This window comes from Coregonus lavaretus (genome assembly GCF_964263955.1).
Source record: "Coregonus lavaretus genome assembly, contig: HAP1_SCAFFOLD_79, whole genome shotgun sequence".
Lineage (NCBI taxonomy): Eukaryota > Metazoa > Chordata > Actinopteri > Salmoniformes > Salmonidae > Coregonus > Coregonus lavaretus.
Window position 1 is genome coordinate 547,691 of NW_028157882.1, and position 72,089 is coordinate 619,779.

General features: G+C 42.5%; 2 protein-coding genes across 2 annotated transcripts; both read left to right on the forward strand.

Moving 5' to 3' along the window:
* Positions 1–831: 831 nt before the first annotated feature.
* LOC311124695 (myosin heavy chain, fast skeletal muscle-like) lies at positions 832–22,171 on the forward strand (the record flags this gene model as incomplete). Its single annotated transcript, XM_084198798.1, has 39 exons — positions 832–1,047; positions 1,401–1,547; positions 2,743–2,899; positions 3,131–3,158; positions 3,430–3,538; positions 3,705–3,797; positions 3,956–4,016; positions 4,148–4,246; positions 6,744–6,847; positions 7,187–7,325; positions 7,690–7,808; positions 7,978–8,127; positions 8,222–8,392; positions 10,577–10,880; positions 11,336–11,400; positions 11,494–11,581; positions 11,698–11,815; positions 12,188–12,311; positions 12,716–12,852; positions 13,152–13,407; positions 13,631–13,873; positions 14,223–14,399; positions 14,496–14,641; positions 14,809–14,899; positions 15,227–15,616; positions 15,738–15,864; positions 16,043–16,161; positions 17,190–17,386; positions 17,517–17,700; positions 17,807–17,972; positions 18,313–18,437; positions 18,605–18,913; positions 19,135–19,338; positions 19,497–19,622; positions 19,761–19,931; positions 20,331–20,435; positions 20,532–20,627; positions 21,075–21,206; positions 22,151–22,171. The coding sequence occupies 39 exons, from the start codon at positions 832–834 to the stop codon at positions 22,169–22,171; spliced, it is 5,814 nt and encodes a 1,937-aa protein (XP_084054924.1).
* Positions 22,172–42,875: 20,704 nt separating this feature from the next.
* LOC311124697 (myosin heavy chain, fast skeletal muscle-like) lies at positions 42,876–64,349 on the forward strand (the record flags this gene model as incomplete). The annotated part of the gene is made up of 40 exons (XM_084198800.1): positions 42,876–42,922; positions 43,054–43,281; positions 43,662–43,808; positions 44,019–44,175; positions 44,804–44,831; positions 44,979–45,087; positions 45,241–45,333; positions 45,775–45,835; positions 46,005–46,103; positions 46,441–46,544; positions 46,965–47,103; positions 47,549–47,667; positions 47,819–47,968; positions 48,063–48,233; positions 53,741–54,044; positions 54,403–54,467; positions 54,559–54,646; positions 54,763–54,880; positions 55,009–55,132; positions 55,573–55,709; positions 56,184–56,439; positions 56,622–56,864; positions 57,211–57,387; positions 57,484–57,629; positions 57,798–57,888; positions 58,190–58,579; positions 58,701–58,827; positions 59,018–59,136; positions 59,541–59,737; positions 59,869–60,052; positions 60,170–60,335; positions 60,500–60,624; positions 60,795–61,103; positions 61,306–61,509; positions 61,668–61,793; positions 61,932–62,102; positions 62,509–62,613; positions 62,710–62,805; positions 63,253–63,384; positions 64,329–64,349. The coding sequence occupies exons 2-40, from the start codon at positions 43,066–43,068 to the stop codon at positions 64,347–64,349; spliced, it is 5,814 nt and encodes a 1,937-aa protein (XP_084054926.1). The 5' UTR covers positions 42,876–42,922; positions 43,054–43,065.
* Positions 64,350–72,089: the final 7,740 nt, after the last annotated feature.

The window sequence follows — 72,089 nt, forward strand, 5'->3', positions numbered from 1 at the left end:
GGTCCATAATTAACTTTTGCTTGGTTGGCATTTCCAACCAGATATAAGGAGGCTGAGGCCCCAGCATCCATAAGTCAGATACCTTCTTCCTCTGTGGTAAGACCTCTCCACCTCCTTAGATTTTTACATTTGTCTCATCTTTGCACTCAGCATCTGAAGCAGTAGCTATCTGCACTGTTTGAATTGACTTCTGCATGTCTCTTGTAAGATTTGACAATATGCAATCAAGTGGCATTGGTTTAAAAAAAAGTTTTAAATGTGTTTTTCTTTAACTGTGTATTACTTCAAATCTGTAACTTCCTTTTTATGCCAAAAGCGGTGCTCCTGCACTTGTTTGTAAATTGAGGGGGTGGTCTAGAATGTAACTGTGTTTTCAGGGGTATTTATTTCAATTCTTGACAGAATGTGTAGTAAAGTGAGATGCCACTAGGAAAATGTAAGTTATCAGTCGCACCTGTAGTTGAATTTGACATGGCTGTAATTATTATTTAGTTAAATGTTTTTTAGCTGTTCGGGGGCTAAATGATAAGGCTTTAGACTTGTGCGTTTTCACAACATTCCATTTATTATTACGAGCCGTCCTCCCCTCAGCAGCCTCCGCTCCTTTAAACTTGTGTGTTTTCACAACACCTTATGTTTCACAGGGTCCTCCAAGAAGTACACATTCATCTGTAGAAGGGGAAAAAGAAGGTGAGACATGGTTTGAGTCTTCACATAAAAAGCAATGAGAATAATTTGAGATACCGCTCATCTAACTCTGTTGACTGTGGAGGAAGCACCACAGAGTCAATCATGTTTCTTGTTTCATCTCTTTCCTAGTGATCTGTCACCATGAGTACGGACGCTGAGATGCAAATCTACGGCAAGGCTGCCATATACCTCCGTAAGCCTGAGAGGGAGAGGATTGAGGCACAAACCGCACCCTTTGATTCAAAGAACTCCTGCTATGTGGCAGACAAGGCGGAGCTGTACCTTAAGGGTCTGGTCACTGCCAGGGCCGATGGGAAGTGTACTGTGACAGTCACGAAACCTGACGGCACTAAGGAGGTAAGCCTGATCTGAAAAGTATTCAAGTTCAAGTTATTGTAATTACTCTATTTCATTACAAATCATCAAAATTATCAAAAACATTTCAATAGACAACATGAAATCAGTAACAACAGATAGATTAATGATTTCTTTGTTTTTGTAAGCAGAATATAACTTTCAAACACATCATTTTGAATGTTGCTATTTAAAAAAGGCATGGCATTTTTTTTATATTGGCTAGTCAAGTATGTCAGTGGGCGATAACAAAGAAGTGGATTAAATGGAGTATTGAACTGTAATGTTAATGAGCAAAAAGCATTCAGTCATGTCCACTTTGATCTGCTTGTAATCTAGATTTCTGACTGTTTCAGGAAGGAAAAGAGTTCAAAGATGCAGACATCTACGAGATGAATCCCCCTAAGTATGACAAGATTGAGGACATGGCCATGATGACCTACCTGAATGAAGCCTCTGTGTTGTATAACCTCAAAGAGCGTTATGCAGCATGGATGATCTATGTAAGAAACATGCACATACAAACATACAACCACATACATAATAAATACACAAATACAGTACTACCATACAGTGGTCCCAAAATATTCACACCCTTAATAAAGATGAGAAAAAATGACTGTATAAAATAAATAATTCAAATACTGAGCTATATTGTATACTTAAAAACTGGGAAATTATACTATTTTATATTAATACAATTGCTCCGAGAACGAGATTTGTATTTATTTTTCTCAAAAAGGTAAGGGTCAAAATTATTGACACCCCTGTTTGCAATACCTTTCAATACCTTGCAAGGATAATGGCCTTTTTCAAAAAATATTTTATGAGTTGGAGAACACATTGGGAGGAATCTTAGACAATTCCTTCATACAGAATCATTCCAGATCCTTGATATCCTTCGTCTGCACATATAAACTACCCTCTACAATTCAAACCACAGGTTTTCAGTGGGGTTCATGTCCGGAGACTGAGATGGCCTTTGCAAAATTTTTATTTTGTGGCAAATTAACCATTTCATTGTGGATTTTGATGTGAAGGTGGGGTTATTGTCTTGCTGGAAGATCCACTTGTGGCCAAGTTTCAGCCTCCTGGCAGAGGCAACAAGGTTTTGGGCTAAAATATTCTGGTACTGGGTAATGTTCATGATGCCTTTGACCTTAACAAGGGCCCCAGGACCAACGGAAGCAAAGCAGTGCCATAACATCAAAGATCCACCATGATATTTTACAGTACGGATGGGGTTCTTTTCTGCAAATGCATTCTAATTTCAGCTTCAAACCCATCACCATTACCCAAAGAGCTATATTTTCATGTCATCCAACAAATGTAAATGCCTGGAGTTTACTAAACGGCATTGGAACTTGGATTTGAACCAGTGCTTTGGTCGGATGACATGAAAATAGAGCTCAATAATGTTGACTCCTATCTTTTTGAGAAAATAAAATATTACCTGTTAAAAAATTTATTAATTTCAAGCAGTTGTATTAGTATAAAATAATATAATCTTCCAGTTTTTGTGAGCCTACAATATAGCTCAGTAAAGTGACCCCACTGTAAATGAACGTTAGAAACCAAAACATATCCATACAGTAGACCCACATCAGTATACCAAAGTACACCCACATCCTCACATAAATCCAGGTAAAAGTTCATCTGACTTCGTTAATCCCCTAATTTAATGATGCTTTCATCCAGACCTACTCTGGGCTCTTCTGTGCCACGGTGAACCCCTACAAGTGGCTCCCCGTGTACGACGCAGAGGTTGTCAACGCCTACAGAGGGAAGAAGAGGATGGAGGCTCCACCCCATATATTCTCCGTCTCTGACAACGCCTTTCAGTTCATGATGATTGGTACGGGCTATCATGGATGGATGGATGGATGGATGGATGGAAGTTAAAATTTTATGTAGAGAGATATCTACTGTTTTCTAGTCTAGCTTAGAACAGTTTGCTGGGAATATCTGATTTCACTAGCCTTGAATGGGAAATGTTCCAAATTGAAATGAATGATGATGCTATGAATGCAATAATGTACCCATAATGTTGCTTGAGTATAATAAGGAATATGTTTTTTGGTTACAGATAAGGAGAACCAGTCTGTCCTGATTACGTAAGTGGTTTACTAAAATTTCATTCTGATGAACTAATTATATTGTAATACGTTGGGTCACTTGGGTGTGATGAAAATACATGACATTATGAATGGATTATGACACTAGGCTATGCGTAATAATGAGTCGATGAGAAGGAGAATTTATTGAATATTTACTTATGTTAGGAAACAGGTCAACAGTGTATTTTTCTATGCTATTTCTTAGTGAAAGCCAATCTGACACTCAAACATGTAACTAAACTCCCTCTTTCTCTGTCATATAAACCAGTGGAGAATCCGGTGCAGGAAAGACTGTCAACACCAAGCGTGTCATCCAGTACTTTGCTACCATTGCAGTGTCTGGTGGCAAGAAGGAAGCAGACCCCAACAAAATGCAGGTAGGTTGTGCTCATGTTTTCCTTTTTAACACATTTCAGTTTGGTTGGCTGTGCAAACTTTTTTTTCAGTGGTGAATCCTGTTTCAAGAAAAGGGTTCAAGCAATTGAGAAAAACAAACGTTAAAATTCTACCCGTTTTTGAGCAACTTGTGTTTGTCTCAATCAGGGGTCTCTTGAGGATCAGATCATTGCAGCTAACCCTCTGCTGGAGTCTTACGGTAATGCCAAAACAGTGAGGAACGACAACTCGTCTCGCTTTGTAAGTATGAAGGGCATACTGTGGAAGTTACCTTATATTGGAAAAATGTAATTCAGTAGTTCCCTACTGTTATGCAGATGTATGATATTATTTTGATCACTCTGTTAGGATTTTGATTTATTTGTTGACCTATTTCTAACCCCCATGCACTTCTATAGGGTAAATTCATCAGGATTCACTTCCAAGGTGGTAAACTGGCTAAAGCTGACATTGAGACCTGTGAGTTGGTTTTGATTGTTTCTCAATGCTTTCCTAAATTCACACAGATTATTTTTAAGAGATTATCAAAATTAAATGTATCTCATGTTCTCTCTCTCGCTCTCTCTCCTTTTGCTCTCTTTCTCCCTCAGACCTGCTAGAGAAGTCCAGAGTGTCCTTCCAGCTGCCCGATGAGAGAGGCTACCACATCTTCTTCCAGATGATGACAGGCCACAAACCTGAGCTAGTTGGTACGAAAAGAAGAGGTTTATGGGAAATTCTTCCCATCCCCATCTGTGGAATTTATAAAAAATATTCATAGTCCACATCAATGGCAGTCGGTGCCGTCTATTTCTATTACAGCATATTGGATGACTGTCATTCATATTCCATTCACCCAGCTCAATGTAACATCGATAGGTTTAGGCTACTACATGATACTCTAACGTTCCCTATACCCACCATGAGGTTGCTACAACCTAGCCTATGAATGAAAGTTTACAACGTAAGTGCACAGGTCGAGAGAAATTTGAGTAATCAAGGTGACAGACATTGACACATTCAATACCGCCTTGCACAATCTTGCCTGCATCTAGCTGATCTAGTGTAATCATTAGTTCAACAGTTGCAAACGAGAGTTTAATTTTGGACAAATGCAGGTAGGCTATGTTTATCCCCGTTTCGTTCAGTTTGCTTCCGTTTAAGAAACGTTTTTTAAACAGAATCGGCAGAATGAATACACCCTAATCGCACGCAAACACAGCTCACCTTCATATAGGGGTGCGCCGAGTAGTTGGACAAAATGAGTATTGTAATGGATTTGGGAAATTTTCTGGATACGATTATGATCTGAGTATTTTTTCTAATTATCCGTGATCGGAAAAAAAAGTTATTTTCGGGTGCCAGCAAGCATCATTGTCATGTCAGTCAGTCACAGAGTTTCTAAACCATACTGTACTGTCTTTGAGTCAGTAATGTGCGGTCTAAATAACTCAACTGGCTAGTTCGCCTGTCTGTAAAGAGAAGGGTACATTGATCCTGCTGCTCTGATTGGATAGAGTGAAGCTGCTCCATACTCTCGTTTCATAATTGATCCCGATCACTTTTCGTCGCATGTTTTCAGTCTGATCATTTAGATTGCTACTGCCTGCTACTATGATAGATCACATGGCGAGGACGTTTGCTATCAATGTGCATAATACTGTGGGGCATGGGTAGGGAAAAATATGAAACTAATGCGCATTCTGACTGATTGAACGCAAACTTGGCTGCCTGCTGCAAGTTGAGGACACAGACACACACACAGACCCACTCCTCTGCAAGCTGCTCCTAAAATGCAGCTTTTTTGCAGTGAGAACGTGCAGGGAGGTATTTTGCCATCTATTTAGGTATATTAAAACACTTCCGTTTTTTCCGATCACCATCCAATCCGACTATCAACTGTTAATTTACGGATACGTTTACAAATACAAGTATGGCCATGTTGGCACACCCCTACTTTAACAGCAGCCACATACAAACAGCATGAGCCCTTTGATCGTTGGATAATTCCTTCTTGCATCTATGCTCTCACCTTTTCCCTGCTTGTGGACTTCAGTGCACAACACATCAGCTGTCTGTGACCAGGTGAAAAAACCTTTCCAAGCCAAACCTTCATATCATAACCGCTACACACAGTCTACATCGTTGTCACCATATTAGCTAAGGTCAAGTCAACATAGCTACTAGAACTAACGTGTTAGTAAACCCGCTACAATCATTATTATTATTATTACACTTTTTTTTAACCTTTATTTAACTAGGCAAGTCAGTTAAGAACAATTTCTTATTTACAATGATGGCCTACACCGGCCAAACCCGGACAACGCCAATTGTGCGCCACCCTATGGGACTCCCAATCATGGCCGGTTGTGATACAGCCTGGAATCGAACCAGGGGTTCTGTAGTGACGCCTCAAGCACTGAGATGCAGTGCCTTAGACCACTGCGCCACTCGGGAGTACACTGTACAGTTAGCAAGCAGTTTATCAGTTACACCGGTGGGCCCTGGTGGCAATAAATTAATAAAACCAAATGCTTTCTTTGACTTGGAAGTGTTCCAGTATTGGATAGCCATAGCCAGCTAAGTAACATAGCATCCCTCTCTGTTTTAGCAGGGTGTCTGAGTAGGCTAAACTAGCTAGCTGCATTCAGCTAAGTAAGTGAAAGTGAAAAAAATAAGAAATATAGCTAGCTCTCCCTCTCTCTTGCTTCTCCTTCATTTTTGAAGAAATTAATTTGTTCAAAATTGTTCAACTATTGTCTTTCTCTCTCTTTGAGACAAATACTCACTATATTTTATGCACTGCAGTGCTAGCTAGCTGTAGCGTATGCTTTCAGTACTAGATTCATTCTCTGATCCTTTGATATGGTGGACAACTAAAAACGATAACTTTTTAATGTTAAACTATTTTTATTTGTATGAAATTTACTGAGGAGGATGGTGCTCCCCTTCCTCCTCTGAGGAGCCTCCACTGGTCCATACATTTGAAACTATTACAATGATTGTATCCAAGGTAACAAGGCATCTAGACATGGGTCAGGTCTTTGGGAAATATCTATCAAGTACTGCACTGTGATGCACTAGTCCACAAGTCTCAGTCCCCTCTTTTGATGCTATTTATTATATACTACATGTATCCTTGAGTCCATCTATTGAGTAAAGAATTCTAAGAGATTTAACTGTCAAGCTGTTCTCTGTTGTCCATAGAAATGGCGCTCATCACCACCAACCCCTACGACTTCCCCATGTGCAGCCAGGGTCAGATCACTGTGGCCAGCATCAATGACAATGAAGAGCTGGATGCCACAGACGTGAGTAAAACAAAGGGTTAATCAAACTCTAGATAGGGAATGGGTAGGACCACCATACACACTGAATGCACTGTGCAATTCCAACTTGGTAGCAATTGGGAATTTTTTGCTTTATGTTAGTTAGGCATGTGCCTCAAGGCACTCTTCATGATTTCACATTTTGCCATTTAAAACGTCCACAAGAGAGCGTAACTAAGTGCCCTGTGGAACTGTATAAAACTAATTTTCTGTTTTCATCTACTATCCTTCCCATTCGATCTGGAGTGAGCACAGAACTGCAGTGTAACTGACCAAACTACCGTTCAGTTCATCACTGTTGTACTTCCTCTTTAATGCCAGGATGCCATTACAGTCCTGGGCTTCACTAATGAAGAGAAGGTTGGCATCTACAAGCTGACAGGAGCTGTACTGCACCATGGCAACTTGAAATTCAAGCAGAAGCAGCGTGAGGAGCAGGCCGAGCCAGACGGCACAGAGGGTGAGTCCCACTCATAGATATACAATATGTAAAGCATTAGTCCCATTCCCAGTCCCACTCATAGAAATACAATATGTAAAGCATTAGTCCCATTCCCAGTCCCACTCATAGATATACAATATGTAAAGCATTAGTCCCATTCCCAGTCCCAAAAATAGAAATAGAACATGTAAGACAGACAGTGACACATGAAAGTCAGGCAGGAGATCATTTCTAGAGAACAAATTCCAAGCTCCTGAAATGATGGATGTGGGTGAATCAAAACCTAACTCACAAAGAAGTTAGCCAAACTATTTTGTCAGTGTGACATCAGAATCAAGTGATCTTGTGTGCCTGAGTCTGTTGTTGTTGGTTCTCTCTCCAGTGTCAGATAAAATTGCCTACCTGCTGGGCCTGAACTCAGCTGAGATGTTGAAGGCTCTGTGCTACCCCAGAGTGAAGGTCGGCAACGAGTATGTGACCAAGGGACAGACTGTGCCTCAGGTAAGGCGGCCAAACACAGCATCCACCATTTTCTGAGCACCATAATTATTTTGGGGATGAGTGCATTGCTTTTTTTTTAATAGTGCTTTTGTTTTTCCCAAGCTCGTATCACCTTATCACTAGACATGGTCAATATCTCCTGTATTAATTTGAGGTATTATCATTGCAGGTTAATAACTCAGTCAGCGCACTGGCGAAGTCTATCTATGAGAGGATGTTCTTGTGGATGGTCATCCGTATCAACGAGATGTTGGACACCAAGAATCCAAGGCAGTTCTATATCGGTGTGCTCGATATTGCCGGGTTTGAGATCTTTGATGTGAGTATGAGACCAGAACAAGACAATTAGATGTGATTGAGATGGATTACAGCCTTGTATGATGAAATTATCCCTTTGAAAATTCCATCAACAGTACAACAGCATGGAGCAGCTGTGCATCAACTTCACCAATGAGAAACTGCAACAGTTTTTCAACCACACCATGTTCGTCCTGGAGCAAGAGGAGTACAAGAAGGAGGGAATTGTCTGGGCCTTCATTGACTTCGGCATGGACTTGGCTGCCTGCATTGAGCTTATTGAGAAGGTAAGCGGTCTGTGAGGATTATAATGGACTGTAACAGCAAAGCTCATATGGAGCTCTGTGTGAAATATTATCACAGTGGTACAATGTACAGTAGTGGTGCTTGGGTCAAAATCACTGGGGAAGCCAAGACAGGGGGAAAAAATCCATATTACAAGCTACAATATGTGTTGCGATAATTGCGTTGTTTGCTCTATAACCTGTTAGTTCATATGCCTTGCCACCGTGATATATAGGCCTAAAGGCCGAGACAATAAGAAGACACAGTGGCAGAATAAATTCAACCACACCTTTGTTTCATCCCAAAACCGGAGAGCAACCTCTGTCTGGTGAAGTCCACCAAGCATATTATAATATAATAATATAATAATAATAATAATATAATATAATAAATAATATAATATGCCATTTAGCAGACGCTTTTATCCAAAGCGACTTACAGTCATGCGTGCATACATTTTTGTGTATGGGTGGTCCCAGGGATCGAACCCACTACCTTGGCGTTACAAGCGCCGTGCTCTACCAGCTGAGCTACATGTAACAAACAGTTACATGACCTACAGTATGATCAATCAAGTTCATGTTTCCGACATTTTTGGACTACTAAACAGCTATTGATTTAGAACTACAGAGAGTTACCGCAAGTCACAAAGAAAACAGGAGCTGCCTCCCTCCACTATTCCAACCCCATCTCAACTTCAACATTTCAACATCAACAAATCACCTATGCTTAGTCTAATACATTGGCAACTTAAAGATACCAAAAACAATTTAGTCCAAAATCTAAATATCATGTGGCTGTCCATGGTACTAATTTATGTGTGTGTTAGTGGAAAAAACATGTTGACTCACCCTACTTGAAGAGAAACTCCAATGCCATCCTCCTCTCTTTCATGTTGCTGAAACGGTCTATGACTCTGTCATACATTACGCACTGTAAATGTTTGTTGTCCTAGGCTACCTGGCTAAAAGCCTTGCTCACTAGCCTAAATTCCTTTCCTGGGCAACGATTAGCTAGTTACCATTAGCATACTACATCTAGCTACATATTGAATCTTCCATACTCTCAGGCCAGAGGTGCAATGTATGAATTTATGGTTGGATCAGAATCGCTATTAGAATCATTGACCAGTACGGAGATTTAAGTAAAACTATAAATCCAAATCCCTATCTCCACCAATTTTAGCTAGCTAGCTATCCACCGGAGCCCAACAACACAACAATTACATTTTTGTTTTTCTGTCAATGACGTTTGGCTTGATGTGATGCGATTGGAGTGAAACCAAATCCAAACTAGCTTCACTTGACACTTTTGTTTTGGTGCACCAGAACCATTCACAGATTAGCTCACTCAGTTTAGCTCAACTCTGATTCGCTGTTATTGTATAAAATATATCAAGGGAGGCCAAATGCTTGCTGGCTTCCCTTGCATTCAATGCTACAATATCATACTATTTTTGACCAGACAGCATCAGATAGAAGGACTACACATACAGAGACAGAGGGGAGCAGTTTAGATCTGATGCTTTACCTGGTGACATCCGTTCAGCCTCTTGTGAACTGAAGGAACATTTATGAAACACAGAGTTACGAAAGATGAGTGATTTAATGTTTTTCTTTTTTTCTTGTTAAATTCTTTAGGGAAGCCTGACTTCCCTTGGCATCCATAAATACACACCACTGGGGGGTAGCCTCTCAGCTGCCTGGTGAGATACATTACACATTCCACCTCTTGCTAAGAGAGACGAAAGAGACATAATTATATATGTTTAAAACAAATGGGGGGTGGCATCCATGAAAAAAAACAAAAAACAAAAAAAATTTGGAAAGTATTCAGACCCCTTTACTTATTCCATTTTGTTATGTTACTGCCTTCTTCTAAAATTGATTAAATAAATCATTTCCTCATCAATCTACACACAATACCCCAAAATGACAAAGTGAAAAAAGGTTTTCTGAAAAAAATGAAATTTTATTTTATTTTATTTTTAACTGATATACCTTATTTACATACTTTCCGAATGCACTGTATGCCACTGACAAGTTATCTGACTGTTGAGAACTCAATCTGTTTCCTATTATGTGCTCTTCAATGAATATAATCCTATAATAGCATTTTTACTGAAGGAATAAATGTGATCCTAAATGGAAATATCACTAATTTGATATTCATCTCTTTTCGTAAAGCCATTGGGAATCTTCTCCATCCTTGAAGAGGAGTGCATGTTCCCCAAGTCTTCAGACACTACCTTCAAGGACAAGCTGTACGCCCAGCATCTTGGCAAAACAAATGCGTTTGAGAAGCCCAAGCCTGCCAAAGGCAAGGCAGAGGCCCACTTCTCCCTGGTGCACTACGCTGGTACTGTGGACTACAACATCACTGGCTGGCTGGAGAAGAACAAGGACCCCCTGAACGACTCAGTTTGTCAGCTGTACCAGAAGTCCTCAGTCAAAATTCTGGCTGCCCTGTATCCTGCTCCCCCACCTGAGGGTAAGACTAGCATCACGTCAAAATATTTAATTAAGCACCAGTTATAACTCAGACCAAATGTTCTTTAAAGTCTTTGAATGTATCCCAATTTCTCAGGGTGTTTTCACCGGGTTAATTTATTCATACACTTAGTTAATTTAATTATACAATAGGTGTTATTTTACATAATCTCATTGGCAGCATTTGCCTCTAGATACAGTGAGGGAAAAAAGTATTTGATCCCCTGCTGATTTTGTACGTGGGCAAACGTACAAAATCAGCAGGGGATCAAATACTTTTTTCCCTCACTGTAAGTGTGAAGTTAACCAGAGATTCTCTGGTTTATAATTAGTGTGCTTGCTGAAGACAAGACCACTCTAGATTTTCTTACATACTCTTATTATTATTCTATTTATTCCACCCGCTCTAGGAAATTTACTTTTCTAGTTATCTTTAACTTTTCCCCATTTTAACAGATAAAGCCAAGAAAGGAGGCAAGAAGAAGGGTGGATCCATGCAGACTGTATCCTCCCAGTTCAGGGTGAGCTTTTGAAATGTATACATTCAGTCATTCAAAAGGTGCATTAAATATCATAAATGATGTCTGAGAAAATGGTTTGTAACACTCTTACAGGAGAACTTGCATAAGCTGATGACTAACTTGAGGAGCACTCATCCTCACTTTGTGCGCTGCCTGATCCCCAACGAGTCAAAGACTCCAGGTACAATAAATATTGAATTAAATATGTCATCTTATCAGTACAGTATCAGTGACTTTAACAATCTCAATCTTTAACTTGTTTATGAGTATTAAAAGAGACTTGGTTTGTTTTACCAGGTCTGATGGAGAACTTCCTGGTTATCCACCAGCTCAGGTGTAATGGTGTACTGGAGGGTATCAGGATCTGCAGAAAGGGTTTCCCCAGCAGAATTATCTATGCTGACTTCAAGCAGAGGTACACACGCGCAAGCACAAACACACACACAGAAAGATCTGCTCCAACGGAATCCCCAGCATCAGAATAGGCTTACATTTAAATTTGTTATTTAACCTTTATTTAACTAGGCAAGTCAGTTAAGAACAAAATCTTATTTACAATGACGGCCTACCCCGGCCAAACCCGGACGACGCTGGACCAATTGTGCACCGCTCTATGCGACTCCCAATCATGTCCGGTTGTCATACAGCCTGGAACCGAACCAGGGTCTGTAGTGACGCCTCTAGCACTGAGATGCAGTGCCTTAGACCGCTGCACGACTCGGGAGCGTTATACATAATTATAACCAACCTACAACTTGACATATGTTAAACATTTATCCTCATTCAGGTACAAAGTACTGAATGCCAGTGTCATCCCTGAGGGCCAGTTCATGGACAACAAGAAGGCTTCTGAGAAGCTGCTTGGGTCCATTGATGTGAATCACGAAGATTACAAGTTTGGACACACCAAGGTCAGTCAAATACCCCCCAGCAAAAGCTGACAACAAAACACAACTTCAATAATAATTTAAACCCTTACCATATAAAATCTCTCCAGTTGATCTATCCATCCTTTTGTTCTTTCTTCTTCATTTAACTAAAGGAAAAGGTGGAAAAACATTGTAGTGTTTTTTACTTCAACGTCATAGAAGTATAGAAGAGAAATTAAACTCATTATCATGTGCATTGTGTTAGAGTGGTATGGCTGCAGTTATCTGTATCTGTGGACATTATTAATCTACAACTGTACAATAACTAACAATTTAGAAACATCCTATCCCATGGTTTGTTTGTAACCATTGCAAAGTTAATGTTGTCAAATCAATCTAGTGGAGTTGTTCACCTCTTTTGATTCAACCCTTTCTATCTGTTTCAGGTGTTCTTCAAAGCCGGTCTGCTGGGTGTCCTGGAGGAGATGAGAGATGAGAAACTGGCCACTCTGGTCGGCATGGTCCAGGCTCTCAGCCGTGGATTCCTCATGAGGAGAGAGTTCACCAAGATGATGGAGAGGAGGTGAGGAATAGTGGACATCCTGGCAAAAGCTTTCTGTCAACCACCTGTATCTAATGCATTATGATAACATAATGTATTAATTCTTGAAGAATATAAAATGAATCATGAGCTTAGCATGACCTGTCAGTCTTTGCATCTAGAGAGCTATCTATGAATTTAAGAGCGGTTACATTTCCCTAGCCCCATTCCTCAGCTGTAAACAAAAAGTATAGGGGTCCCCGTTTTGTTGTTCTTTGAATCCCAGAATGTAGCTTTAAGCATGTCACTCACCATGCCACCCTATCCTTTCTGTCGACCAGAGATTCCATTTTCACCATCCAGTACAACGTCCGCTCATTCATGAATGTGAAAACCTGGCCATGGATGAAGTTGTACTTCAAGATCAAGCCCCTGCTGCAGAGCGCAGAGACTGAGAAGGAGCTGGCCAACATGAAGGAGAACTATGAGAAGATGACGGCAGACCTGGCGAAGGCTCTGGCCACGAAGAAGCAAATGGAGGAGAAGTTGGTGTCCCTGACGCAGGTGAAGAATGACCTGGCACTTCAAGTTGCATCTGTGAGTGAAAGACGACCATCATAAGGGCACATTTACACACACATGATTACACAGATGAACACGCACACATATGAATTCTCTGTAAAGTATGTGGCTGTATTTATTAAAATATGCTGTATTTATTTCATGAATTTCTATTGGTTTAATCTGACCTCTTTGACTAAAGTGTATATTTTGATACACAAAGTGAGGCCTCTGATTTGTCCTCGTGTTCTGACACCAGGAAGGAGACAGTCTGAACGATGCTGAGGAAAGGTGCGAGGGGCTCATCAAGAGCAAGATCCAGCTGGAGGCCAAACTCAAAGAGACGACCGAGAGGCTGGAGGATGAGGAGGAGATCAATGCTGAGTTGACTGCCAAGAAGAGGAAGCTGGAGGATGAGTGCTCTGAGCTGAAGAAGGACATTGATGACCTGGAGCTCACCCTGGCCAAAGTGGAGAAGGAGAAGCACGCCACTGAAAACAAGGTCTAGTGTCTTACCATAGACAGTCTAACCAAACAATAATCCAAACAATAATCAACTCAAAACATAGCTTAACAGAAATGGAATTCAAGTTGTATTATAGGTGAAGGAAAAATTAAGACACAAAATAGTTGAATTTCAGTTGCGGGGTACTCCCCACATTCATTGCATGTTCTGCTCCCTACTCATTTATGACTTCCATTCAGTACACTGGCATAGTGTACACTGCCATCTACTGTTGAATCTATAGTACAGTACTTGTTGACACATTTCTAATTTAAATGAATGTAATATATAACAAACTAAATCTCCCCTTTATGGTGAAGTATAATTATGTTGTGACCATTTTCAGGTTAAAAACCTGACAGAGGAGATGGCATCTATGGATGAGAGTGTTGCCAAGCTGACCAAGGAGAAGAAAGCCCTCCAAGAGGCCCACCAGCAGACACTGGACGACCTGCAGGCAGAGGAGGACAAAGTCAACACTCTGACCAAGGCCAAGACCAAGCTGGAACAGCAAGTGGACGACGTGAGTGGAGTTTGACATTTTAACCATGATTGTGTGTAAGATTATATTATCTTCAGTTGTTTAGATTTGAAAAATATATGTATTTTTATCTTATAGCTTGAGGGTTCTCTGGAGCAAGAGAAGAAGCTCCGTATGGACCTAGAGAGATCCAAGAGAAAGCTGGAGGGAGATCTGAAACTGGCCCAGGAGTCCATAATGGACCTGGAGAATGACAAGCAGCAAGCTGATGAGAAAATCAAGAAGTAAACACAAAAAATGACTACAGTATCAGCTGCAATAATGGTTGTTCTTGACTTATTATGAATTAGCATTTGCATGTGATTCTTAAAAGCAACGTGAATGGTATTATACTCCCTTTACACTAACAAACCTAAACCAACTCTGCAATCAACGTGTTTGTGTTTTTTAGGAAGGAGTTTGAGACCACTCAGCTCCTCAGCAAGATTGAGGATGAGCAGTCTCTGGGAGCTCAGCTGCAGAAGAAGATCAAGGAACTCCAGGTACAGTACAGGATATACGCTCCAGTAAAGAAAAGCACACACCTGAATCATTTCCTGAAAACAACTGACACTTTTTCTGGTAGCCGACAGTTTTCCTGGTGGCTTCTAATGGCTCAGTAGGTTGGAAGATGGTGATTCTTGTTGGTGCTTCTTACCATTGTGGTTTTGGTTCCTGCATGGGACACTGTCTACTGAATATATTAGTGTAACTGGCTTTGTATTAACAAATTTCTGCAAAATATACCTACTATTATTACTTTATAGGAGGTTCAATTGTTTCAACTGTATTGTAGTGTTCATCCCCCCTGCTCTTGTCCCCTGTTCTAGGCCCGTATTGAGGAGCTGGAGGAGGAAATTGAGGCTGAGCGTGCTGCCAGGGCTAAGGTTGAGAAGCAGAGGGCCGATCTCTCCAGGGAACTTGAGGAGATCAGCGAGAGGCTGGAGGAGGCCGGAGGCGCCACTGCTGCTCAGATTGAGATGAACAAGAAGCGTGAGGCTGAGTTCCAGAAGCTGCGCCGTGATCTTGAAGAGTCCACCCTGCAGCACGAGGCCACAGCCGCCGCTCTACGAAAGAAGCAGGCTGACAGTGTGGCTGAGCTCGGGGAGCAGATCGACAACCTGCAGCGCGTCAAGCAGAAGCTGGAGAAGGAGAAGAGCGAATACAAGATGGAGATTGATGACCTCTCCAGCAACATGGAGGCCGTCGCCAAGGCTAAGGTGAGTAGTGATGTTTTGATCAAGCAGTGTTGAGGAGGGTCAACTACATTACCATTCAACTGAACTGAGGTTGACAGGAGTCCCATATATAAAGTAATGATGGAACATGTTTCACTAACAGGGCAATCTGGAGAAGATGTGCCGTACTCTTGAGGACCAGCTGAGCGAGCTCAAGACTAAGAATGATGAGAATGTTCGCCAGGTCAATGACATCACCGGACAGAGGGCAAGACTCCTGACAGAAAATGGTACCATCAACAATGAACTTCAACCCAATGCTTTCCTTCAGTAGAACACAATAACGTGTTGGGGGCTGTATCCATATAATTTTTACTGTACTATTCACTGCCCTACGATACCTCCATATACATTTTCAATCTTAGAGATCAGAGACCCTATTAACTAGATATCCCTCTATCCCTGCAGGAGAGTTTGGCCGCCAGCTGGAGGAGAAGGAAGCCCTGGTGTCTCAGCTGACCAGAGGAAAACAGGCCTTCACCCAGCAGGTGGAGGAGATGAAGAGGGCGATTGAGGAGGAGGTCAAGGTAAAAAAAACAAAATGGACTCCACCGACCACAGAGTTTAGAGACATATCTTCATATAGATGGTGACTACGGCACCCTCAGAGACTCCTACTGTCTCTCCACTCTCTGAGACTCCTACTGTCTCTCCACCCTCAGAGATTCCTACTGTCTCTCCACCCTCAGAGACTCCTACTGTCTCTCCACCCTCAGAGACTCCTACTGTCTCTCCACCCTCAGAGACTCCTATTGTCTCTCCACCCTCAGAGACTCCTACCGTCTCTCCACCCTCAGAGACTTCTACTGTCTCTCCACCCTCAGAGACTCCTACTGTCTCTCCACCCTCAGAGACTCCTACCGTCTCTCCACCCTCAGAGACTTCTACTGTCTCTCCACCCTCAGAGACTCCTACTGTCTCTCCACCCTCAGAGACTCCTACTGTCTCTCCACCCTCAGAGACTCCTATTGTCTCTCCACCCTCAGAGACTCCTACTGTCTCTCCACCCTCAGAGACTTCTACTGTCTCTCCACCCTCAGAGACTCCTACTGTCTCTCCACCCTCAGAGACTCCTACTGTCTCTCCACCCTCAGAGACTCCTACTGTCTCTCCACCCTCAGAGACTCCTACTGTCTCTCCACCTTCAGAGACTCCTACTGTCTCTTCACCCTCAGAGACTCCTACTGTCTCTCCACCTTCAGAGACTCCTACTGTCTCTCCTCCCTCAGAGACTCCTACCGTCTCTCCACCCTCAGAGACTTCTACTGTCTCTCCACCCTCAGAGACTCCTACTGTCTCTCCACTCTCAGAGACTCCTACTGTCTCTCCACCCTCAGAGACTCCTACTGTCTCTCCACCCTCAGAGACTCCTACTGTCTCTCCACCCTCAGAGACTCCTACTGTCTCTCCACCCTCAGAGACTCCTACTGTCTCTCCACTCTCAGAGATTCCTACTGTCTCCACCCTCAGAGACTCCTACTGTCTCTCCACCCTCTGTCTTCTACTGTAATTTGTTTGACTATCTCTCTAATATCTCTGTCTTTCTCTTTCACAGGCTAAAAATGCACTGGCCCATGGTGTCCAGTCTGCACGTCATGACTGTGACCTCCTGAGGGAGCAGTTTGAAGAGGAGCAGGAGGCCAAGGCAGAGCTGCAACGCGGCATGTCAAAGGCTAACAGCGAGGTGGCTCAGTGGAGGACTAAGTATGAAACTGATGCCATCCAGCGCACAGAGGAGCTGGAAGAGGCCAAGTGAGTCACATGCAACAGCAAACACTCAAATATAGGGTGTGGATGTTGAGGGTGGTAGGGGGGCTCTGAGAAAATGTTACGTCAATATATATTGTAACATTTGTTTCAAAACTACAAAACCACCTAACAGGAAAAAGCTGGCCCAACGTCTGCAGGAGGCTGAGGAGACAATTGAGGCGACCAACTCCAAGTGTGCCTCCCTGGAGAAGACCAAGCAGAGGCTGCAGGGAGAGGTGGAGGACCTCATGATTGACGTTGAGAGAGCCAACGCATTGGCCGCCAACCTCGACAAGAAGCAGAGGAACTTTGACAAGGTAAAAAGGAAATCCTAATTTTCTGCTACATAATAAATTGTAGTATAATTGTAGCATGTTTCTGATTTAAATCTCTTCATCATGATAATCCCATGTATTTCCCTAGGTTCTGGCAGAGTGGAAGCAGAAGTATGAGGAGGGTCAGGCTGAGCTGGAAGGAGCTCAGAAGGAGGCTCGCTCTATGAGCACTGAACTCTTCAAGATGAAGAACTCCTACGAGGAGGCTCTGGATCATTTGGAGACTCTAAAGAGAGAGAACAAGAACCTGCAACGTGAGCATTTAACAGCAATTAATTTTGGCTCATTTTTGACTTGTGTTTTGAAAGTGAAGGGAACAGTAATCATCAAAACTACTATTACACCATTTCAGAGTTTTCATGTACAGTATAAAAATATATACAGTAAATGGAACATGTAATTGCTATTGCTTTTAACAACCCAAGGAAGTTGAGGGCAATTAGATTTGTAAGACCGTATGAAGTGCTGTTAATTAATTAACTGTTATCATGATTCAATGTCAACTTCAGTACATTGGTGATATCCACTGAAAATCTCCCAAGTCTAAACTGCTCCTGTGTGTGTTTGTGTGTGTGTGTGTGTGTGTGTGTGCAGAGGAGATCTCTGACCTGACTGAGCAGATCGGAGAGACTGGCAAGAGCATCCATGAGCTGGAGAAGGCCAAGAAGACCGTGGAGACAGAGAAGTCTGAGATCCAGACCGCTCTGGAGGAGGCTGAGGTACAAACTACAGCTGTTTGATGGGAAAAGCAGTGTTACACTAGCAATGCCAGCTACAGTCTAATGCTCCCTGTATTGGTGTTTATTGTTGTCATATATATATTTAATTCCTTGTAGACATCCAAATATATTGAACACAATACACATTACTTATTTTCTTTGTCCAGGGCACACTGGAGCACGAGGAATCCAAGATTCTGCGTGTGCAGCTGGAGCTGAACCAGATCAAGGGTGAAGTGGACAGGAAGATCGCTGAGAAGGACGAGGAGATGGAGCAGATCAAGAGGAACAGCCAGAGGATGACTGACTCCATGCAGAGCACCTTGGACTCTGAGGTCAGGAGCAGGAATGACGCCCTGAGGGTAAAGAAGAAGATGGAGGGAGACCTGAACGAGATGGAGATCCAGCTGAGCCACTCCAACAGGCAGGCCGCTGAGGCCCAGAAACAGCTAAGGAACGTCCAGGGACAGCTCAAGGTAAAGGGACTGGGACATCAGGTTCAAAAACCTGAACATGGCTAGGGATTTGTTTGTGAATCTGTAGAAAATAATAGAACAGAGAAATTGAATAGAGTGGTTTATGTACTAAAGGTAGCCATACTGGGGAAATTCGTACCAACTTACATTTCTGTCACTGATCGATCCTATCGCCCCTACTTCCACAAGTCCTAATGAACATATGTCATTGTGAACCCCAGGATGCCCAATTGCACCTTGATGACGCTGTTCGTGTCGCAGAGGACATGAAGGAACAGGCAGCCATGGTGGAGCGCAGAAACGGTCTGATGGTGGCTGAAATCGAGGAGCTGAGAGTTGCTCTGGAGCAGACAGAGAGAGGCCGCAAAGTGGCTGAGACTGAGCTGGTAGACGCCAGCGAGCGTGTTGGACTGCTGCACTCCCAGGTATGGGTCAAAAGCCATTTCCAATGGAACTCAACCAAGCATACAGTTTAAACACACCTGGAATTTGACAGTGCTTACTTTAGATTTTCATCATTTCAGCCTTGTGACTTGTAAGTTCTCTTGAGAGTTTAAAAAAATGGTCTTATTTCATCCTTCAGAACACCAGCCTTCTGAACACCAAGAAGAAGTTGGAGACTGACCTGGTGCAGGTGCAGGGAGAGGTGGACGATATTGTCCAGGAGGCCAGGAATGCAGAGGAGAAGGCCAAGAAGGCCATCACTGACGTGAGTTCTTTAATTACATCGACTTGATTTGTCCCCAAGTGCCAGTGGTAGCTGGGCTGGTTAAGAACAACAAAGATCTTAGAGGGGCGTTATGATTGGTGCCAATTGGTGCATAAATTAAACAAACTACTTTTCCAGGCGGCCATGATGGCTGAGGAGCTGAAGAAGGAGCAGGACACCAGCTCTCACCTGGAGAGGATGAAGAAGAACCTGGAGGTCACAGTCAAGGACCTGCAGCACCGCCTGGATGAGGCTGAGAATCTGGCCATGAAGGGAGGCAAGAAGCAGCTCCAGAAACTGGAGTCCAGGGTGAGTTAACAGCAGGGTGGATTATGGTGGATTGAAAGACAGATTGCTGGAAATGTATTTGATCATATAAAAATACATAATAGCCTCCATGCAATATTACATTGTACTGCATTGCACTCTCTAAACCTTTTCCACAGATCCCTGGTTGTTTAATCTGTTCGTGCTAGAAATATTCATCAACAAATGTAAATGTGAATTCCACTTTGGGAACCACTGACCTAGATAATGAAAAGTTGTTGTTATTATTACAAATCCCTTCAATTAAATGTTTAGAAGTACATAGGGACAGATGACAATTGTGCCTCCTTGACTGGGTAGAACACTATACCTCTGGGTTACAAAGATTTGTTAAGTCTGATTTCACCACCTCAAACAAATACGTTTATTTCTTCCACAAAGGTGCGTGAGCTCGAGACTGAGGTGGAGGCCGAGCAGAGAAGAGGTGTAGACGCAGTCAAGGGAGTCCGCAAGTATGAGCGCAGAGTCAAGGAGCTCACTTACCAGGTAAGAGAAAGTGCCTTCTTCACACACTTGACAGTAACACAGAGAGGTTTGTGTATAAAACTATACTGACATTGATTATTTTATCTTCTCCCACAGACTGAGGAGGATAAGAAGAACGTTAGCAGACTTCAGGACCTGGTAGATAAGCTGCAGTTGAAAGTGAAGGCCTACAAGAGGCATTCTGAGGAAGCGGTGAGTGACAGACTTAGTCAAATACTCTGAAAGCATACATTTGAAAATGTATTTTCTCCCTACAAAACGTAATGTCCATATGGTTTAGTTGAAGTGTTGCTACAGCACATCAGTCAACAATGACTCAATTGATATTACAAGTCATTACTGAAGAAATTATACACATTTCTGAGTGCCTCCTATGCCTATGTGTTACTAACTTAAAGGAGAGGGGGTTGAATAATAATTTGCTGGTCTAGTGGTGGTGCTGGAGGCAGCGGTTTGATACCCTGTTCCTCCACTCACTTTCTCTGCTGTATCATCTATCTCCCTATATATGTTGCTGTCCTAAATCGATCTATATTTTTGTTGTTGAAAATACCTTTAAAAACAGATTTTTTATTTGCTACCTGAAGCTTCAAACTTTAAATGCTGATGTTATGCTCTCCATCTCTTTTCTTCACCCAGGAGGAAGCAGCCAATAGCCATATGTCTAAGTTCAGGAAGGTTCAGCATGAGCTGGAGGAGGCTGAGGAGCGTGCTGACATCGCTGAGACTCAGGTCAACAAGCTCAGAGCCAAGACCCGTGACACTGGAAAGGTACAGAACTGCTGCTAAACCTATACCTGATTCATGTTCAAATATGACCACATCAACACCACTTATGATTCAGTCTTCACAGAGGTCAATACTGACCTTTTACACTCACTCAACTGTATTTAAGATTAATCTAATAAGATTAATTCAGTTAGTACTTCAAAATTGAAAATCCAGGCTGAGCACTGAGCATTAAATGCTTGATCCATTATATTGTTGTTCATCATGTTCATCATTCAGGGCGGCAGGTAGCTTAGTGGGTAAGAGCGTTGTGCCAGTCACCGAAAGGTCGCTGGTTCTAATCTCCGAGCCGACTAGGTGAAAAATCTGTCGATGTGCCCTTAAGCAAGGCACTTAACCCTAATTGCTCATGTAAGTCGCTCTTGATAAGAGCGTCTGCTAAATGACTAAAATGTAAATGTAATCTATTTATCATGTTCATTAGTATTACTGATCCTTTATATTCTATCCAAGTCTATCCATCTATTTATCATGTTCATTATTATTACTGATCCATTATATTCTATCCAAGTCTATCCATATATTTATCATGTTCATTATTATTACTGATCCATTATATTCTATCCAAGTCTATCCATATATTTATCATGTTCATTATTATTACTGATCCATTATATTCTATCCAAGTCTATCCATATATTTATCATGTTCATTATTATTACTGATCCATTATATTCTATCCAAGTCTATCCATATATTTATCATGTTCATTATTATTACTGATCCATTATATTCTATCCAAGTCTATCCATATATTTATCATGTTCATTATTATTACTGATCCATTATATTCTATCCAAGTCTATCCATATATTTATCATGTTCATTATTATTACTGATCCATTATATTCTATCCAAGTCTATCCATATATTTATCATGTTCATTATTATTACTGATCCATTATATTTTTTCCTTCTTCTTACAGGGCAAAGAAGTTGCTGAATAAACACGACCAAGTCTTATCATTTTCCTGTGTTGCATAAAATATGATTTTCATGGTGAAATGTTGAGCATTGATTAAAAACATGTAGACCTACATACACTTCCTTTGTGACTTTGGACTTATTACTTAGCAAACAGCTTTTTCATACCATAAAAATATTGTACTTAAAATAATGGAGCAATCTGGGATTCCAACAGCAAAAGTGGTCACCCGGACAAAGCAGTCTGTTGTTTTGGTAAACAGCTGAGTGATGAGGCTGGAGAAATGTAACCACTCTCAAATTCTCAGACTGAGCTTTGGATGCAAGGACTGCAAGTTTGTTCTTGCTTTATTGAATTCAATGTAGTTCAGCCAGCCTCTGCATTTAAGCTGCTGAGTTAACTAGTCAAACTGCCAAGGTCAGAAGTTCCAAGACCGTTCTAGTCATTCTATTTCTATGGTCATAAGACCGTCATAGGACACCACAACACACATATATTAGTCCTGCATGTAACATTTGATCTCTTAACAGACTGAAAGGTTACATCAACACTTCTATCCACATGCCATTGACTAGATGTCCATTAGTACCTGTATCTTGTTGAAGTACTGCCCAGCCTCGAAGGGCACTATGTTGTAGGTGGAGATCCCAATAACAGGTTTCTCTGTATTGTTCTTGGCTCTGTGGAAGGCCAGAGCAGTCTCTCCTGGAAACACCTGTATGGTAACAAAACATATACAATAAGACACCTGTATGGTAACACAACATAGACACTAAGATACCTGTATGGTAACACAACATAGACACTAAGATACCTGTATGGTAACACAACATAGACAATAAGACACCTGTATGGTAACACAACATAGACACTAAGATACCTGTATGGTAACACAACATAGACACTAAGATACCTGTATGGTAACACAACATAGATACTAAGATACCTGTATGGTAACACAACATAGACAATAAGATACCTGTATGGTAACACAACACACAACATGATTTGATTCTGGACCAGTCGACCTCCGATATCCTCTGGAGCAGCAGGTTCCCTGTGGTTTTCTACTCTGACCCTACACTCTGGCTCAATCATGGGATGGGGCAGCCTCTTCTCCCAGCAAATGTTTTGCAAAACCAACGTGGCATAGATAACGGTGTATGTCCTTTTGAGTGTCATCCTTGTAGGCAGTGGAACCTAGGGCTCTATTCAATCTGTATTGGTGAAGCATTACAGATTGACAAATAGAAATTCAAAGGTAATTTCCTATTGAGCCGACATATGCAGAGAACTATATATTCCAGAGAACTCGGATCCGTAGCCACTCCGATAATAATAAGAGTATGTAAGAAATCTAGAGTGGTCTTGCCTTCTAATTGTTCTTTTCTATTGCAGAATGATTGAAGATGTGTTCTGTTGCATGCCCTAATGAACATGACCTAGCTCATGGGCCTTATTTAGGTCAGTGCTATCCGGGAACCTTGGGACTTCCCTAACCTAAACCCTGACCTTGACCCCTACCCTAACCATGACCTTGACCCCTATCCTAAACCCTAACCCTGACCTTGACCCCTACCCTTGCCCTGACCTTAAAGGGATACTTCAGGATTTTGGCTATGAAGCCCTTTATATATTTCCCCAGAGTCACATGACTCATGGATACCATTTATATGTATCTGCATCCAGTATAAAGGAAGGTAGAGTTTCACAAGCCAATGCTAACTAGCGTTAGCGCAATGACTGGAAGTCTATGGTATCTACAAGCATGCAATTTATTGCAAATCTCCAAACAACTGTAGTATAACTATTCTCCAATAGAGGGCACTAAACGCCAAGGTTAGAAGAAGATACATGAGGGGCCTTTTTTTGCCTGCGAACTGCAAAGTTTCTGGAGGTGCCTGAAGGAGATCCTGGAGGGGAATCGGAGGAGCCTAAAGCATTGGGGAATTGGAGGAGCCTAAAGCATTGGGGAATTGGAGGAGCTTAAAGCATTGGGGAATCGGAGGAACCTAAAGGATTGGGGAATTGGAGGAGCCTAAAGCATTGGGGAATCGGAGGAGCCTAAAGCATTGGGGAATCGGAGGAGCCTAAAGCATTGCCAAAACAAACAGTTAATAATAACCACAGTTAACCTCTCCACCCTGACCATCTATGAGTCAGAACGTAGTGAGGGCTTTCCCTGACAGTTGGTTGGCTAGCATATTTATAGACAACATATGTGAGTATTTTAGGAAACGGGGATCACAGCTGTACTCAGCAAGGGCTTCCCCTGGGCTGGCTGGCAGGAAGTATTTATGGAGTACCATGGTGTGTGTGTGTATGTGTGTGCTCCTTATGAAACAGGCAGGGGATCACCGCAGTAGATATTTGTATGTAGAAGGAAACGCAAACAATGCAGCGTTGTAATAATAATAATAATTGATTAATACAAATAATTGATTAAACTTCTGTAGCGCTTTTTATAACATAAATAGGTTAGGTCAGCCTACAGATCATCATCAGTAGCTTAGCAATAGGTAGCTAGGTCAACCTATACATCATCATAAGTAGCTTAGCTATAGCTGGCTAGGTCAACCAATAGAGGCCAAGTCTTTGAGTGCATGCATCCTTCAAAGATGGAGACAGACAGTTCATGGCTTGATCAGAGGAAGGTGGTCAGAGAGATGGTTGATGAAGATGGAGTCTAGTGATGATCTTGTAGAGGGCTACTCTGGGAACCAGCCTGTGTTGTGGAGCCACTGGAATTCTCCTCCTTCACAATGTGTAGCACCCACTTGGGTGATTCCTCAGCAGCTCTGGGTGCCAGAAAGCTCTCCACATATACAGTTCAGAGTAGTAGCCAGTCATCCTCACTGAACCCTCTGCCTCAGCACTGCATTCCTACTGGATCTCCTATTCCTCTCAAGCTTCAGGTGACTCCTCAAATGATCAGGAACCAGCAGCCAGGTGAAACAAGAAGATGGTACTGTTTCCTTCATCATTCAAACAAAAACATAAGCCAGCTAGCTAGCTAGCCCTCCATGCCATTTACCTGCCAGACAATCTGCAAATCTGTGGGTCAAAACCACCAGATATATGCAATAAAAATCCTTGAACATATCTAAATATGTACATATTTACAGAGCTCGTACCATTATGCATTGAAAAGAGAACATGTATATGTCAATATGCATAACATTACTCAGTGTTTAATGAATCAGTGATGTCTACACCATTCACCACATACAGGAGAAAACATATAATTATATAACATTTTATAAGTATATTTTCTATCTTTGCCAAAGACCCGGAGTCAGGTTTTCAAACCAGTGGACTAGCTAGCTATGTAAACAACGCCTACTAAGGATTCTGCCAACATGTGATGATGTTTACAAGGCCTTGCATATTTATATTTGGTATGATAATATTTTTTATATGTTACCATTGGTGTATTAAAAGGAGCAGACAGCGTGTGATGGAATGGCAGCACCAGGATTTTTTCTCTGAGGGGTGGCTTGGTCGTTGCGTAGGGGTGCTTGCAATAATTCAGTATTATATTATGACACATGCAAGAAAAAGTCCATACCCGTTTCGAAAAGAAGCATATCATGTATTCAGTAATGTTACACTTATCCACATTTACCAGAGGGTTCAAATTGCAATGAGTTGGAGGCTGGATAGCTTTGTCAGCATTGGCCTACCAAACACATAACAGAGGCTTCACACTTTTATTACAAGGCTATACATATAATCTACAGTGGTGGGAGAGGTTGGAATGACGGTCAAACACTCAGTCAAAACAGACTAGATACATGGTGTCAGAAGGCAGTTTTTGGAGCAGTGAGCAGTTACCCACTCTGTACGCTTATTCAGCAGTTACCCACTCTGTACATACTCTGTAAACTTATATTTAGTTGCAGGTTTTGTGACATCTGTGATTCTGAAACACAATGGCCACCCACCAGGCTGACTACTTTGCAGACGCATGCCAGATCTCAGAACTCCTGGATTGATGTTCAATGGGCCGCAACGATTGGTTGATGCAACGCCACCAATAAGAGACTCTGGAACTACGATCATATATGGCCTAAAGAGAAAGGTCCTGCCCCAGGGACATGGAGTCTGAGGTCAAGTTGATCAGACACATTGGTCCCACACTGATGTCATTTCAACGTTGTGATTTTGAACAGATTTAGAGTTCAACATGTAAATAGGAAGAGGGAAGTGGATTATGAATAGGTTCTGAAAGAGGAAGCATTAACTTCTTGAGAAAGGAAGGTTAGCTAGAAAGTTACAGTCTATATACAACATTATTGTAGCTATTAGAAAGCTATTGGTGTGATTCATTTACTTACATTACATTTACGTCATTTAGCAGACACTCTTATCCAGAGCGACTTACAAATTGGTGCATTCACCTTATAGCCAGTGGGATAACCACTTTACAAGGATGTTAAGCTTGAATGGGCTAGTGACTGTGACAGCATGGAATTCAAATGAGGAGATAGACAGATGGGTCAGGGGAAAAAGAGAGAATGTCCACTTGGGAGAGATGAGGATTCCTGTGCCACCACCCCGCTGACCAGATGCTCTCGGGGTATGCGAGAACACATGGTAAGACGGGGAGAGAGCAGTAGGAGTAGCAGTGTTTTCAGTGGTAATCCATGTTTCCGTCAGCGCCAAGAAGTCGAGGGACTGGAGGGTAGCATAGGCTGAGATTAACTCTGCCTTGTTGGCTGCAGAACGGCAGTTCCAGAGGCTGCCGGAGACCTGGAACTCCACGTGGGTGGTGCGTGCAGGGACCACCAGGTTAGAGAGGCAGCAGCCACGGGGTGTGAGGCGTTTGTATAGCCTGTGCGGAGAGGAGAGAACAGGGATAGACAGAGGCATAGTTGACAGGCTACAGAAAATGGCTACAATAATGCAAAGGAGATCGGAATGAAATGAACTAAACATCTGGGAAAGCGAGAGAGCGGGGCCTCCCTCACTTATGTTTCACTGAAACACCCAAATATAACTCTCCCAACTTCCACCTCAGAAACTATAATTGTTGTAAACTACAGCGGTTCAATGTTTTCTAGGAATAGACTAACTTAGTTTATTCAGCTAGCTAACTTGGTACAGTATTCTTCCGTGAAAACCGTCCAAGGCACCTAGTCATATGGTGCCCTGGATTCCTCATCAAACTAGATTTTCACAACATTTAATCCATAGAAGGGTCCTTTGTAGGAAGGATTGTTGACATATATTTGACATTTATATCTTAAAGCATAATTGAAAAATAATTTAATTAAAGTTGGAATTTTTTTTTACTTTTAACGACCCTGTTCTCAACATTGATCATTGGCGGGGCTATCTAGTGGATTGGGCTGTCACTTGTCCTGACTCTTCCAAAAGGCTTGGCTAGGACGAGTCCCCTGCTCCCCCAGAGACGCTTGTGTTCCAACATGTGCAGCTGAAGGGAGGTTGTGGGATTTCCAGTATTTGATTGGACCGTTTAATGGCCATATCAGGTTTAAGTATGTTTTGTATATGGTCATATCCTCTGGTGCACAGCTCAAATGGCATCATATCTGCCAATAAACCAAAGCCAAATTACTTTAGATATATTGCTGTGGAAGCTGCATGTATTTCTGACACACCCGTTTCTGAACATGGCCATATTGGGCTTGTAAATGATCTGTTGCTTTGGTTCGCTTCTTGCAACTCTGCCATTTAACTCTGTTTGATACCATCTCTATGACGGAGGGTCATAAAGCAATCCAAAACAATTTTAGGCTGCATGTATTTCTGACACCCAGTTTGGAACATGGCCATGTTTGGAAAAGGTCACTGGCAGGGGGTAATAATTTTGGAGTTGTTTGTCTTAAGATCTGTAAAGCTGAAAAACACAACAGCTCCACATTTGATACAAGTGTTTATCCTTGTATATGTATTAGATTAATATTACATTTAGCCCTCCATTAACTTCACACTGCATACTGAAAAGTGAAGACCTCATACCTATACTATGGAACACAGAGAGATCCGATACAGGCCAGCACATTATTTTGACTTTATTAGTCAACCATGAGGTCCTCACATTGCTGACACTGTAATAGATTTACAGCAAGATATGTGATCTGGGAAATAAGATCTGAATTAACCGAGCCAAGATTGGTTGTTTTGTGGATCCATGGCACAGCATGTGACATTTCATATCCAGATTTAGATTTTTAATGGCTGTGACATTTGAATGGATTGAATCATGAAAATAATTCTGACCTTAGCCAAGATGCTTTGGTGTCTCAGGCAAACTCCTGTCTGTGGTGATAAAACTACTTTGCGAGCACAGACTGAGTTGCTTAAAGAACGCTTAAAATGTATTGGATCAAAAGTTACTATCCGATCCTCCCAAGATCCTGCTAAAATATGTCAAATATGTACAATAATAGTTTTATAATGACAGTTTACTCAACTGCTTAACGAAATCTGACAGTTAATAACAGTATATCAGGGGCCTGCAACTCCTATTCCGGACATCCCATCCGTATGGTGTGCAGGTTCTTGTTCCACCCCCGCACTAACACAGTAGCGTTAGATGAATCAACATGTTGTGAAGGGCCATGCCACTCCTACAGGACTGTTCTATTATTACATTGAAAGATACTGATCTTATTAGTCGTTTTCTTTATTTTTTAACATCTTTCTCTAAACAATGCTGTTTTGGCAGATGTTTAAGCAGGGAAATCCTTTTGTTATTACCTCCAGCAGTGCAGTAAATGTCTAACAGTACAATACTAATACACAAGTAATTCCAAGGACAAAAAAGAAGAAGAAACATCAGAACAAGCAATATCAGAGTCTGGTATATAAATACGTGTAGTATATACGTGGTGAGATGAGCTATGTCCAGAAAACAGTATGTACAGCAGTAGTTATATAGATGAGCTATGTCCAGAATACAGTATGTACAGCAGTAGTTATATAGGATGAGCTATGTCCAGAATACAATATGTACAGCAGCAGTTATATGGGATGAGCTATGTCCAGAATACAGTATGTACAGCAGTAGTTATATGGGATGAGCTATGTCCTGAATACGGTATGTAAATTAGTAGTTATATGGGATGAGCTATGTCCAGAATACAGTATGTACAGCAGTAGTTATATATGATGAGCTATGTCCAGAATACAGTATGTACAGCATCAGCTTTATCGGATGAGCTATGTCCAGAATACAGTATGTACAGCAGCAGTTATATAGGATGAGCTATGTCCAGAATACAGTATGTACAGCAGCAGTTATATGGGATGAGCTATGTCCAGAATACAGTATGTACAGCAGTAGTTATATAGATGAGCTATGTCCAGAATACAGTATGTACAGCAGTAGTTATATAGGATGAGCTATGTCCAGAATACAATATGTACAGCAGTAGTTATATAGGATGAGCTATGTCCAGAATACAGTATGTACAGCAGCAGTTATATGGGATGAGCTATGTCCAGAAAACAGTATGTACAGCAGTAGTTATATAGATGAGCTATGTCCAGAATACAGTATGTACAGCAGTAGTTATATAGGATGAGCTATGTCCAGAATACAATATGTACAGCAGCAGTTATATGGGATGAGCTATGTCCAGAATACAGTATGTACAGCAGTAGTTATATGGGATGAGCTATGTCCTGAATACGGTATGTAAATTAGTAGTTATATGGGATGAGCTATGTCCAGAATACAGTATGTACAGCAGTAGTTATATATGATGAGCTATGTCCAGAATACAGTATGTACAGCATCAGCTTTATCGGATGAGCTATGTCCAGAATACAGTATGTACAGCAGCAGTTATATAGGATGAGCTATGTCCAGAATACAGTATGTACAGCAGCAGTTATATGGGATGAGCTATGTCCAGAATACAGTATGTACAGCAGTAGTTATATATGATGAGCTATGTCCAGAATACAGTATGTACAGCAGTAGTTATATAGGATGAGCTATGTCCAGAATACAGTATGTACAGCAGTAGTTATATGGGATGAGCTATGTCCAGAATACAGTATGTACAGCAGTAGTTATATATGATGAGCTATGTCCAGAATACAGTATGTACAGCAGCAGTTATATAGGATGAGCTATGTCCAGAATACAGTATGTACAGCAGTAGTTATATATGATGAGCTATGTCCAGAATAAAGTATGTACAGCATCAGCTTTATCGGATGAGCTATGTCCAGAATACAGTATGTACAGCAGTAGTTATATGGGTTGAGCTATGTCCTGAATACGGTATGTAAATTAGTAGTTATATGGGATGAGCTATGTCCAGAATACAGTATGTACAGCAGCAGTTATATGGGATGAGCTATGTCCAGAATACAGTATGTACAGCAGTAGTTATATGGGATGAGCTATGTCCTGAATACGGTATGTAAATTAGTAGTTATATGGGATGAGCTATGTCCAGAATACAGTATGTACAGCAGTAGTTATATATGATGAGCTATGTCCAGAATACAGTATGTACAGCATCAGCTTTATCGGATGAGCTATGTCCAGAATACAGTATGTACAGCAGCAGTTATATAGGATGAGCTATGTCCAGAATACAGTATGTACAGCAGCAGTTATATGGGATGAGCTATGTCCAGAATACAGTATGTACAGCAGTAGTTATATATGATGAGCTAAGTCCAGAATACAGTATGTACAGCAGTAGTTATATAGGATGAGCTATGTCCAGAATACAGTATGTACAGCAGTAGTTATATGGGATGAGCTATGTCCAGAATACAGTATGTACAGCAGTAGTTATATATGATGAGCTATGTCCAGAATACAGTATGTACAGCAGCAGTTATATAGGATGAGCTATGTCCAGAATACAGTATGTACAGCAGTAGTTATATATGATGAGCTATGTCCAGAATACAGTATGTACAGCATCAGCTTTATCGGATGAGCTATGTCCAGAATACAGTATGTACAGCAGTAGTTATATGGGATGAGCTATGTCCTGAATACGGTATGTAAATTAGTAGTTATATGGGATGAGCTATGTCCAGAATACAGTATGTACAGCAGCAGTTATATGGGATGAGCTATGTCCAAAATACAGTATGTACAGCAGTAGTTATATATGATGAGCTATGTCCAGAATACAGCATGTACAGCATCAGCTTTATCGGATGAGCTATGTCCAGAATACAGTATGTACAGCAGCAGTTATATGGATGAGCTATGTCCAGAATACAGTATGTACAGCAGCAGTTATATAGGATGAGCTATGTCCAGAATACAGTATGTACAGCAGCAGTTATATAGGATGAGCTATGTCCAGAATACAGTATGTACAGCAGCAGTTATATGGGATGAGCTATGTCCAGAATACAGTATGTACAGCAGCAGTTATATAGGATGAGCTATGTCCAGAATACAGTATGTACAGCAGCAGTTATATAGGATGAGCTATGTCCAGAATACAGTATGTACAGCAGCAGTTATATGGGATGAGCTATGTCCAGAATACAGTATGTACAGCAGCAGTTATATAGGATGAGCTATGTCCAGAATACAGTATGTACAGCAGCAGTTATATAGGATGAGCTATGTCCAGAATACAGTATGTACAGCAGCAGTTATATGGGATGAGCTATGTCCAGAATACAGTATGTACAGCATCAGCTTTATCGGATGAGCTATGTCCAGAATACAGTATGTACAGCATCAGCTTTATCGGATGAGCTATGTCCAGAATACAGTATGTACAGCAGCAGTTATATAGGATGAGCTATGTCCAGAATACAGTATGTACAGCAGCAGTTATATAGGATGAGCTATGTCCAGAATACAGTATGTACAGCAGTAGTTATATATGATGAGCTATGTCCAGAATACAGTATGTACAGCATCAGCTTTATCGGATGAGCTATGTCCAGAATACAGTATGTACAGCATCAGCTTTATCGGATGAGCTATGTCCAGAATACAGTATGTACAGCAGCAGTTATATAGGATGAGCTATGTCCAGAATACAGTATGTACAGCAGCAGTTATATAGGATGAGCTATGTCCAGAATACAGTATGTACAGCAGCAGTTATATAGGATGAGCTATGTCCAGAATACAGTATGTACAGCAGTAGTTATATATGATGAGCTATGTCCAGAATACAGTATGTACAGCATCAGCTTTATCGGATGAGCTATGTCCAGAATACAGTATGTACAGCATCAGCTTTATCGGATGAGCTATGTCCAGAATACAGTATGTACAGCAGCAGTTATATAGGATGAGCTATGTCCAGAATACAGTATGTACAGCAGCAGTTATATAGGATGAGCTATGTCCAGAATACAGTATGTACAGCAGCAGTTATATGGGATGAGCTATGTCCAGAATACAGTATGTACAGCAGCAGTTATATAGGATGAGCTATGTCCAGAATACAGTATGTACAGCAGCAGTTATATAGGATGAGCTATGTCCAGAATACAGTATGTACAGCAGCAGTTATATGGGATGAGCTATGTCCAGAATACAGTATGTACAGCAGTAGTTATATGGATGAGCTATGTCCAGAATACAGTATGTACAGCAGCAGTTATATGGGATGAGCTATGTCCAGAATACAGTATGTACAGCAGTAGTTATATAGGATGAGCTATTTCCAGAATACAGTATGTACAGCAGTAGTTATATAGGATGAGCTATTTCCAGAATACAGAATGTACAGCAGTAGTTAAAGTACCAGTCAAAGGTTTGGACACACCTACTCATTCAAGTGTATTTTTTATTTTTTTTTACTATTTTCTACATTGTAGAATAATAGCGAAGACATCAAAACTATGAAATAAAACATATGGAATAATGTAGTAATCAAAAAAGTGTTAAACATATCAAAATATATATGATATATTTTAGTTTCTTCAAAGTAGCCACCCTTTGCCTTGATGACAGCTTTGCACACTCTTGGAATTCTCTTAACCAGCTTCATGAGGAATGCGTTTCCAACAGTCTTGAAGGAGTTCCCACATATGCTGAGCACTCTTGGCTGCTTTTCCTTCACTCTGCGGTCCAACTCATCCCAAAGCATCTGAATTGGGTTGAGGTTGGGTGATTGTGGAGGCCAGGTCATCTGATACAGCACTGACTCTCCTTGGTCAAATAACCTTTACACAGCCTGGAGGTGTGTTTTGGGACATTGTACTGTTGAAAAACAAATGATAGTCCCACTAAGCACAAAGCAGATTGGATGGCGTATGGCTGCAGAATGCTGTGGTAGCCATGCTGGTTAAGTGTGTCTTTAGACAATAAGATACCTGTATAGTAACACAACATAGACACTAAGACACCTGTATGGTAACACAACATAGACACTAAGACACCTGTATGGTAACACAACATAGACACTAAGATACCTGTATGGTAACACAACATAGACACTAAGACACCTGTATGGTAACACAACATAGACAATAAGATACCTGTATGGTAACACAACATAGACACTAAGATACCTGTATGGTAACACAACATAGACACTAAGATACCTGTATGGTAACACAATACACAACATGACTTTATTCTGGGCCAGTCGACCTCCGATATCCTCTGGAGCAGCAGGTTCCCTGTGGTTTTCTAGCCTAAAGCATTGGGGAATCGGAGGAGCCTTAAGCATTGGGGAATCGGAGGAGTCCTAAAGCATTTGGGAATCGGAGGAGTCTTAAAGCATTGGGGAATCAGAGGAGCCTTAAGCATTGGGGAATCGGAGGAGTCCTAAAGCATTGGGGAATCGGAGGAGCCTTAAGCATTGGGGAATTGGATGAGCCTAAAGCATTGGGGAATTGGAGGAGCCTAAAGCATTGGGGAATCGGAGGAGCCTAAAGCATTGGGGAATCGGAGGAGCCTTAAGCATTGGGGAATCAGAGGAGTCCTAAAGCATTGGGGAATCGGATGAGCCTAAAGCATTGGGGAATCGGAGGAGCCTTAAGCATTGGGGAATCGGAGGAGTCCTAAAGCATTTGGGAATCGGAGGAGTCTTAAAGCATTGGGGAATCGGAGGAGCCTTAAGCATTGGGGAATCGGAGGAGCCTTAAGCATTGGGGAATCGGAGGAGTCCTAAAGCATTGGGGAATCAGAGGAGTCCTAAAGCATTAAGGAATCGGATGAGCCTAAAGCATTGGGGACTCGGATGAGCCTAAATCATTGTGAATCAGAGGAGCCTAAAGCATTGGGGAATCAGAGGAGTCCTAAAGCATTGGGGAATTGGAGGAGCCTAAAGCATTGGGGAATTGGAGGAGCCTAAAGCATTGGGGAATCGGAGGAGCCTAAATCATTGGGGAATCGGAGGAGCCTTAAGCATTGGGGAATTGGAGGAGCCTAAAGCATTGGGGAATTGGAGGAGCCTAAAGCATTGGGGAATCAGAGGAGCCTAAAGCATTGGGGAATCGGAGGAGCCTAAAGCATTGCCAAAACAAACAGTTAATAATAACCACAGTTAACCTCTCCACCCTGACCGTCTGTGAGTCAGCATGTAGTGAGGCTTTCCCTGACAGTTGGTTGCCTAGCATATTTATAGACAACATATGTGAGTGTTTTAGGAAACAGGGATCACGGCTGTACTCAGCAAGGGCTTCCCCTGGGCTGGCTGGCAGGAAGTATTTATGGAGTACCATGGTGTGTGTGTATGTGTGTGCTCCTTATGAAACAGGCAGGGGATCACCGCAGTAGTTATTTGTATGTAGAAGGAATTGCAAGGATTTTTCCCCCAATATTTTTTATTAATAATAATAATTTATTAAACTTCTATAGCGCTATTCTTAACATAAATACATCTCAAGGTGCCTCAAGAGCAAGAAACAAACAACCAATACATCATCATGAGTAGCTTAGCTATAGCTATTTAGGTCAACCAATACATCATAATGAGTAGCTTAGCTATAGCTGGCTAGGTCAACCAATACTTCATCATGAGTAGCTTAGCTATAGCTAGCTAGGTCAACCAATACATCATCATGAGTAGCTTAGCTATAGCTAGCTAGGTCAACTAATACATCATCATGAGTAGCTTAGCTATAGCTGGCTAGGTCAACCAATACATCATCATGAGTAGCTTAGCTATAGCTATTTATGTCAACCAATACATCATCATGAGTAGCTTAGCTATAGCTGGCTAGGTCAACCAATACATCATCATGAGTAGCTTAGCTATAGCTATTTAGGTCAACCAATACATCATCATGAGTAGCTTAGCTATAGCTAGCTATGTCAACCAATACATCATCATGAGTAGCTTAGCTATAGCTATTTAGGTCAACAAATACATCATCATAAGTAGCTTAGCTGTAGCTAGCTAGGACAACCAATACTTCATCATGAGTAGCTTAGCTATAGCTGGTTAGGTCAACCAATAAAGGTAAAGACTTTGAGTGCATGCATCTTTCAAAGATGGAGACGGGACAGTTCATGGCTTGATCAGAGGAAGGTTGTCAGAGAGATGGTTGATGAAGATGGAGTCTAGTGATGATCTTGTAGAGGGCTACTCTGGGAACCAGCCTGTGTCGTGTAGCCACTGGAATTATCCTCCTTCACAATGTGTAGCACCCACTTGGGTGATTCCTCAGCATCTCTGGGTGCCAGAAAGCTCTCCACATATACAGTTCAGAGTAGTAGCCAGTCATCCTCACTGAACCCTCTGCCTCAGCACTGCATTCCTACTGGATCTCCTATTCCTCTCAAGCTTCAGGTGACTCCTCAATGATCTGGAACCAGCAGCCAGGTGAACCAAGAAGCTGTTTCCTGCATCATTCAAACAAAAACAAAAGCCAGCCAGCTAGTATCGTGTCCCGTCGGCTGTTGGTGGCTATTGCTGTCAAACAAAAGAGTCCGCTTAGGCTGCACCTTGATTAGAAGCTTTTATTAATATCACAAGTTTACAGCATAAGTTACAGACCCGCGGTGTCTGGAGAAGCACCGTCCCAAATTAATCTGAATGCTTCTGCCGCCTCTTTGTCTAGCTCATACTTATAAACAATGGCAAAAATATGGGTGGCTCCCTCTTTCGTCCAATCACCTATCCCCCCTGGGGCGTCACCCTACAACTGCTACATTTGAACTAAGATAAACATCTTTTCTTTGTCCCTCTAGACTAGTCATAATCTTCATACACGACACTAGCTAGCCCTCCATGCCATTTACCTGCCAGACAATCTGCAAATCTGTGGGTCAAAACCACCAGATATATGCAATATAAACTAAATGTTACCAAAAACAAAACAGGTGATAAAAAACAACAATAAAAACCCTTGAACATATCTAAATATGTACATATTTACAGAGCTCGTACCATTATGCAATTAAAAGAGAACATGTATATTTCAATATGCACAACAATACGTTACCATTAAAAGGACCAGAGAATGTGTGACTCAGTGGCAGCATCAGGAATTTCTCCCAGAGGGTGGTTTGGTCGTTGCGTAGGGGTGTTTGCAATAATTCAATAATATATTATGTCACAAGCAATAACAAGTCTATACCCATTTCGAAAAAAAGCATTTAATGTATTCAGTAATGTTACACTTATCCACATTTACCAGAGGGTTCAAATTGCAATGAGTTGGAGGCTAGATAGCTTTGTCAGCATTGGCCTACCAAACTCATAACAGAGGCTTCACACTTTTATTACAAGGCTATAAATATAATCTACAGTGGTGGGAGAGGTTGGAATGAAGGCCAATCAGTCAGTCAAAACAGACTAGATACATGGTGTCAGAAGGCAGTTTTTGGAGCAGTGAGCAATTTATTAACCACTCTGTAATTTTACATTAGTTGCAGGCTAGATGGGATACAGTTTATGTCAAATTGACATCAAAAGTTTAAACATTTCGCATTTTAACTAACCCTAAACCTTTTCCTAACCTTAACCTAGTTCTCCTAACCTGCTGCGTAAGTTCTCCTAACCCGCTACATAAGTTCCTCCTAACCTGCAGCGTAAATTCTCCTAACCTGCTACGAAAAGTCCATTCTGACATACAGCAGCATACCATCTAGTCAAAACCAAAGAGAAAGGTCCTGCCCCAGGGACATGGAGTGCCAGGGAAAGTTGATCAGACACATTGGTCCCACACAGATGTCACTTCAATGTTGTGATTTTGAACAGATTTAGCGTTCAACATGTAAAAATGAAGTGGATTATGAACAGGTTCTGAAAGAGGAAGCATTAACTTCTTGAGAAAGGAAGGTTAGCTAGAAAGTCACAGTCTGAATGCCACATTATTGTAGCTATTAGAAAGCTGTTGGGGTGATTCCTCACCAAACTAGAACAATAAACATTTAATCCATAGAAGGTTCCTTTGGAGGAAGGATTGTTGACATATGATTGACATTTATATCTTAAAGCATAATTGAGAAATAAATCATTTAAGTTGGAACATTTGTGATATTCAACGACCCCGTTAAAAATCAAGTATGTGGTTCTCGTTAACGGCTGAACAGAACATGACGAGAGGCAGGGAGGGTGTTGTTTTCCTCCATACAAGTTAATTTGCTAAGTTTCATTGAAATTGTTGTCATATTGGCTTAGATGTGATGGTAGAAAGATTTTAATTGAACATTGAGCATTGATCAATGCCTACTTATGAAGCCAGTGGCCGCCAACTTCTTAACGTTTTGCTACACTGTTCCTAATGAACACAACCCTAATTCCAATCCAACAGGTTGAGTACAACATTATTGAGATGATTGCGATACTAAAGTTGAATGTCATTATGACTATTTGACATATTATGACTTTTTGGTATATGACCCTGTTCGTGGGACAATTTGCAGGAGTATAAAGCAGAGGCTCCTATCATCAGGTCTTCAGTCATCCCAGATATAACAGCTGCAATAGAGGTCAAGGCCATTCCCAAAGCAGCAGTTAAACTGGACAACCTTCTATTCAACTCATTCACAGGCAGACAGGAACACTCCATTCTCCCCATGATTTAAATCAGCCTTCCAATTGTGAGACTGGATGTGAAGTGTTTCACTTCTAAACATTGATCAATGGTGGGGTCATCTAGTGGATTGGGCTGTCACTTGTCCTTTCTGTCCCAAAAGGAAGTTCTCTGTTATGGACTTCACTTTTCTTGTCCTTGACTGTGTGTTCCTGCAATCTATGTTGTGTTTACATTTGAAAGTCTAAAAATAAAGCTGTCCAAAAAAAAGCAGGTATTTGACCGGTCTGTTTAATAATGGCCATATCAGGTATAAGTCTGTTTCGTATATGGTCATTTCCTCTGGTGCACAGCTCAAATGGTAGGAGATCTGCCAATAAATCAAAGCCAAATTACCTTAGATATTTTGCTGTGGAAGCTGCATGTATTTCTGACACAAGCATTTCTGAACATGGCCATATTGGGCTTGTAAATTATCTGTTGCTTTGGTTCGCTTCCTGTAACTCTGTCATGGACCGTATAGGATCAAATTGGAGTTTCAAGAACAGCTCAGCAGATATCATGAAGCAATCCTAGGGGGTCATAAAGCAATCCCAATTGACTTTAGGGTGCGTGTATTTCTGACACCCAGTTTCGGATCATGGCCATGGTTGGAGGTCACTGAAAGGGGGTAATAATTTTAATAATTTGGACTACTTGTTTGTCCAAGATCTGTAAACCTTGTTGAAAAACACAACACGTGCCCATTTGATACAAGTGTTTAGCCCTCAATTGACTTTACACTGCATGCTGAAAAGTGAAGACCTGATACCTATACTGTAGAACACAGAGAGATCCGATACAGGCCAGCACATTATTCTGACCTTATTAGTCAACCATGAGGTCCTCACATTGCTGACACCGTAATAGATTTACAGCAAGATATGTGACCTGGAAAATTAGATCTGAATTAACCGAGCCAAGATTGGTTGTTTTGTGGATCCATGCCACAGCATCTGACATTTCATTTCCAGATTTAGATTTTTACTGGCTGTGACATTTTAATGGATTGAATCATGGGGGGAAAAAAAGACGACTTGAGCCAAGGCGCTGGGGTGTCTCATCCAAACTCCTGTCTGTGGTGATAAAACTACATTGTGAGCACAGACTTAGTCGTTTTTAAGCACCCTTAAAATGTATTGGATCAAGAGTTACTATTCGATTCCCCGATGGGCCCAAAACTGTTTTATAATGACAGTTTACTCAACTGCTTAATGACATCTGACAGTTAATAACAGTATATCAGGGGCCTGCAACTCGTTATGGATGGCCCATCCACATGGTTTGCAGGCTCTTGTTCCATCCCAGCACTAACACAGCGGTTTCAGCTAAATCAACTTGTTGTAAAGGGTCATCCCACTGGGCACATCACATCATTTCAATGTGGATAATTAGGTAATATTTGGTTGAGATGTTGATCAATGATTTTACAACCTATATTCACCCACTCAAAAAGACAGCCAAAAGATAGCTGAATTTCCAATGCGTTATCATTATGCTTTCAAACATCTAAAAGCAGAACCAAATTCCAATGAAAAAACAATGTCAGATTTTTGGTTTAATGTCACCCAAATGTCTATGACTGCACTTTCAAGCAATGTTCAAATGTTTGTATATTCCCCGGAGGGTAACTTCTGCCCAGTGCAAGTTTGGAGCTTATGCCGGGTGTACACGACAGGTCATATATCATGCAAGATCTTTGCACATTAAAATAACTTAATGTCATAAACATTTAGTCTGCATGGTGTTAATGTTCTCTTCACCCACAAACACGGCAAGTAAATATCTCGTCTAATAACAGTGGCATTGGTGCCAGAATTAGGCTGTGTTGGCAGATATACCAAACAATAAACCTTGGCTGCAGTGAAGATGAGAGCACAGTCCAAGAAATGAAAAGGCCTTGATGGGGTCCTTCCAGATGGTCAGCCCCCTAGCTCAACTAGTGCATCCAGTAGCTCTCCCCTTTGGGGCTTCTTGTAGGGGAGACAAGGGTTGGTTGTCTCACGGGTTGGTTGTCACAGCTCTAATTATTCCCAATGTAAATGGCGCTGTGTAATATTTTTAAGGTTAAAATGTGTGAATTCTCAGAGCTTTAGTAGCATTAAGATCATCTTGAGAACCTCTTTAGTAGCTGAGGTGTTTCCCAGAGCCTTCGTTAGTAACGTGTCTCTTAAAAACCTTTGCACATCTAGGAGTGATCCAGACCACTCGTAGAGCAGCCAAAGTGCATCGTTATTCACAGATCTCTGCTAAACATAGAATCAAGAAGTTTGGGCTATCTGTCTGACTGTGACTGCCGATTACTTCATAACACAGTTGATTACAAATACAAAGTTGCCAAGGAATTTTCAATTGTTACAAACAAGTGAAGGATAAAATGATAGGCTATTTCAATCATATTGAAATAAGTGTCATGTTCAATCAATTGAGGTCTATTTTGCGACCAGGCTACTATCTGTAATTTTTGCCTCTGTGTTTCATGATGTGCAATAGCATGTGTGCAAATGATGTTCCCAATCTGTGATTTAGTGCATAATTATAGGGTAAGCATAGTAAGTCGCCTCAATTGCCTATTAGCAGCCACAGGTGATAATATCTCTCTAGGAGCTGATCCGTTGTCAGTATTGTGGAATAATTCTAATGTTAAGGTACGATTTGAATGGAGAAAGCAGATCCGAGAGCAGCGCTGCTTTTCTTTCCATCCTATCAGTGTAGACACATGGTCTAACGATGCACTTAGCGAACGCTTTCTCTACGTGCTTGTTTGGGAAAAGTTGGCTCGTAAATAATGATGCATCTGGTGCGGTCATCGTAATGCTTAAGTTACATCGCAACTGGGAAACGAGGCCCTGATAAATTCATGTCAGCAAGACAAAACATTGATGTGAGGGGAATTTATGTTTCTTTGTAAATGTTTGAACTATGGGAGTATCCATGAATTCTGTTTGTTGAAAAGAGGAAAGGGAGCGCTATATTTCAAACCTATTTTCTGACTTCCTAGGTCAAGCCATGAGGGGTTATACAGTAATGTATAGAGTATACCGTCAGTATACATTAAATGCCAAGATCAAAATGTCATATGCTTTTCTTAAAGACTAAAATTCTGAATTTTGTTAGGAGTATTGTTCATCAAAGAAAGACTTGGCTATTGCTAAGATTCTGTTTGCTCTATTGCATCACTTCCTCTTACCAAAATAATAACCCCACACTGTGTGACATCAGACCCTGTGATGGGGCTGGTTGTCACAACTGGACAGAGTTTGTTTGATGGCTCATACCTCCATGTTGGAATAATATATGAGGATAAAAAGGGTCCCCATTTCAACCCAGGACATTGGTTTCCTCATAATATAATAAGAGTCTTACAAGATATACTGGTGATGAGAAATACACACCAGAGTAAAAAGTGACAACCAACCCCGATCTCCCCTACTAATGTGCTGGGTGGACACTGCACCCCAAACACACAGGGTGTATTCAGGTGGTGAAAATGTAATGTAAATGTAAAGGAATCTGTTACTTTATTGTAACTATACCCTATTAATTTTATATCAGTTTTATTGAAGCCAGCTCAGCTGCTAAGCGGAGTGTAATTAAAGTTTGAGGCAGCTATATCGCTGTCAGCAATATGAGTGGATAAGATGATTGAAATACTGGTATGGTGTTATGTAAGTCATAAGTATCCTACTGGACTATTTTAGCCAACTGAAATGTGAGACAAATAAAAGCTCCTCTTGAATCTTCATTAGATCATACTGTAGATAAATAACACATTAGATTTAACAGTTTTACATGCTGTTATTGAATGTCTAAATGTTTCCGTTCTCGCTTTTAAATATTAATTTAATATGAAAGCTATTTTAGTGGTAGTGGGTAAACATGGACTCACTCCATTACAGTATATGAGGTTCAGTAGAAGTAACATTGGGATGAATCAAACTTTTGATATTGTCATAATTATTAGTAATGACATCTCTCATTTATATAAATTCAGTGAAATTCAATTCAGAGACACATATGACATTAAATAGTCATGTAATGGGAGTGTGGTGCTCCTGGAAGTGGGAGGCGCTAGTGAGACACAGACACATAGAGGTCTCTCATCCAATTCATTTCCTTTCCCAGAGTGGTCCATAATTAACATTTGCTTGGTTGGCATTTCCAACCAGATATAAGGAGGCTGAGGCCCCAGCATCCATAAGTCAGATACCTTCTTCCTCTGTGGTAAGACCTCTCCACCTCCTTAGATTTTTACATTTATCTCATCTTTGCACTCAGCATCTGAGGCAGTAGCTATCTGCCCTGTTTGAATTGACTTCTGCATGTCTCTTGTAAGATTTGACAATATGCAATCAAGTGGCATTGGTTTAAAAAAACGTTTTTAATGTGTTTTTCTTTAACTGTGTATTACTTCAAATCTGTAACTTCCTTTTATGTCCAAAAGTGATGCTTCTGCACTTAGTTAAGGGAGTGGTCTAGAATGTAACTGGGTTTTCAGGGGTATCCTTTTAAATTCTTCATAGAATGTGTAGTAAAGTGAGATGCCACTAGGAAAATAAAAGTTATCAGTTGCACCTGTAGTTGAATTTGACATGGCTGTAATTATTATTTAGTTAAATGTTTTTTAGCCGTTCGGGGGCAAAATGATAAGGCTTCAGACTTGTGCGTTTTCACAACATTCCATTTGCTACTTTCCAGCCATTATTATGAGCTGTCCTCCCCTCAGCAGCCTCCACTGCTTTAGATTTGTGCGTTTTCACAACACCTTATGTTTCACAGGGTCCTCCAAGAAGTACACATTCATCTGTAGAAGGGGAAAAAGAAGGTGAGACATGGTTTGAGTCTTCACATAAAAAGTGATGAAAATATTCGAAGAGATACCGCTCACCTAACTCTGTTGACTGGGGAGGAAGCACCACAGAGTCAATCATGTTTCTTGTTTCATCTTTTTGCTAGTGATCCGTCACCATGAGTACGGACGCTGAGATGCAAATCTACGGCAAGGCTGCCATATACCTCCGTAAGCCTGAGAGGGAGAGGATTGAGGCACAAACCGCACCCTTTGATTCAAAGAACTCCTGCTATGTGACAGACAAGGCAGAGCTGTACCTTAAGGGTCTGGTCACTGCCAGGGCCGATGGGAAGTGTACTGTAACAGTCACCAAACCTGACGGTTCTAAGGAGGTAAGCCTGATCTGAAAAGTTTTCATGTTCAAGTTCGAGTAATTACTCTAAGTCTTGAAAAATCATCAAAATGATTAAAAACATTTCAATAGACTATTTAAAATCTTTAACAAAATATATATTAAGGATCATTTATATTTTTTGGGAGCGGAATATAACCTTCAAACACATCAAGTTTAAAGCTGCTATTTAAAATTGGCATGGAATTTGTGATATTGACAAGTCAAGAATCATGATGTATGTGTCAGTGGGTGATAACAAAGTAGTTGGATTAAATGTGGGTATGCATATTTTTTTTTTAAACTTGTATTTAATGAGCAAAAAGCATTCAGTCACGTCCACTTTGATCTGCATGTAATCTAGATTTCTGACTGTTTCAGGAAGGAAAAGAGTTCAAAGATGCAGACATCTACGAGATGAACCCCCCTAAGTATGACAAGATTGAGGACATGGCCATGATGACCTACCTGAATGAAGCCTCTGTGTTGTATAACCTCAAAGAGCGTTATGCAGCATGGATGATCTATGTAAGAAACCTGCACATACAAACACACACATACATGAACATAATAAATACACACATACAGTACTATACATAAATGAATGGTAGAAACCAAAACATATCAATACAGTAGACCCACATCATTATACCAAAGTACACCCACATCCTCACATAAATCCAGGTAAAAGTTCATCTAACGTTGTTAATCCCCTAATTTAATGATGCTTTCATCCAGACCTACTCTGGGCTCTTCTGTGCCACGGTGAACCCCTACAAGTGGCTCCCCGTGTACGACGCAGAGGTTGTCAACGCCTACAGAGGGAAGAAGAGGATGGAGGCTCCACCCCATATCTTCTCCGTCTCTGACAACGCCTTTCAGTTCATGATGATTGGTACGAGCTCTCAAGGATGGATGGATGGATGGATGGATGGATGGATGGATGGATGGATGGATGGATGGATGGAGGGATGGATGGATGGATGGATGGATGGATGGATGGATGGATGGATGGATGGATGGATGGATGGATGGATGGATGAATGGATGGATGGATGGATGGATGGATGGATGGATGGATGGATGGATGGATGGATGGATGGATGGATGGATGGATGGATGGATGGATGGATGGATGGATGGATGGATGGATGGATGGATGGATGGAGGTATGGAGGGATGGTTGGTGGGTTGGATGGATGGATGGATGGATGGATGGATGGATGGATGGATGGATGGATGGAGGGATGGAGGGATGGTTGGATGGTTGGTGGGTTGGATGGATGTCCATAAATGCGTGTGGATCTCAAAGTCCATAAGTGCATCAATGGAAGTTCTAATGTGCTATAAAAGAGATATCTACTGTTTTCTAGTCTAGGTAATAACAGTTTGCTGGGAATATCTGATTCCACTACCCTTGAATGGAAAATGTTCCAAATTGAAATTCGTGATGATGCTATGAATGCAATAATGTCCCCATAATGTTGCTTGAGTATGATAAGCAATATGTTTTTTGGTTACAGATAAGGAGAACCAGTCCGTCCTGATTACGTAAGTTGTTTACTAAAATGTCATTGAGAAGGTGTTTCTATTGTAATAAGTTGGGTCTCTTGGTGTGATGAAATACATTACATTATGAATGGATTATGACACTCAAAAATGTAACTAAAACCCCTCTTTCTCTGTCATATAAACCAGTGGAGAATCCGGTGCAGGAAAGACTGTCAACACCAAGCGTGTCATCCAGTACTTTGCAACCATTGCAGTGTCTGGTGCCAAGAAGGAAGCAGAACCTGGCAAAATGCAGGTAGGTTGTTCTTATGTTTGCCTTTTTAACACATTTCAGTTTGGTTGGCTGTGTAAACCTTTTTTCCCGTGGTGAATCCTGTTTCAAGAAATTGAGAAAAACGAACTTTACCAGGTTACCAGTTTTTGAGCAACTTCTATTTGTCTCAATCAGGGGTCTCTTGAGGATCAGATCATTGCAGCTAACCCTCTGCTGGAGTCTTACGGTAATGCCAAAACAGTGAGGAACGACAACTCGTCTCGCTTTGTAAGTATGAAGGGCATACTGTGGAAGTTACCTTATATTGGAAAAATGTAATTCAGTAGTTCCCTATTGTTATACAGATTTAACATCTTATTTTGATCACTCTTTTGTTGCTGAAAATTTGAAATTCAAACGTGTAGTGTATTCGAGGTTCTAAAATGTGTAATTTCCTCAAAAATGTCAGATTTGATTTGCTGTAATATTTTTGGGGTATCAACCCTACAAAAACATTTCCATTATTTATAATCCACATAATAATTCACATTTCCAGTTGCTGCAGGATTATTTTCCTGCTGTAGAAAACTGGATCCTACATGAAGATCCTACATCTGTATCAATAGATCCAATATTTGTCCAACAAACTGTAACATTTAAAGGGGTCTATCAAAGTAAAATGTTAGATTTATTTGTTGACCTATTTCTAACCCCCATGCTCTACTATAGGGTAAATTCATCAGGATTCACTTCCAAGGTGGTAAACTGGCTAAAGCTGACATTGAGACCTGTGAGTTGGTTTTGATTGTTTCTCAATGATTTCCTAAATTCACACAGATTATTTTTTGGAGATCATCAAATTTAAATGTTTCTCATGTTCTCTCTCTCTCTCGCTCTCCTTCTCTCGCTCCTTTCTCTCTATCTTTGTGTCATTCACTCGCTCTCTCTTTTACCCTCAGACCTGCTGGAGAAGTCCAGAGTGTCCTTCCAGCTGCCCGATGAGAGAGGCTACCATATCTTCTTCCAGATGATGACAGGCCACAAACCTGAGCTAGTTGGTACGGCAAAGTAGAGGATCAGCTGAAATCTTTCCCACCCTCATCTATGGAATATATATTTTTAAAAAATAATCCACACTATTAATACTATTACAATGATTACATCCAAGGTAACAAGGCATCTAGACATGGGTCAGGTCTTTGGGAAATATCCATCAAGTAATGCACTGTGATCACACTAGTCCACAAGTCTCAGTCCCCTCTTTTGATGCTATTTATTATATACTACATGTATCCTTGAGTCCATCTATTGAGTAAAGGAGGGAGAGATACTGTAAAGGTAGGACGGCAGAATTCTAAGAGATTTAACTGTCAAGATGTTCTCTGTTGTCCACAGAAATGGCGCTCATCACCACCAACCCCTACGACTTCCCCATGTGCAGCCAGGGTCAGATCACTGTGGCCAGCATCAATGACAATGAAGAGCTGGATGCCACAGATGTGAGTCAAACAAAGGGTTAACCAAACTCTAGATATGGAATGGATAGGACCACTGAATGCACTGTGAAATTCCAACTTGGTGGAAGCTGGGAATGTTCATGTATGTTTTTGTTTGATTCTAAATGCCTTGTGTTAGTTAGGCATGTGCCTCAAGGAACTCTTCATGCCTTTACACTTAGCCTTGAGGCTAATACATGTAAGACATCCACAAGAGAGCACCACTAAGTTTCCTGTGGAACTGTGTAAAACTCCTTTTGTGCTGCCATCTACTAGTGTGTTGGCCAAGCGTTATCATGTGGAACAGAGAAGCCAGTCAAATCTATCCATCCCATTGTTCTGCAGTGAGCAGCACAGAACTGTAGTGTAACTGGCCAAACTACCGTTCAGTTCATCACTGTTGTACTTCCTCTTTAATGCCAGGATGCCATTACAATCCTGGGCTTCACTAATGATGAGAAGCTTGGCATCTACAAGCTGACAGGAGCTGTACTGCACCATGGCAACTTGAAATTCAAGCAGAAGCAGCGTGAGGAGCAGGCCGAGCCAGACGGCACAGAGGGTGAGTCCCACTCATAGATATACAATATGTAAAGCATTAGTCCCATTCCCAGTCCCAAACATAGAAATAGAACATGTAAGACAGACAGTGACACATGAAAGTCAGGCAGGAGATCATTTATAGAGAACAAATTCCAATCTCCAGAAATGATGGATGTGGGTGAATCAAAACCTAACCCACAAAGAAGTTAGCCAAACTATTTTGTCAGTGTGAAATCAGAAACAAGCCATCTTATAAATATAAAATAAATATGCCATTTAGCAGACGCTTTTATCCAAAGCGACTTACAGTCATGCGTGCATACATTATTATTTTTATTTTTTTGTGTATGGGTGGTCCCGGGGATCGAACCCACTACCTTGGCGTTACAAGCACCGTGCTCTACCAGCTGAGCTACAGAGGACTTGTGTGCCTGAGTCTGTTGTTGTTGGTTCTCTCTCTCCAGTGGCTGATAAAATCGCCTACCTGCTGGGCCTGAACTCAGCTGAGATGTTGAAGGCTCTGTGCTACCCCAGAGTGAAGGTCGGCAACGAGTATGTGACCAAGGGACAGACTGTGCCTCAGGTAAGGCGGCCAAACACAGCATCTACCATTTTCTGAGCACTGGAATTATTTTGGGGACAAGTGCATACTTTAGTTTTTCCCAAGCTCGTATCACCTTATCACTAGACATGGTCAATATCTCATGTATTAATTTGAGGTATTATCATTACAGGTTAATAACTCAGTCAGCGCTCTAGCCAAGTCTATCTATGAGAGGATGTTCTTGTGGATGGTCATCCGTATCAACGAGATGTTGGACACCAAGAATCCAAGGCAGTTCTATATCGGTGTGCTCGATATTGCCGGGTTTGAGATCTTTGATGTGAGTATGAGACCAGAACAAGACAATTAGTTGTGATTGAGATGGATTACAGCCTTGTATGATAAAATTATCCCTTTGAAAATTCCATCAACAGTACAACAGCATGGAACAGCTGTGCATCAACTTCACCAATGAGAAACTGCAACAGTTTTTCAACCACACCATGTTCGTCCTGGAGCAAGAGGAGTACAAGAAGGAGGGAATCGTCTGGGCCTTCATTGACTTCGGCATGGACTTGGCTGCCTGCATTGAGCTTATTGAGAAGGTAAGCTGTCTGTGAGGATTATAATTGACCGTAACAGCTAAGCTCATAGGGATCGCTGTGTGAAATGTTATCACAGTGGTACAACGAACAGTTGCGGCACTTGGGTATAAATCGCTGGGGAAGCCAAGACAGTTACATGACCTACAGCATGGTCAGTCAAGTTAATTGTAATGCCATTTTCGGACTACTAAACATCAATTGATTTAGAACCATGGAGAGATACCGCAAGTCACAAAGAAAACAGGAGCTGCCTCCCTCCACTATTCCAGCACCATTTCAACTTCAACATTTCAACATCATCAAATCACCTATGCTTAGTCTAATACAGTGACAACCAAAAGATTCCAAAAACAATTTAGTCCAATCAACGTAAGCTAAATATCATGTGGCTGTCCATGGTACTAATTTATGTGTGTGTTAGTGGAAAAAACATGTTGACTCACCCTACTTGAAGAGAAACTCCAATGCCATCCTCCTCTCTTTCATGTAGCTGAAACGGTCTATGACTCTGTCATACATTACACACTGTAAATGTTTGTTGTCCTAGGCTACCTGGCTAAAACTATTGCTCACTATTCTAACTTCCTTTCATGGGCAACGATTAGCCAGCAAGTTAACATTAGTCTACTACATCTAGCTACATATTGAACTTCCATACTCTCAGGCCAAAAGCACAATGTAGGAATTTATGGATAGGTGATAATCGCTGTTAGAATCATTGGCCAGTACGGAAAATTAAGTAAAACTACGAGTACAAATCCCAATCTCCGTCCAAGGTTAATTTAGGAAAGGGCCAATTTTAGCTAACTAGCTATCCACCGGAGGACAACAACACAACGAGTTGCAACATTTGAAGTTTTCTTTTGTCAATGACGTTTGGCTTGATGTGATGTGATTGGTGTGAAGCCAAATCCAAACTGGCTTCACTTGACAAATTTTTTGGTGCACCAGGACCACTCACAGATTAGCTCATTCATTTTAGCTCAACTCTGATTTGCTGTTATTGTATTGAAAAATATATCAAGGGAGGCCAAATGCTCGCTGGCTTCCCTTGCATTCAATGCTACAATATCATACTATTTTTGACCATACAGCATCAGATAGAAGGGCTACACATACAGAGACAGAGGGGCGCAGTTTAGCTCGGATGCTTTACCTGTGTCAGGGTTGAGTGTAGAGGTAACGTGGAATCACACGCAGGACACACAGAGATTCGAAACAGATGTCTTTAGTGAAGTCCGAAAATACAAGCCAAACACGGCAACAGGCCACAGGCGAAACACACGCACACTGGTAAGAACCAAAGTAAATGCGCACAACGTGCAGGACTCTCTCAAAACAAAACGAAATACAGAGAGCACAGAACAGCGAACCAACTACTACACGTGACATAGAACAATTACACACAACACCTGACCAAACACAAGAGAACTAAATATGATAACTAATGAACACTTAACAATGAACAGGTGTAACAAACAGACAAAACCAATCAAACATGAAACATCGAACGGTGGCAGCTAGTACTCCGGAGACGACGACCGTCGAAGCCTGCCCGAACAAGGAGAAGGAGCAGCCTCGGCCGAAACCGTGACAGTACCCCCCCCTTGACGCGCGGCCCCAGCCGTGCGTGGCCCCCGGCCTCGGGGACGACCAGGAGGACGCGGAGCAGGGCGCGTAGGATGACCACGATGGAACTCGGTCAGAAGAGACGGGTCTAGGATGTCCCTCCTCGGCACCCAGCACCACTCCTCCGGGCCGTACCCCTCCCACTCCACGAGATATTGGAGACCCCCCATCCGGCGTCTCAAATCTAGGATGGCCCGAACAGTGTACGCCGGAGCCCCCTCGATGTCCAACGGGGGCAGAGGAGTCTCCTCTATCTCAAAGTCCTGGAGTGGACCAGCTACCACCGGCCTGAGGAGAGACACATGGAACGAGGGGTTAATATTCTTGTAATCAATGGGCAGTTGTAATCTGTAACACACCTCGTTCAATCTCCTCAGGACTTTAAAAGGCCCCACAAACCGCCGACCCAGCTTCCGGCAGGGCAGGCGGAGGGGCAGGTTTCTGGTTGAGAGCCAGACTCGATCTCCAGGTGCGTACACTGGCCCCTCACTGCGGTGGAGGTCGGCGCTCGTCTTCTGTCGACGGATGGCACGCTGCAGATGGACGTGTGCAGCGTTCCACGTCTCCTCCGAGCGCCGCACCCACTCATCCACCGCAGGGGCCTCGATCTGGCTCTCATGCCAAGGTGCCAGAACCGGCTGGTACCCTAACACACACTGGAAAGGGGTTAGTTTAGTGGAGGAGTGGCGGAGAGAGTTCTGTGCCATCTCGGCCCAGGGCACATATCTCGCCCACTCCTCCGGCCGGCCCTGGCAATATGACCTCAGAAACCTACCCACATCCTGGTTGACACGTTCGATCTGCCCATTACTCTCCGGGTGGTAACCCGAGGTAAGGCTCACCGAAACCCCCAACCGTTCCATAAACGCTCTCCAGACTCTGGAGGTAAACTGGGGGCCTCGATCAGACACTATATCCTCGGGTACCCCGTAATGCCGGAAGACGTGAGTAAATAGAGCCTCAGCGGTTTGTAGGGCAGTAGGAAGACCCGGCATGGGAAGGAGACGACAGGCCTTCGAGAACCGATCCACAACGACCAGGATGGTGGTATTCCCCTGTGAGGGGGGAAGGTCGGTAACAAAATCCACCGAGAGGTGAGACCAGGGTCGTTGTGGAACGGGCAGGGGTTGTAACTTACCCCTGGGCAAGTGTCTGGGCGCCTTACACTGGGCACACACTGAGCAGGAGGAGACATAAATCCTCACATCCCTGGCTAACGTTGGCCACCAGTACTTTGTGCTAAGGCAGTGCACCGTCCGGCCAATACCTGGATGCCCAGAGGAGGGTGACGTGTGAGCCCAATAAATAAGCCGATCCCGGACCTCGAGCGGGACGTACGTCCGACCCACCGGACACTGTGGAGGGCTAGGGTCGGTGCGTAATGCCCGCTCGATCTCCGCATCGACCTCCCATACCACCGGTGCAACCAGACAAGACTTAGGTAGTATGGGAGTGGGCTCCACGCACCTCTCCTCCGTGTCATACCGCCGAGACAGGGCATCTGCCTTCCCGTTCTGGGACCCAGGGATGTAAGTGATCTTAAACACGAACCGGGCTAGAAACATAGTCCACCGAGCCTGGCGAAGATTCAGTCTCCTAGCTGCCCGAATGTATTCCAGGTTACGGTGGTCAGTCAGAATGAGAAAAGGGTGTTGAGCCCCCTCAAGCCAATGCCTCCACACCTTTAGGGCCTGTACCACGGCTAACAGCTCCCTGTCCCCCACGTCATAATTACACTCCGCCGGACTGAGCTTCTTCGAATAAAAAGCACAGGGGCGGAGTTTAGGTGGTGTGCCGGACCGTTGTGAGAGAACAGCCCCTACGGAAACACCCAGACATAGCCCCTCACACTGAGCAGACCACCCTTTAAGAGCCCTCTCTCGCCACGAAATAGTAGGATCATGGGTAATCAACCAGGGAAGCCCCAGTACCACCGGATACGCAGGAGAGTCGATCAGATAGAGCTGAATCGTCTCCTCATGACCCCCCTGCGTCTCCATCCTAAGTGGCGCTGTGACCTCCCTAATCAACCCGGATCCTAACGGACGACTATCTAGGGCATGTACAGGGAAAGGATTATCTACCGGAAGGAGGGGAATCCCTAACTCTACACAGAATTTGCGATCTACAAAATTCCCAGCTGCGCCTGAATCGACTAGCGCCTTATGCTGGGAACGAGGTGCAACCTGTGGAAAACAAACAGGTATGGTTATGTGTACGACAGAAAGCTCTGGGTAAGTGGGGCGCCTACTCACCTGGAAGGACTCCCCAATGTGTGGCCTGCCTTCTCCTCCACCAGGGGACCATCCCCAGCACCTAGCCGCGGTGTGCCCTCCACGGCCACAGTTGGTGCAGGGGACGGCCCCCCTCGGGCTCCTTCTTCTCCTTCCTCTAGCGCCAGCACCTCCGAGCTTCATCGGGCTCGGCTCGGAGGTGCTGGAGGGTGGAATGGGCGAACCCCACCTGGGACGTCCGCGGGTAGCGAGCAGGGTGTCCAGCCGAATGGCCATGTCAACCAACTGGTCAAATGAAAGCGTGGTATCCCTGCACGCCAATTCTCTGCGGACGTCCTCCCGGAGGCTGCAGCGGAAGTGGTCTATGAGTGCCCGCTCATTCCACCCTGCATCTGCCGCTAGAGTCCGGAACTCCAGTGCAAACTCCTGAGCGCTCCTCATCCCCTGCCGGAGGTGGAATAGACGCTCCCCCGCCGCCTTCCCCTCTGGTGGATGGTCGAACACTGCACGGAAGCGGCGGGAGAACTCCGCATAGGTGATAGTAGCGGCGTCTATTCTCCTCCATTCAGCGTTGGCCCACTCCAACGCCTTGCCGGTGAGACAGGAGATGAGGGCGGAAACGCTCTCGTGTCCCGAGGGCGCCGGGTGTACGGTGGCGAGGTAGAGTTCAACTTGTAACAGGAACCCCTGACACCCGGCAGCGGTGCCGTCGTACGCCCTCGGGAGCGAGAGCCGTATTCCACTGGGTTCCGGAAGTTGGACGGGCGGGCTGACCGATGGTGATGGTGCGGTAGGTGGGGGTGTGGGTACCCCGCTGGTCTCCCATCGATGGAGTGTGTTCATCACTCGGTCCAGGGCGTGCCCGATTTGGTTGATACGATCCTCCTGACCACGAAGGCTCTCCTCCATGATCTCAGTGGGTGCGGGTGCTCCTGCTGATTCCATATCGATGGTGTGTAATTCTGTCAGGGTTGAGTGTAGAGGTAACGTGGAATCCCACGCAGGACACACAGAGATTCGAAACAGATGTCTTTAGTGAAGTCCGAAAATACAAGCCAAACACGGCAACAGGCCACAGGCGAAACATACGCACGCTGGTAAGAACCAAAGTAAATGCGCACAACGTGCAGGACTCTCTCAAAACAAAACGAAATACAGAGAGCACAGAACAGCGAACCAACTACTACACGTGACATAGAACAATTACACACAACACCTGACCAAACACAAGATAACTAAATAGGATAACTAATGAACACTTAACAATGAACAGGTGTAACAAACAGACAAAACCAATCAAACATGAAACATCGAACGGTGGCAGCTAGTACTCCGGAGACGACGACCGCCGAAGCCTGCCCGAACAAGGAGAAGGAGCTGCCTCGGCCGAAACCGTGACAACCTGGTGACATCCGTTCAGCCTCTTGCCAAGCGAGACGAAATATACATTATTTTAGAAATTTAAAAAAATTTGCACCCATGAATATATGCCACTGACAAATTATCTGACTGTTGAGAACTCAATATGTTTCCTATAATGTGTCCCTAAATTAATATAATCATATAATAGCATGTTTAATAATGGAATAAATGTGATCCTAAATGGAAATATCACTAATTTGATATACATCTCTTTTCGTAAAGCCATTGGGCATCTTCTCCATCCTTGAAGAGGAGTGCATGTTCCCCAAATCTTCAGACACTACCTTCAAGGACAAGCTGTACGCCCAGCATCTTGGGAAAACAAATGCGTTTGAGAAGCCCAAGCCTGCCAAAGGCAAGGCAGAGGCCCACTTCTCCCTGGTGCACTACGCTGGTACTGTGGACTACAACATCACTGGCTGGCTGGAGAAGAACAAGGACCCCCTGAACGACTCAGTTTGTCAGCTGTACCAGAAGTCCTCAGTCAAAATTCTGGCTGCCCTGTATCCTCCTCCCCCACCTGAGGGTAAGACTAGCATCACGTCCAAATATTTAATTAATCACTAGTTATAACTCAGACCAAATGTTCTTTAAAGTCTTTGAATGTATCCCAATTTCTCATGGCGTTTTCACCGGGTTAATTTATTCATACACTTGGTTAATTCAATCATACAATAGGTGTTATTTTACATAATCTCATTGGCAGCATTTGCCTCTAGATAAGTGTGAAGTTAACCAGAGATTATCTGGTTTATAATTAATGTGCTTGCTGAAGACAAGACCACTCTTGATTTCTTACATACTCTTATTATTATTCTATTTATTCCACCCGCTCTAGGAAATGTACTTTTCTAGTTATCTTTAACTTTTCCCCATTTTAACAGATAAAGCCAAGAAAGGAGGCAAGAAGAAGGGTGGTTCCATGCAGACTGTGTCCTCCCAGTTCAGGGTGAGCTTTTGAAAGTTTTATTCAGACCTTCAAAAGGCGCCTTGATTATCATTAATTATGTCTGAGAAAATGGTTTGTAACCCTCTTACAGGAGAACTTACATAAGCTGATGACCAACTTGAGGAGCACTCATCCTCACTTTGTGCGCTGCCTGATCCCCAACGAGTCAAAGACTCCAGGTACAATAAATATTGAGTTAAATATGTCATGTTATCAGTACATTATCAGTGACTTTAACAATCTCAATCTTTAACTTGTTTATGAGTATTAAAAGAGACTTGGTTTGTTTTACCAGGTCTGATGGAGAACTTCCTGGTTATTCACCAGCTCAGGTGTAATGGTGTACTGGAGGGTATCAGGATCTGCAGAAAGGGCTTCCCCAGCAGAATCATCTATGCTGACTTCAAGCAGAGGTACACGCACACACACACACAGAAATATCTGCTTCAAGGGATTTCCCAGCATCAGAATAGGCTTACCTTTATGAAATGTAACAAACATCTTACAACTTGACATATGTTAATAATGACTCCTCATTCAGGTACAAAGTACTGAATGCCAGTGTCATCCCAGAGGGCCAGTTCATGGACAACAAGAAGGCTTCTGAGAAGCTGCTTGGTTCCATTGATGTGAATCACGAAGATTACAAGTTTGGACACACAAAGGTCAGTCAAATACCCCCAGCAAAAGCTGACAACAAAACACAACTTCAATGATAATTTAAACCCTTACCATATAAAATCTCTCCAGTTGATCTATCCATCCTTTTGTTCTTTCTTCTTCATTTAACTAAAGGAAAAGGTGGATAAACATTGTAGTGTTTTTTACTTCAACGTCATAGAAGTATAGAAGAGAAACTAAACTCATTATCATGTGCATTGTGTTAGAGTGGTATGGCTGCAGTTATCTGTATCTGTGTATATTACTAATCTACAACTGTACAATAACTAACAATTTAGAAACATCCTATCCCATGGTTTGTTTGTTAGCATTGCAAAGTTAACGTTGTCAAATCAATCTAGTGGAGATGTTCCCCTCTTTTGATTCAACCCTTTCTATCTGTCACCATCTGTGGTTCCATTGACCATGCTAACCTGTGTCTCAGGTGTTCTTCAAAGCCGGTCTTCTGGGTGTCCTGGAGGAGATGAGAGATGAGAAGCTGGCCACTCTGGTCGGCATGGTCCAGGCTCTCAGCCGTGGATTCCTCATGAGGAGAGAGTTTAGCAAGATGATGGAGAGGAGGTGAGGAATAGTGGACATCTTGGCAAAGCTTTCTGTCAACCACCTGTATCTAATGCATTATGATTACATGCTGTATATGCTGTGAGTTGTTCAGAATGAGAAAGTAAGTCTTATAATGATCTATTAAAGCTTTTGTTTAATTCATTTATAAAGTCAAAAAATGGATGTAGCAAATAAGGATTCTATCTTTATATCTTCAGTTTGGGGTTTGGCTGATCAATTGTCATTTAAATGTGAGGTATTTACTCATTCATTCTTGAAGAATACAAAATGCCTCATGAGCTTAGCATGACCTGTCAGTCCTTGCATCTAGACCGCTGTCTGTGAATTTAAGAGGGGTTACACTTCCCTAGCCCCATTCCTCAGCTGTAAACAAACAGTGGCGGGGGTGTTCCGTTTTGTTGTTCTTTGAATCCCAGAATGTAGCTTTAAGCATGTCACTCACCATGCCACCCTATCCTTTCTGTCGACCAGAGAATCCATTTACGCCATCCAGTACAACGTCCGTTCATTCATGAATGTGAAAACCTGGCCATGGATGAAGTTGTACTTCAAGATCAAGCCCCTGCTGCAGAGCGCTGAGACTGAGAAGGAGCTGGCCAACATGAAGGAGAACTATGATAAGATGACGACAGACCTGGCCAAGGCTCTGGCCACGAAGAAGCAAATGGAGGAGAAGTTGGTGGCCCTGACGCAGGAGAAGAATGACCTGGCACTTCAAGTTGCATCTGTGAGTGAAAAACACCTCATATGGGCATATTTACACACACATGAATAAACACACATATGAAGACACTGTGAAGTATGTGGCTAACTCACACATGTTATGTATTTCATTAATTTCTATTGATTTGCTCTGACCTTGAAAATACAAAGTGAGGCCGCTGATTTTTTCTCGTGTTCTGAAACCAGGAAGGAGAGAGTCTGAACGATGCTGAGGAAAGGTGCGAGGGGCTCATCAAGAGCAAGATCCAGCAGGAGGCTAAACTCAAAGAGACGACCGAGAGGCTGGAGGATGAGGAGGAGATCAATGCTGAGTTGACTGCCAAGAAGAGGAAGCTGGAGGATGAGTGCTCTGAGCTGAAGAAGGACATTGATGACCTGGAGCTCACCCTGGCCAAAGTGGAGAAGGAGAAGCACGCCACTGAAAACAAGGTCTAGTGTCTTACCCTAGACAGTCTAACCAAACAATAATCCAAACAATAATCAACTCAAAACATAGCTTAACAGAAATGGAATTCAAGTTGCGTTGTGGGTGCAGGAAAAATTAAGACACAACAGTGGAATTTCAGTTGCAGGGTACTCCCCACATTCATTGCATGTTCTGTTCCCCCTCATTTATGACTTCCACTCAGTACACTGGCATGGTGTACACTGCAATCTAGTGTTGAATCTATAGTACAGTACTTGTTGACACATTGCTCATTTAAATGAACGCAATATATAACAAACTAAATCTCCCCTTTATGGTGAAGTATAATTATGTTGTGACCATTTTCAGGTTAAAAACCTGACAGAGGAGATGGCATCTATGGATGAGAGTGTTGCCAAGCTGACCAAGGAGAAGAAAGCCCTCCAAGAGGCCCACCAGCAGACACTGGACGACCTGCAGGCAGAGGAGGACAAAGTCAACACTCTGACCAAGGCCAAGACCAAGCTGGAACAGCAAGTGGATGACGTGAGTGGAGTTTGACATTTTAACCATGATAGAATGTAAGATGATATGATCTTCAGTTGTTTAGATTTGAACAATATATGTGTTTTTATCTTATAGCTTGAGGGTTCTCTGGAGCAAGAGAAGAAGCTCCGTATGGACCTAGAGAGATCCAAGAGAAAGCTGGAGGGAGATCTGAAACTGGCCCAGGAGTCCATAATGGACCTGGAGAATGACAAGCAGCAGTCTGATGAGAAAATCAAGAAGTAAACACAAACAAATGACTACAGTATCAGCTGCTGTAATGGTTGTTGTTGATTAATTATGAATTAGCATTTGCATGTGATTCTTAAAAGCAATGTGAATGGTATTATACTGCCTTTACACTAACAAATCTAAACCAACTCTGCAATCAACGTGTTTGTGTTTTTTAGGAAGGAGTTTGAGACCACTCAGCTCCTCAGCAAGATTGAGGATGAGCAGTCTCTGGGAGCTCAGCTGCAGAAGAAGATCAAGGAACTCCAGGTACAGTACAGGATAAAAGCCCACACCTGAATCATTTCCTGAAAAACACTTTCTGGTAGCCGACAGTTTTCCTGGTGGCTTCTAATGGCTCAGTAGGTTGGAAGATGGTGATTCTTGTTGGTGCTTCTCACCATTGTGGTTTTGGTTCCTGCATGGGACACTGTCTACTGAATATATTAGTGTAACTGGCTTTGTATTAACACATTTATGCAACATATACCTATTATTATTATTTTGTGAGGTTCAATTGTTTCAACTCTATTGTAGTGTTCATCCCCCCTGCTCTTGTCCCCTGTTTTAGGCCCGTATTGAGGAGCTGGAGGAGGAAATTGAGGCTGAGCGTGCTGCCAGGGCTAAGGTTGAAAAGCAGAGGGCCGATCTCTCCAGGGAACTTGAGGAGATCAGCGAGAGGCTGGAGGAGGCCGGAGGCGCCACTGCTTCTCAGATTGAGATGAACAAGAAGCGTGAGGCTGAGTTCCAGAAGCTGCGTCGTGATCTTGAAGAGTCCACCCTGCAGCACGAGGCCACAGCCGCCGCTCTGCGAAAGAAGCAGGCCGACAGTGTGGCTGAGCTCGGGGAGCAGATCGACAACCTGCAGCGCGTCAAGCAGAAGCTGGAGAAGGAGAAGAGCGAGTACAAGATGGAGATTGATGACCTCTCCAGTAACATGGAGGCCGTCGCCAAGGCTAAGGTGAGTAGTGATGTTTTGGTCAAGCAGTGTTGAGGAGTGTCAACTACATTACCATTCAACTGAACTGAAGTTAACAGGAGTCCCATATATAAAGTAATTATGGTACATGTTTCACTAACAGGGCAATCTGGAGAAGATGTGCCGTACTCTTGAGGACCAGCTGAGCGAGCTCAAGACTAAGAATGATGAGAATGTTCGCCAGGTCAACGACATCAGCGGACAGAGGGCCAGACTCCTGACAGAAAATGGTACCATCAACAATGAACTACAACCCAATGCTTTCCTTCAGTAGAACACAATTACATGTGTTGGGGGCTGTATCCACATAGTTTCTACTGTACTATTCACCACCTAACATTGCCCTATGATACCTCCAAATACATTTTCAATCTTAGAGAACAGAGACCCTATTAACTAGATATCCCTCTATCCCTGCAGGAGAGTTTGGCCGCCAGCTGGAGGAGAAGGAAGCCCTGGTGTCTCAGCTGACCAGAGGAAAACAGGCCTTCACCCAGCAGGTGGAGGAGCTGAAGAGGGCGATTGAGGAGGAGGTCAAGGTAAAATGGACTCCACCGTCCATAGAGTTTAGAGCTATATCTTCATATAGATGGTGACTACGTGACCCTCAGAGTCACCTTTTATCTCTCCACCCTCAGAGACTCTTATTGTCTCTCCACCCTCAGAGACTCCTACTGTCTCTCCACCCTCAGAGACTCCTACTGTCTCTCCACCCTCAGAGACTCCTACTGTCTCTCCACCCTCAGAGACTCCTACTGTCTCTCCACCCTCAGAGACTCCTACTGTCTCTCCACCCTCAGAGACTCCTACTGTCTCTCCACCCTCAGAGACTTCTACTGTCTCTCCACCCTCAGAGACTCCTACTGTCTCTCCACACTCAGAGACTTCTACCGTCATTTGTTTGTCTATCTCTCTAACATCTCTTTGTCTTTCTCTTTCGCAGGCTAAAAACGCACTGGCCCATGGTGTCCAGTCTGCCCGTCATGACTGTGACCTCCTGAGGGAGCAGTTTGAGGAGGAGCAGGAGGCCAAGGCAGAGCTGCAACGCGGCATGTCCAAGGCCAACAGCGAGGTGGCTCAGTGGAGGACTAAGTATGAAACTGATGCCATCCAGCGCACAGAGGAGCTGGAAGAGGCCAAGTGAGTCACACGCGTTCAGCAAACACTCAAATATAGGGTGTTGATGTTGAGGGTGGTAGGGGGGCTCTGAAAAAATGTTACGTCAATATATATTGTAACATTTGTTTCAAAACTACAAAACCACCTAACAGGAAAAAGCTGGCCCAACGTCTGCAGGAGGCTGAGGAGACCATTGAGGCGACCAACTCCAAGTGTGCCTCCCTGGAGAAGACCAAGCAGAGGCTGCAGGGAGAGGTGGAGGACCTCATGATTGACGTTGAGAGAGCCAACGCATTGGCCGCCAACCTCGACAAGAAGCAGAGGAACTTTGACAAGGTAAAAATGAAAACCTAACTTTCTGCTACATAATCAATTGTACTTTAATTGTAGCATGTTTCTGATTTAAATCTCTTCATCTATGACTTCTAATGAAAATCCCATGTATTTCCCTAGGTTCTGGCAGAGTGGAAGCAGAAGTATGAGGAGGGTCAGGCAGAGCTGGAAGGAGCTCAGAAGGAGGCTCGCTCTATGAGCACTGAACTCTTCAAGATGAAGAACTCCTACGAGGAGGCTCTGGATCATCTGGAGACTCTAAAGAGAGAGAACAAGAACCTGCAACGTGAGCATTTGACAGCAATTCTATTTGGCTCATGTTTGATTAGCAAGATGAATTATTGTTAGTTAATTTACTGTTATTATAATTCAATGTCAACTTCAGTGCATTAGCGATATCTACTGAAAATCTCCCAAGTCTAAACTGCTCCTGTGTGTGTGTGTGTGCAGAGGAGATCTCTGACCTGACTGAGCAGATCGGAGAGACTGGCAAGAGCATCCATGAGCTGGAGAAGGCCAAGAAGACCGTGGAGACAGAGAAGTCTGAGATCCAGACCGCTCTGGAGGAGGCTGAGGTACAAACTACAGCTGTTTGATGGGAAAAGCAGTGTTACACTAGCCAATGCTAGCTACAGTCTAATGCTCCCTGCTTTGGTGTTTATTGTAGTCATATATATATTTAATTCCTTGTAGACACATCCAAATATATTGAACACAATACGCATTAATTATTTTCTTTGTCCAGGGCACACTGGAGCACGAGGAATCTAAGATTCTGCGTGTGCAGCTGGAGCTCAACCAGATCAAGGGTGAGGTGGACAGGAAGATTGCTGAGAAGGACGAGGAGATGGAGCAGATCAAGAGGAACAGCCAGAGGGTGGTTGACTCCATGCAGAGCACCCTGGACTCTGAGGTCAGGAGCAGGAATGATGCCCTGAGGGTGAAGAAGAAGATGGAGGGAGACCTGAACGAGATGGAGATCCAGCTGAGCCACTCCAACAGGCAGGCCGCTGAGGCCCAGAAACAGCTGAGGAACGTCCAGGGACAGCTCAAGGTAAAGGGACTGGGACATCAGGTTCAAAACCTAAACATGGCTAGGGATTTGTTTGTGAATCTGAGAAATTAAAAAGAGTGGTTTATGTACTAAAGGTAACGATACTGGAGAAATTCGTATCAATTTACATTTCTGTCACTGATCGATCCTATCGCCCCTACTTCCACAAGTCCTAATGAACATATGTCCTTGTGAACCCCAGGATGCCCAATTGCACCTTGATGACGCTGTTCGTGTCGCAGAGGACATGAAGGAACAGGCAGCCATGGTGGAGCGCAGAAACGGTCTGATGGTGGCTGAAATCGAGGAGCTGAGAGTTGCTCTGGAGCAGACAGAGAGAGGCCGCAAAGTGGCTGAGACTGAGCTGGTAGACGCCAGCGAGCGTGTTGGACTGCTGCACTCCCAGGTATGGGTCAAAAGCCATTTCCAATGGAACTCAACCAAGCATACAGTTTAAACACACCTGGAATTTGACAGTGCTTACTTTAGATTTTCATCATTTCAGCCTTGTGACTTGTAAGTTCTCTTGAGAGTTTAAAAAAATGGTCTTATTTCATCCTTCAGAACACCAGCCTTCTGAACACCAAGAAGAAGTTGGAGACTGACCTGGTGCAGGTGCAGGGAGAGGTGGACGATATTGTCCAGGAGGCCAGGAATGCAGAGGAGAAGGCCAAGAAGGCCATCACTGACGTGAGTTCTTTAATTACATCGACTTGATTTGTCCCCAAGTGCCAGTGGTAGCTGGGCTGGTTAAGAACAACAAAGATCTTAGAGGGGCGTTATGATTGGTGCCAATTGGTGCATAAATTAAACAAACTACTTTTCCAGGCGGCCATGATGGCTGAGGAGCTGAAGAAGGAGCAGGACACCAGCTCTCACCTGGAGAGGATGAAGAAGAACCTGGAGGTCACAGTCAAGGACCTGCAGCACCGCCTGGATGAGGCTGAGAATCTGGCCATGAAGGGAGGCAAGAAGCAGCTCCAGAAACTGGAGTCCAGGGTGAGTTAACAGCAGGGTGGATTATGGTGGATTGAAAGACAGATTGCTGGAAATGTATTTGATCATATAAAAATACATAATAGCCTCCATGCAATTATTGCAAAAACATTGTACTGCATTGCACTCTCTAAACTTTTTCCACAGATCCCTGGTTGTTTAATCTGTTCTTGCTAGAAATATTCATCAACAAATGTAAATGTGAATTCCACTTTGGGAACCACTGACCTAGATAATGAAAAGTTGTTGGTATTATTACAGACCCCTTCAATTAAATGTTTAAAAGTACATAGGAACAGATAACAATTGTGCCTCCTTGACTGGGTAGAACACTACAACTCTGTGTTACAAAGATTTGTTAAGTCTGATTTCACCACCTCAAACAAATACGTTTATTTCTTCCACAAAGGTGCGTGAGCTCGAGACTGAGGTGGAGGCCGAGCAGAGAAGAGGTGTAGACGCAGTCAAGGGAGTCCGCAAGTATGAGCGCAGAGTCAAGGAGCTCACTTACCAGGTAAGAGAAAGTGCCTTCTTCACACACTTGACAGTAACACAGAGAGGTTTGTGTATAAAACTATACTGACATTGATTATTTTATCTTCTCCCACAGACTGAGGAGGATAAGAAGAACGTTAGCAGACTTCAGGACCTGGTAGATAAGCTGCAGTTGAAAGTGAAGGCCTACAAGAGGCATTCTGAGGAAGCGGTGAGTGACAGACTTAGTCAAATACTCTGAAAGCATACATTTGAAAATGTATTTTCTCCCTACAAAACGTAATGTCCATACGGTTTAGTCGAAGTGTTGCTACAGCACATCAGTCAACAATGACTCAATTGATATTACAAGTCATTACTGAAGAAATTATACACATTTCTGAGTGCCTCCTATGCCTATGTGTTACTAACTTAAAGGAGAGGGGGTTGAATAATAATTTGCTGGTCTAGTGGTGGTGCTGGAGGCAGCGGTTTGATACCCTGTTCCTCCACTCACTTTCTCTGCTGTATCATCTATCTCCCTATATATGTTGCTGTCCTAAATCGATCTATATTTTTGTTGTTGAAAATACCTTTAAAAACAGATTTTTTATTTGCTACCTGAAGCTTCAAACTTTAAATGCTGATGTTATGCTCTCCATCTCTTTTCTTCACCCAGGAGGAAGCAGCCAATAGCCATATGTCTAAGTTCAGGAAGGTTCAGCATGAGCTGGAGGAGGCTGAGGAGCGTGCTGACATCGCTGAGACTCAGGTCAACAAGCTCAGAGCCAAGACCCGTGACACTGGAAAGGTACAGAACTGCTGCTAAACCTATACCTGATTCATGTTCAAATATGACCACATCAACACCACTTATGATTCAGTCTTCACAGAGGTCAATACTGACCTTTTACACTCACTCAACTGTATTTAAGATTAATCTAATAAGATTAATTCAGTTAGTACTTCAAAATTGAAAATCCAAGCTGAGCACTGAGCATTAAATGCTTGATCCATTATATTGTTGTTCATCATGTTCATCATTCAGGGCGGCAGGTAGCTTAGTGGGTAAGAGCGTTGTGCCAGTCACCGAAAGGTCGCTGGTTCTAATCCCCGAGCCGACTTGGTGAAAAATCTGTCGATGTGCCCTTAAGCAAGGCACTTAACCCTAATTGCTCATGTAAGTCGCTCTGGATAAGAGCGTCTGCTAAATGACTAAAATGTAAATGTAATCTATTTATCATGTTCATTAGTATTACTGATCCTTTATATTCTATCCAAGTCTATCCATTTATTTATCATGTTCATTATTATTACTGATCCATTATATTCTATCCAAGTCTATCCATATATTTATCATGTTCATTATTATTACTGATCCATTATATTCTATCCAAGTCTATCCATATATTTATCATGTTCATTATTATTACTGATCCATTATATTCTATCCAAGTCTATCCATATATTTATCATGTTCATTATTATTACTGATCCATTATATTCTATCCAAGTCTATCCATATATTTATCATGTTCATTATTATTACTGATCCATTATATTCTATCCAAGTCTATCCATATATTTATCATGTTCATTATTATTACTGATCCATTATATTCTATCCAAGTCTATCCATATATTTATCATGTTCATTATTATTACTGATCCATTATATTCTATCCAAGTCTATCCATATATTTATCATGTTCATTATTATTACTGATCCATTATATTTTTTCTTTCTTCTTACAGGGCAAAGAAGTTGCTGAATAAACAAGACCAAGTCTTATCATTTTCCTGTGTTGCATAAAATATGATTTTCATGGTGAAATGTTGAGCATTGATTAAAAACATGTAGACCTACATACACTTTCTTTGTGACTTTGGACTTATTACTTAGCAAACAGCTTTTTCGTACCATAAAATTATTGTACTTTAAATAATGGAGCAATCTGGGATTCCAACAGCAAAAGGGGTCACCCGGACAAAGCAGTCCGTTTTTTTGGTAAACAGCTGAATGATGAGGCTGGATAAACGTAACCACTCTCAAATTCTCAGACTGAGCTTTGGATGCAAGGACTGCAAGTTTGTTCTTGCTTTATTGAATTCAATGTAGTTCAGCCAGCCTCTGCATTTAAGCTGCTGAGTTAACTAGTCAAACTGCCAAGGTCAGAGGTTCCAAGACCGTTCTAGTCATTCTATTTCTATGGTCATAAGACCGTCATAGGACACCACAACACACATATATTAGTCCTGCATGTAACATTTGATCTCTTAACAGACTGAAAGGTTACATCAACACTTCTATCCACATGCCATTGACTAGATGTCCATTAGTACCTGTATCTTGTTGAAGTACTGCCCAGCCTCGAAGGGCACTATGTTGTAGGTGGAGATCCCAATAACAGGTTTCTCTGTATTGTTCTTGGCTCTGTGGAAGGCCAGAGCAGTCTCTCCTGGAAACACCTGTATGGTAACAAAACATATACAATAAGACACCTGTATGGTAACACAACATAGACACTAAGATACCTGTATGGTAACACAACATAGACACTAGGATACCTGTATGGTAACACAACATAGACAATAAGACACCTGTATGGTAACACAACATAGACACTAAGATACCTGTATGGTAACACAACATAGACACTAAGATACCTGTATGGTAACACAACATAGATACTAAGATACCTGTATGGTAACACAACATAGACAATAAGATACCTGTATGGTAACACAACACACAACATGATTTGATTCTGGACCAGTCGACCTCCGATATCCTCTGGAGCAGCAGGTTCCCTGTGGTTTTCTACTCTGACCCTACACTCTGGCTCAATCATGGGATGGGGCAGCCTCTTCTCCCAGCAAATGTTTTGCAAAACCAACGTGGCATAGATAACGGTGTATGTCCTTTTGAGTGTCATCCTTGTAGGCAGTGGAACCTAGGGCTCTATTCAATCTGTATTGGTGAAGCATTACAGATTGACAAATAGAAATTCAAAGGTAATTTCCTATTGAGCCGACATATGCAGAGAACTATATATTCCAGAGAACTCGGATCCGTAGCCACTCCGATAATAATAAGAGTATGTAAGAAATCTAGAGTGGTCTTGCCTTCTAATTGTTGTTTTCTATTGCAGAATGATTGAAGATGTGTTCTGTTGCATGCCCTAATGAACATGACCTAGCTCATGGGCCTTATTTAGGTCAGTGCTATCCGGGAACCTTGGGACTTCCCTAACCTAAACCCTGACCTTGACCCCTACCCTAACCATGACCTTGACCCCTATCCTAAACCCTAACCCTGACCTTGACCCCTACCCTTGCCCTGACCTTAAAGGGATATTTCAGGATTTTGGCCATGAAGCCCTTTATATATTTCCCCAGAGTCACATGACTCATGGATACCATTTATATGTATCTGCATCCAGTATAAAGGAAGGTAGAGTTTCACAAGCCAATGCTAACTAGCGTTAGCGCAATGACTGGAAGTCTATGGTATCTACAAGCATGCAATTTATTGCAAATCTCCAAACAACTGTAGTATAACTATTCTCCAATAGAGGGCACTAAACGCCAAGGTTAGAAGAAGATACATGAGGGGCCTTTTTTTGCCTGCGAACTGCAAAGTTTCTGGAGGTGCCTGAAGGAGATCCTGGAGGGGAATCGGAGGAGCCTAAAGCATTGGGGAATTGGAGGAGCCTAAAGCATTGGGGAATCGGAGGAGCCTAAAGCATTGCCAAAACAAACAGTTAATAATAACCACAGTTAACCTCTCCACCCTGACCATCTGTGACTCAGCATGTAGTGAGGGCTTTCCCTGACAGTTGGTTGGCTAGCATATTTATAGACAACATATGTGAGTGTTTTACAACATTCGGAGAGTACGACCCTGCCTTACACAGGAAGCGGCACAGGTCCTAATCCAGGCACTTGTCATCTCCCGTCTGGACTACTGCAACTCGCTGTTGGCTGGCCTCCCTGCCTGTGCCATTAAACCCCTACAACTCATCCAGAATGCCGCAGCCCGTCTGGTGTTCAACCTTCCCAAGTTCTCTCACGTCACCCCCCTCCTCCGCACACTCCACTGGCTTCCAGTTGAAGCTCGCATCCGCTACAAGACCATGGTGCTTGCCTATGGAGCAGTGAGGGGAACGGCACCTCTGTACCTTCAGGCTCTGATCAGTCCCTACACCCAAACGAGGGCATTGCGTTCATCCACCTCTGGCCTGCTGGCTCCCCTTCCTCTGCGGAAGCATAGCTCCCGCTCAGCCCAGTCAAAACTGTTCGCTGCTCTGGCACCCCAATGGTGGAACAAGCTCCCTCACGACGCCAGGACAGCGGAGTCACTCACCACCTTCCGGAGACATTTGAAACCCCACCTCTTTAAGGAATACCTGGGATAGGATAAAGTAATCCTTCTAACCCCCCCCCCCCCCCCCCCCCAAATTGTAAAGTGGTTATCCCACTGGCTATAGGGTGAACGCACCAATTTGTGAGTCGCTCTGGCTAAGAGCGTCTGCTAAATGACGTTAATGTGCCCTTGAGCAAGGCACTTAACCCTAATTGCTCCTGTAAGTCGCTCTGGATAAGAGCGTCTGCTAAATGACTAAAATGTAAATGTAAATGTAAATGTTTTAGGAAACGGGGATCACGGCTGTACTCAGCAAGGGCTTCCCCTGGGCTGGCTGGCAGGAAGTATTTATGGACTACCATGGTGTGTGTGTATGTGTATGCTCTTTATGAAACAGGCAGGGGATCACCGCAGTAGATATTTGTATGTAGAAAGAAACGCAAGTATTCCCCCCCCCAAAAAAAAATGTTTATATCTTAATTAGCATGATCAATGCAATGTTGTTATAATAATAATAATGTATTAATAATAATAATTTATTAAACTTCTATAGCACTTTTCATAGCATAAATAGGCTAGGTCAACCAATACATCATAATGAGTAGCTTAGTTATAGCTAGCTAGGTCAACCAATACATCATCATGCGTAGCTTAGCTATAGCTGGTTAGGTCAACCAATAAAGGTAAAGTCTTTGAGTGCATGCATCCTTCAAAGATGGAGAGGGACAGTTCATGGCTTGATCAGAGGAAGGTGGTCAGAGAGATGGTTGATGAAGATGGAGTCTAGTGACGATCTTGTAGAGGGCTACTCTGGGAACCAGCCTGTGTTGTGGAGCCACTGGAATTCTCCTCCTTCACAATGTGTAGCACCCACTTGGGTGATTCCTCAGCAGCTCTGGGTGCCAGAAAGCTCTCCACATATACAGTTCAGAGTAGTAGCCAGTCATCCTCACTGAACCCTCTGCCTCAGCACTGCATTCCTACTGGATCTCCTATTCCTCTCAAGCTTCAGGTGACTCCTCAAATGATCAGGAACCAGCAGCCAGGTGAAACAAGAAGATGGTACTGTTTCCTTCATCATTCAAACAAAAACATAAGCCAGCTAGCTAGCTAGCCCTCCATGCCATTTACCTGCCAGACAATCTGCAAATCTGTGGGTCAAAACCACCAGATATATGCAATAAAAACTAAATGTTACCAAAAACAAAACAGGTGATAAAAAACAACAATAAAAACCCTTGAATATATCTAAATATGTACATATTTACAGAGCTCGTACCATTATGCAATTAAAAGAGAACATGTATATTTAAATATGCATAACATTACTCAGTGTTTAATGAATCAGTGATGTCTACACCATTCACCACATACAGGGGAAAACATATAATTATATAACATTTTATAAGTATATTTTCTATCTTTGCCAAATCCCTGGAGTCAGGTTTTCAAACCAGTGGACTAGCTAGGTATGTAAACAACGCCTACTAAGGATTCTGCGAACATGTGATGATGTTTACAAGGCCTTGCATATTTATATTTGGTATGATAATATTTTTAATATGTTACCATTGGTGTATTAAAAGGAGCAGACAGCGTGTGATGGAATGGCAGCACCAGGAATTTTTCTCTGAGGGGTGGCTTGGTCGTTGCGTAGGGGTGCTTGCAATAATTCAGTATTATATTATGACACATGCAAGAAAAAGTCCATACCCGTTTCGAAAAGAAGCATATCATGTATTCAGTAATGTTACACTTATCCACATTTACCAGAGGGTTCAAATTGCAATGAGTTGGAGGCTGGATAGCTTTGTCAGCATTGGCCTACCAAACACATAACAGAGGCTTCACACTTTTATTACAAGGCTATACATATAATCTACAGTGGTGGGAGAGGTTGGAATGAAGGCCAAACACTCAGTCAAAACAGAGTAGATACACGGTGTCAGAAGGCAGTTTTTGGAGCAGTGAGCAGTTACCCACTCTGTACGATTATTCAGCAGTTACCCACTCTGTACATACTCTGTAAACTTATATTTAGTTGCAGGTTTTGTGACATCTGTGATTCTGAAACACAATGGCCACCCACCAGGCTGACTACTTTGCAGACGCATGCCAGATCTCAGAACGCCTGGATTGATGTTCAATGGGCCGCAACGATTGGTTGATGCAACGCCACCAATAAGAGTCTATGGAACCACGATCATATATGACCTAAAGAGAAAGGTCCTGCCCCAGGGACATGGAGTCTGAGGTCAAGTTGATCAGACACATTGGTCCCACACTGATGTCATTTAACGTTGTGATTTTGAACAGATTTAGAGTTCAACATGTAAATAGGAAGAGGGAAGTGGATTATGAATAGGTTCTGAAAGAGGAAGCATTAACTACTTGAGAAAGGAAGGTTAGCTAGAAAGTCACAGTCTATATACAACATTATTGTAGCTATTAGAAAGCTATTGGTGTGATTCATTTACATTACATTACATTTACGTCATTTAGCAGACACTCTTATCCAGAGCGACTTACAAATTGGTGCATTCACCTTATAGCCAGTGGGATAACCACTTTACAAGGATGTTAAGCTTGAATGGGCTAGTGACTGTGACAGCATGGAATTCAAATGAGGAGATAGACAGATGGGTCAGGGGAAAAAGAGAGAATGTCCACTTGGGAGAGATGAGGATTCCTGTGCCACCACCCCGCTGACCAGATGCTCTCGGGGTATGCGAGAACACATGGTAAGACGGGGAGAGAGCAGTAGGAGTAGCAGTGTTTTCAGTGGTAATCCATGTTTCCGTCAGCGCCAAGAAGTCGAGGGACTGGAGGGTAGCATAGGCTGAGATTAACTCTGCCTTGTTGGCCGCAGAACGGCAGTTCCAGAGGCTGCCGGAGACCTGGAACTCCACGTGGGTGGTGCGTGCAGGGACCACCAGGTTAGAGAGGCAGCAGCCACGGGGTGTGAGGCGTTTGTATAGCCTGTGCGGAGAGGAGAGAACAGGGATAGACAGAGGCATAGTTGACAGGCTACAGAAAATGGCTACAATAATGCAAAGGAGATCGGAATGAAATGAACTAAACATCTGGGAAAGCGAGAGAGCGGGGCCTACCTCACTTATGTTTCACTGAAACACCCAAATATAACTCTCCCAACTTCCACCTCAGAAACTATAATTGTTGTAAACTACAGCGGTTCAATGTTTTCTAGGAATAGACTAACTTAGTTTATTCAGCTAGCTAACTTGGTACAGTATTCTTCCGTGAAAACCGTCCAGGGCACCTAGTCATATGGTGCCCTGGATTCCTCATCAAACTAGATTTTCACAACATTTAATCCATAGAAGGGTCCTTTGTAGGAAGGATTGTTGACATATATTTGACATTTATATCTTAAAGCATAATTGAAAAATAATTTAATTAAAGTTGGAATTTTTTTTACTTTTAACGACCCTGTTCTCAACATTGATCATTGGCGGGGCTATCTAGTGGATTGGGCTGTCACTTGTCCTGACTCTTCCAAAAGGCTTGGCTAGGACGAGTCCCCTGCTCCCCCAGAGACGCTTGTGTTCCAACATGTGCAGCTGAAGGGAGGTTGTGGGATTTCCAGTATTTGATTGGACCGTTTAATGGCCATATCAGGTTTAAGTATGTTTTGTATATGGTCATATCCTCTGGTGCACAGCTCAAATGGCATCATATCTGCCAATAAACCAAAGCCAAATTACTTTAGATATATTGCTGTGGAAGCTGCATGTATTTCTGACACACCCGTTTCTGAACATGGCCATATTGGGCTTGTAAATGATCTGTTGCTTTGGTTCGCTTCTTGTAACTCTGCCATTTAACTCTGTTTGATACCATCTCTATGACGGAGGGTCATAAAGCAATCCAAAACAATTTTAGGCTGCATGTATTTCTGACACCCAGTTTGGAACATGGCCATGTTTGGAAAAGGTCACTGGCAGGGGGTAATAATTTTGGAGTTGTTTGTCCAAAGATCTGTAAAACTGAAAAACACAACAGCTCCACATTTGATCCAAGTGTTTATCCTTGTAAATGTATTAGATTAATATTACATTTAGCCCTACATTAACTTCACACTGCATACTGAAAAGTGAAGACCTCATACCTATACTGTGGACCACAGAGAGATCCGATACAGGCCAGCACATTATTTTGACTTTATTAGTCGACCATGAGGTCCTCACATTGCTGACACCGTAATAGATTTACAGCAAGATATGTGACCTGGAAAATAAGATCTGAATTATCCGAGCCAAGCTGGGTTGTTTTGTGTATCCATGGCACAGCATGTGACATTTCATATCCAGATTTAGATTTTTATTGGCTGTGACATTTGAATGGATTGAATCATGAAAATAATTCTGACCTGAGCCAAGATGCTTTGGTGTCTCAGTCTGTGGTGATAAAACTACTTTGCGAGCACAGACTGAGTTGCTTAAAGAACGCTTAAAATGTATTGGATCAAAAGTTACTATCCGATCCTCCCAAGATCCTGCTAAAATATGTCAAATATTTACAATAACAGTTTTATAATGACAGTTTACTCAACTGCTTAATGAAATCTGACAGTTAATAACAGTATATCAGCGGCCTGCAACTCCTGTTCTTGACAGCCCATCCACATGGTGTGCAGGTTCTTGTTCCACCCCAGCACTAACACAGTAGCGTTAGATGAATCAACTTGTTGTGAAGGGCCATGCCACTCCTACAGGACTGTTCTATTATTACATTGAAAGATACTGATCTTATTAGTAGTTTTCTTTATTTTTTAACATCTTTCTCTAAACAATGCTGTTTTGGCAGATGTTTAAGCAGGGAAATCCTTTTGTTATTACCTCCAGCAGTGCAGTAAATGTCTAACAGTACAATACTAATACACAAGTAATTCCAAGGACAAAAAAGAAGAAGAAACATCAGAACAAGCAATATCAGAGTCTGGTATATAAATACGTGTAGTATATACGTGGTGAGATGAGCTATGTCCAGAAAACGGTATGTACAGCAGTAGTTATATGGATGAGCTATGTCCAGAATACAGTATGTACAGCAGTAGTTATATAGGATGAGCTATGTCCAGAATACAATATGTACAGCAGCAGTTATATGGGATGAGCTATGTCCAGAAT